Below are 72,089 nucleotides of genomic sequence, written 5' to 3' on the forward strand. Positions count from 1 at the left end.
ATAATGTAAAGTTCAAGGATTTTTATGTCCAGAAATGAAGTTTGGCAGCCATAATATTAGTAGCACTGTAGTTCAGGGGCCATAGATGTAATTTACCCTGTATTCTGCTTATAACTTATTTGCACAGGAAATTGAAGTTCATTACTTCATGAACTGTTTGTTATGGACGCTTCAAACGAGTAATTTTATTTTCATTTTGGGGAATGAATGTTCATAACCTAGGAAACATCGACACTTCTAGGAGGTTCACGATACAAGTGTCAGACACTCCTGGGCACGCGCACAATACTCCAAAATAAGTGTTCCCTCTTTTTCTTTTCTTTTTTAATGAGACTTCGGGGACACGGATTCTAAGTTAATTAAGTAAAATATAGAGATATTTTTTTAACAATTTTACAAAAAGGAGGGGTTAATATATACAAAAATAAAATAAACCCTAATAAAAAAAGAATCAAAATCTAATGAAAATAATATACCATCCGCCTCTTTTTTGGTTGTTTAAATAGTTTGAAGGATTAGATGTTTCATTTTGATGAAATAATGACTTATTATGGATACGGCAATTAGACATGCATTGTTATATGGTACGAAATGTTGACAAGTGAAACATTGTCACATTCATAAGATGTCGGTGGTGGAGATGCGTATGTTGCGATGGATGTGTGGTCATACGAGAAAGGATCGGGTGAGGAATGAAATAATTAGGACGAAAGTAGGGGTTACATCTATTGAGAATAAAATGAGGGAAAACTGACTAAGATGGTTTGGCCATGTAAGACGAAGAGCGCTTGATGCGCCGGTTAGAAGGATTGAAGAGTGGCAAAGGGATGCAATGGTGAAGTGTAGTGGAAGGCCTAAGCAAACTTGGAAGAGGGGGATTGAGAGTGATATGAGTTTATTAGGGATTGAGGAAAATATGACAGTGGATAGGACGGAGTGGAGGGAGAGAATTTATGTCGCTGACACGACTTGATCTCACGGTTTGGTATGTATGATGATTCATGTTAGCCGACCCCGAATCATTTCGGGACTAAAGCTTTGTTGTTGTTGTAATGACTTATTATGGATGTTATTTATGGTTTATAATCAATAATGAATGTTATTTATGATATATATATATATATACACATATATATTTGGCGTGTCCCCTCCGTACCTGTGTCTCATATTTTTTTTAAATGTTGTTTGCTGCACCCATACCGTACGAGTACGAGTACCCATGCCAGTACTTCCTAGAAACTGACAGATATCCAAGCTGGATCCAATCCAAGGTTATACTGATAGCTTGTAATTTTGATTTGAAGGTGAAGCATGTGATAGAGAAGCCTCACAATGATCATCTACCCCTGATTGAAGCTAGCAGGTTTGTTCTAATATTTTACTATTTAATCAATAAATTTGCTTGGAAGTTGAGGAATTATTCAGTTTTTAAGATTTGTTGAACCTCTGATGTTACTCCTTTCATAAATTAACTAGTCTGCCAAAAATAAGGAATTTGGCATACGTTTGTACGAGGCAAGTTGATAATGGGTTTAGGGGTGTCGTAACTCAAAACAGGTTGTCGTGTCATAATTATGTTATATGATCTATATATTTGACATGATTATATATGATTTAAATGCAACAAAAATGGTGATCATGTTAAGTCGTGTCAAGTGCGTTGGTTGGTTGTCTTTGTAAACCGTGTTGTCGTGTCAAAGGTTGACAACTCTTTGATATATAGCAGTAAAATGCTCAGTTGCTTCAAAGTCATGTGCCATAGAAAAAAGTTGATAATGGGTATATGGGTGTCGAAAGACTCGAAGCGGGTTGTCGTGTCCTAATCATGGTATGTGATCTATATGTTCGACATGATTATATATGATATTGTCATGGAACCAACTCAACTAAAAGCTCAAGCTGATAGTTAAAGGTCCACCTCATATTAATAGCTGACACACACCTCCACACGCGAATGCCCATTGGGCTTAAAGCGTGCACAACATAGGCCCAAATTACCATGTCCTGCAAATAACTCAACAAATGGGGCTGCCAGAAATCGAACCATGGACCACTTGGTCAAACTGGTTCTGATACCATGTTACGGAACCATTTGAACTAAAAGCTCAAGCTTATAGTTCAAGGTCCACTTCATGTTAAGTCGTGTCAGGTGCCTTGATGGGTTGTCTCTGTAAATCGTGTTGTGTCAAAGATTGACAAATAGCAGTAAAATGCTTTGCAATAGAAAAAAAGTTATTTTGCCCTGAATTTCTTTTTCTATGTTAATGTGCAAATATACAAAATGCTGATGTTGACATTCCACTTCATGTGTGCTAGAGATCATAAAAACTAGGCCTAATACATCCGTTGCCTCTTGTACTTGGCCCAAAACTTCAACCGCCCATCTGAACTTTCAAAAGTTTCAAATGACTCCTATTCTTGCCCAATTGCATTCAATAACCTCTAATTTCTCAATAGGAATTGTTGGATGCATAAATTGGAACACGCTCCATCACGTGTCAAAGTGCTCGCCACGTGTCAAAAAGAAAATATCAAATAGACAAATAATTAGTAACTTTTGAAAGTTCACGGGGAAGTTGAAGTTTTGGAGTTATTGAATGCAATTGGACAAGAATAGGAGGTTATTGAATTAAATTGGACAAGAATCGGGGGTTATTGGATGCAAATAAAAGGTCATTTGAAACTTTTGAAAGTTCAGGGCCAGTTGAAGTTTTAGGCCAAGCATAGGGGGAAGATGTATTAAAGCCTAAAAGCTATTCTTACAATTTTGCCTATCAGCTTAAACTTTTGGCTTAAATGGTTCCATGACATGTATAATGGAGCCTCGTAAACCGATTGGCTCCTAAACTTGGTTAAAGTTGTACACTCTTCAACTTTCACAAATCTCTTCTCACACTACCACATAGCAATAGGGGGTTAATCATGTCCCGTTAAACAAGTTCAGGGGGCAATCGTTTATCGGGTCAAGTTAAGGGCCCCTGATGTCTATCATGGCCTGTAAATGAACACGATGCACTCCTTAATATTAGCTGGAAAATGCAAGTCCCAACATTTGTTGTCTCATTAGCAGAAAATAAATTGCAGTGGATTCCTTGATCAACTCGGATTTTTTCTCAGAATAATGTTGTTTCCGAGGAGAGGGCGAGCCTTGGCGCAACGGTAAACGTTGTTGTCATGTGACCAAAAGGTCACGGGTTCGAGTCTTAGGAGCGGCCTCTTGCCAAATAAATTGGCAGGGGAAGGCTTGCCCCCAGTACACCCTTGTGGTGGGACCCCTCCCTGGACCCTCGCTCAGCGGGGACGCGTAGTGCGACCGGGCCGCCCTTTAATGTTGTTTCCGAGGAAAAATCCTCAAGAACCAATTGAAATTTTTTCCGGCTCTAGTGCTTAACTTTAGACCCAGTGATTGTATCAGGGTTTAGTTACAGATTTCAACATTGACATCTGATAAAACACCAGTGTCAGTTGAGTAAACAGAGGTTGCAGCAGCATCTGACACTGAAAACGGGGACTGAATCACCAGTTCTTTGTTTCCAAAACCGGTGTTTTGAATACTGGGTTTGTTCGCTCACTTTGACAAGCTACAACCCAGACAAGTGCAATTAGGCCTGGATTTTTTTTTTGAACCGCCCTTACGAAGTTTTACTTACGAATAGCATTATTCAGAGGAAAAATCCCGATCAACTCTACTTACACCGTTTGATGTGCAAGCACTGTTCAAAACGAAGGCCGCCTGGACCGTCTAGGCGCTCGAAATCGAAAATCTGTCCCGATTTTCTCCAATTAGTCCCTCTAGGAGTTTTTATGGTCCAAGGCTATTTTTAGCCGACTGGGCTCCGCCTAGATCGCCTAGGTGCCGCTTTAGGCGACGATGAACAAAAGTATTTCTTTATTATAAATTTATTTTTTGCTTTATTATAATTCACTTTTGAATTATTTCAATTATATAATTGTTGAAATGTTGATGTTTGCACATTTTTTAAGATATATGTGACAAATATACGTGTTTTTGTGTATTAAATAATTTTATATTATTATATTTAGATGGTATAATACATATTTTAATTAAATTTATATAACAATTTGTTTATTAGCAAACAAAAAATACAATAATACAAATCCGATTAATCCCCGATTAATCCTCGAGGGCCATGTCCGCCCGACTAGCGCCTAACATTTTTTACAACCTTGTGTGCAAGAATGTGACTTATGGTTCTTTTTATGATGAAATTGCAGGTTGTGTAATATGGACATCATTTCACAAGTACAGCAAGTCATTTGCTTCGCCTTCCACGATAGCAAGTTGCTGATGGAAACGTGTCAAGAAGCGAAAAACATGCGAAAAATCGTGACATTGTTTTACCTGGATTGAAGCAAACAGGTTTTTCATTTTGTCTATATGATGTTTTAAGAGGGATTTTGCTAATTCTTTTGTTTGTAAATTAAGGAGATTGTTGGTATAAAAGTTGCTTTTTACTTTGCAAATTGTAAACAGTGGTGGTGAATGGAGCCAATTTGCTCCTCTTCATTCAAGAATGATAAAATAGCTTCTTATTCAATGGTATTTTATATGGTACGGAATGCTGGGCAGTAAAATACTGTCACATTCATAAGATGTTGGTGGCGAAGATGCGTATGTTGATGGATGTGTGGTCATATGAAAAAGAAACGGGTGAGGAATGAAATAATTAGGACAAAAGTAGGTGTTATATCTATTGAGAATAAAAGGATGGAAAACCAACTAAGCTAGTAAATCTTGGATGGATTGAGGTTAGAGGTAGGGCTGTAAATGACTCGAGCCGCTCGGTGGTCGGCTCGATTCGGCTCGATTTGTAAACGAGCCGCTCGTAAGCACGATTTATTGGCTCGATTCGTAAATGAGCCAAGCTTGAGCAGACCAAAGCTTGGCTCGAAAGCTCGCAAGCAGAAGCTCGAGTAAAACATTTATGAACAAACTTTAGTTTTCTAGAAAACTATATAGTTTTGTGTTAGTTTATAAATATCTAAACTTAATATTATTTCATTTCTATTAGATGGGTTCGTTCACAAACATAATAAATGAGTAATAGATGAACTATTTGTATGTATCTTGTTTATTTATATTCACGAATTTTATTTGTGAGCTTGTTTATGTACACAATTGTAAAGTTATTTGCGAGCAAACTTCATAAATATAATTAACGATTTACTCACAAACCATTCATGGTTATATAATTTTTCTTAATGAACCAATTTCAAAGAGAATTTTGCGCTCGAAACAAGCTCGTTTATTTTCTAATAAGCTGAGCCGAGCTTAAGCAAACCAAAGCTCGGGTCGGGCTCGAGCTCGTTGATTTTATAGTGAGCTGAGCTTAAGCAGGCCAAAACTTGGCTCGGTTCAGCTCGGCTTGATTTGAATCTTACTTGCGGGTATCTGGCTGACACTACTCGCCCCTAATGGGACTACCTTTACCCTTTAAAAAAGGGTATGAGAATACTCCCCAAGATACCCGTGAGATCTGAACTTTATCCTTTTGTTCTTCAATCATTGAGTGATACCACAAAGCTATTTTATTCTTATTGATTAGGGTTCAATTTGTTCAATTTTAGAGGAATGATTTATTTAATTTATATTTTGTTAAATTTGTAATATTTTTTTGTTTTATTTATTCATTCTTAACGGGTAAGGGTACCCGCGAATTAAATGCGACGGGTATGGGATGCAAAAAGTATACCCATTAGAGTAATGAGATAGGTATGGGTAATTAAAAAATAAACGAGTAAAGGGAATTGACATTTTCCACGGATACCTTACTCGTTGCCATCTTCTTTTTGTTTACTTTTTATTTATTTTTATTTTTATTACCTCCAATCGGCAGATATAAGAGTATTTGGGTTAGCCTATGAGGGCGAGTTCAACGGTAAGAAAACGTCTTTTTTGAGTGACACTCCATTTGAGTTTGGTCCTGATTGTCGTTGGAGTTTTCATAAGTGGAGCAATATGCAGGTCTTATCGTAAATTTCTCTTTGGTCTTGAGGTTTTTTTTCTCTAAATCAGAGTTTAGAGATTACTTAATGGAGGTTAAATAAAATAAGAGTTGATAACATTGGGATATTATCATGAGGACCAAAAGAGATAATTGTCTTAAGTATGCCACGTAGCAAAGGAAGCTGTCTAGCGGATCTCCCTGGATTAGCTCTAAGAGATCCGCTGGCGGATCTCTAAGGCGAATCTCTCCATTTACCTAGATAACGGCTGGCCGCCGTCTCGGCCATAAATGATCATTAAATGAATCATTAATAGTCTTAAACCGCCAGGTTAAGAGTAACTTGTAACCGCCATTAAATGAGTATTAATGGAGACTTTCTAGTTACCTAGAGGTTACGAATTCCTCAACTATATATAGCCTACCTTTCTAGGCTATCAAGGTACACTTACTTTCTTACATTCTCTAAGCTTTGTCAATACGGTTTATTCTCCATATATTCTACTGACTTTGGCATCGGAGTGTCCCCAGCCGATCCCAGCGGCGCCTCACAGGGACGTGATCCGATCAGAAGTTTCTCCTGTGTTATCAAGAGTAGATAATTTATTAGCCTTTTTACATGTTACATTAGTCAGGTTTCGTATTATTAGGGATAAGGAGCAAAAATACTTCTAATGTTTATATTCAGGAGCAATTTTACTCTTAACGTCTAAAATAATGCAAGTTTATCTCCAGTGAATTTATACGGCAGAGATTGAGGATATACTCCTCAAATTCAGCTCTGTGATCCCAAGATAGGAAAAATCTTGCATCTTTCCAACATCGTCGTGCATATGGGCATTGCATAAAAATATGCCAAATGTGTTCAACATTCTCTCCACACATAACATAGTCAATTAGAATCTCCAAACCTCTTGACTGAAGACGAAATCTAGTGGGTGACCAGTTCAGAACCACCTTCCATAAGAAGAATTTAATTTTTGGTGGCACTTGAATACTCTATAATCTGTTGGGAATAACGGCGAAAAATTATTCCGTAAAATATTGATGAGCAAAATAATCAATAAAAATGACACCGATAACGTGGCTCGTCCACGAACAAGCTCGAGAGTAAATTCTTCCACTAAAAGTAGTAGGTGTACAAAGAGGGCGTTCTCTAGAAACTTTCTAGATTTACAATGAGATAAAACAAAAATAGTAGCACTCGGGTGTTTTCCAAAAATACTCAAAATAATTATCTTTACTATTTTTATCTCTCCCCAAAAATAATTAAACTACCCTCAAAATTAATTTACTCTCTCAATCATCACACCTCTCAATTTTCTTTTTTTTCTCCTCAAAAATAAAATTGAGCATCCTTGGCTTATAAAAAGCCAAGGAATGCACACAATTAATTGTGCCAGCAACTTGTGCTGGCACAATTAATTCATCATTGACCACCACTTAATTCGGTGGTCAATTTTCAAACTTTTATATATTTTTTCTTTTTTTTATAAATTACAAAAACAATCTTTAATTATTACAAATTATAAAAATAATTCTTCATTAATTGAAACTTCACAACAATTCTTTTTTTTTTATTTAATTGTTTTAAATTAATAGTTAATTTTCTCAATATAGTCGGCTCCATCCTTCTGATTCCGTCCTATTTCGGTGATATGACATATACGCCTTATACTCGGATTTTGCGAAATATCTTCCGTCTTTCGTGAAGTGCCATATGATTTTATCCTTTAACTGTTGAGATGGGAGAAACATACCTTTAATTGAGCTAGCATCATCCTTAGTAAAAAGCTCATCAATTTTGACGTTATTCCATCGTTGTTCACCATGCACCAATAAATCTGAAACCCGAAGATTATCAACGTGAGCTGTTATATACCGCACCCAAATTCCGGTCCACCGCCCATTTGTGACATTTGCCCTCTTCATTTTTTGAAACAAGAAAGTAGAATTTTCTCAAATCCTCTCTACATTCTTTGCATTTTCTCTCCAAAATCATAAATCCGGACAACAATAATTAAAATTATGAAAATAATTGATATGTGACAATCCGAATCTCGAAAATGGATGATTACGAGTCGGAAACATTAAGATTTATATTCTTTTTTATCAAAGAACTCATGAAAATAATACATATTTTTCATGACGATTTTGCATTTTTCGTCACAAAAAAATAGGAGAATTTTTAATTTTTCGTCACAAAAAATTGAATGATTTAGTATTTTTCGTCACTAAATTTTTTTACGATTTTGTATATTTCAAAATTTGGCACAAACGGATGCGTCGTACCACCCGACCCATGGCGTACCGGATGTGGCGTACCACCCGACCCATGACGGAACGGATGTGGCGTACCACCCGACCCATGGCGGAACGGATGCCGCATCCGTTCCCACCATGGCGGGAACGGATGCCGCATACCGTCCGACCCATGGCGGGAACGGATGCGGCATCCGTTATGTCGCATCCATTTAGGCTAAATTCTAAATTTTCTCTCAAAATTTTTTTTCTCAATTTTGACAAAATTTTTATGGCAAGGGCAAAATTGTCCAATGAGGACGGTGATAGGGAATTTGGATGCGGTATATAGCAATATCCATTATCAACCGAGTGCTTGTCATTTCGTGTGGACAGAAAAATCTCGTCTTGAATCAGCCAGTGATCTTTCCAAACTTGTATGTCAGTACCATCACCAATACGCCAACGCAAACCTAGGTTTAGAATATTCTTAGCACACCAAATGTCTCTTTTTCGCTTTTAATATATATTAAATATTTGAATAGTTGATAATAATAATTAAATTTTTTAAAATAAACAAAAAATTACATTTGAGCGTTACCATTTGAGCTACAAACCTATCTATTCATTTTTATCACATTTAATCAACAAATATACGAATGCACAAAGAAATGCATCCCTACCATTCTATTCCTATGGAATGGCTATTTTATTAGCTTAATACATACTTATATCCTTAAACTTAACTAGTTTTACCTATTGGCACTATCAACTTTTAAAATAATCTATCTCACATCTATAGTTGATTTTAAAAACCTATGACACGTCTATAGTTGGCTTTAAAAACCTATCACACACTTATATTTGGTTCATTCGGACGCTCTACACACAAAATCGTTGATCTGTCATCTTTGACATATGAGGTGACATATAAAATGAATCTTAAGCTTTTTTATAGCATGCACATGCCACCTCATCCGTCAAGATGGTAGATCAACGATTTGTGTACATGGGATGTGAATGAGTCAACTATATGTGTATGATAGGTTTTTAAAGTCAACTATAAGTGTGTAGTAGGTTATTTTAAAAATTGATAGTGCCAAATGACAAAACTTATCAACTTTAAGTAGACTTATCCACGGGCTTGGATATCTGCAAGCCCAGGCCCGTATCCCTTAGGTCGGGCTTGGACAGTATAAATTAAGTTTAGGCCTAGTTCGGTCCAGGCCCGTTAAAGCCCCTCTATATTTTGGACGTGTTTGGGATTAATGAAAATATCACGGGCCGGCCCAGTGCGGTCCACCTATTAATATTAACTAATTAATTTATACATTAAATATTTACTTTTAAATATAAATTTCATTTTTTATAATTAAAAATTGTGTATATATATTTAGGTGGGTTTATATGGGCTGGGCTTGAGCTTTGATTTTTAAGCCCGAGTCCAGTCCGATCCGAGCCCGTCTAAATTTATAGCGGACTGGCTGAGCTTGGACTGAGTACTTTTACATAAAAGCCCGATAGACCCGGCTAATTTTAAGGGTGTAAATAGGCATTAAACCTTATTTTATTCCATTTCGATCAAACCACACATCACCTAAATTCAAATACTCAATTATGGGTTTAGCTAGGGCTGTAAAAGAGCCGAGCTGTTCAGCAGCTCATGAACGGTTCGGTGGTCGGCTCGATTTGTAAACGAGCTGCTCGTGAGCATGATTTACTGGCTCGTGAGCAGACTCGATTAGAATATTGTATGAACAAATTTTAGTTTTGTGTTTGCTCACTAATATCTAAACTTTATATTATTTCATTTGCTATTAGATGAATTCTACCAACGTAATAAATGAGTAGTAAACGAACTATTTGTAAGCATCTTGTTTATTTATTCACGAACTTTGTTTATGAGCTTGTTTATATACATAATTAAAGAGTTATCTGGGAACAAACTTCATAAATATAATTAACGATTTACTAACAAGCAATTCATGATTAGATAATTTTCTTAATGAACCAATTCAAATAGGATTTTGGATTCGAAACAAGCTCGAAGCTCGGCTCGAGCTCGTTTATTTTCTAATGAGATGAGCCGAGTTTGAGGAAGACAAAACTCGATTCAGGCTCAAACTCGAGCTCGAGCTCGTTAATTTTATAGGGAGCCGAGCTTGAGCGGACCAAAGCTCGGCTCAGGCTCGATTACTGTCCTAGGTTTAGCGTATATTCGACAATTCTTGTAAAATTTGGTGCCTAGAAAAGGACTAAAATGCAGAGGGCCCTATAATTTAGGGACCATTTTGTTAACAAATTTCTTTAGCTCATTGCTTATCTCTCTTGTTTCCCTTATTTCTCCCATTCCACCGCAGAAGTGAGAGAGCTCAAGAAGTTTCGTTTCTCTCAAACACACACGAACAGAGCAGAATACTCAAATGGCGGCGAGAGGAGCATTGCTTAAGCACTTGAGAGTTAACGTGCAGATTGCATCTCAAATCCCTAGACCTAACAGCGGTCTCTTCGCCCTCTCCTTTAATTCGATACTCCGCCGTTTCTCCGAGGAGGTAAGAGGTTCCTTCCTCGATAAATCTGAGGTCACAGATCGTGTCGTCACTGTTGTCAAGAACTTCCAGAAGGTCGATCCTTCAAAGGTAATTCCCTTTTCATTTTTTGATCCAGTAATTTTTTCTTCACTGACTGAATCGCGCTTAGGGTTTTTAATGTTTTATGCTTTGTTTGGTGATCGGATACTAATGGCACAAAATTAGATCGTGCTATTGATTATTCGATGTAAAACGAAATCCATTTTCCCTCAATAATCTCAGATTGGTTTATCGAGATTTAGTGTGTCCAGAGGTTTAGGGTTTATGTGGTTTTGAAGAATTCTTGTACGTTTCCGTTTATTTTCGGTTTCCATTACCTTCTCCTAGCTACATTTTTTTTGGAAATAACGTTTCCCAGTTTCAGTTTCAGTGCAGCATGGTGTGGTACTTGCTAGCTAGCTTATTTTTATCAATTGTGCTTATTTTAGGGGAATTTGTTATTTTGCTCATAAGGTTGTCAAAGTAAAATGGATAATGATAGTTCTTGGTTACTAGCCATTTGAAATGGCTAGTAATTTAACCATATGTCTTCTAATTGTTTTGACGTTTTTATTGTGATTTTTAAGTATGGAGGTTACTTACTTCAAAAAAAAAAAAAAAAAGTATGGAGGTTACTTTGCTAAATGGGTTATACATATTGAGTTATAGTCTATGGTTGTTTGAATGTTGTTGCTGCTCTGGTTTAACGAATGTTCTCTTTTGGCTGATTGTTTCAAGGTGTTCATTTAGTCACTAGTTCCTGTTCAACCTTCTTTCTGTTTTGCTGATGGTTGAGTTCCTTTTGATGAGAATGCCAGAGGCTTTATATTAATGCTTCATTCAATTTTTGATAGTGCTGTGCGCTAGACAATAATATATTGAATGAAGGCGTGAGGCATACAAAAAAATTGAAGGTCTCTAAATTTTCACCAATTTTTTAGTTAGTTAGACGGATCATGGAACCAAAGGTTCTGTTATGAAAAATGGGAATAACTGTACTTTTTGTAGATTGTTTAAAAAGTAATTTTGTGGTTCAATGGAAATTTACATTTCTTGTGACTTGCTTGTTGCATAAGTCTATATTGGAATGTTGTTGGTTTTCCTGATTTTTGAGCCTTGTGTTCTTTTTCTGTTAGATTTCGATGCCTAATGCTATTTAGAAAACCCTGGATCAAAAGCAGTTACATTATGACTTTTCCGTAGTAAAGTAAGATCAAGTTATATGTAGAACTATGGTGGAAACATATCATATAGAGATGGAATTTTTTTTCCCTGTGAATCTGGGAAAATTATCACGGGGTCCTGTACTTCCATGTCAAATAGAGGACCCCCCAACACATTTTTACATATGTAGTGTGACCCACACATCCCCACTATTATTATTTCTTACATGGGCTCACAACATACTTGTCAAAATGTGTATTGGGGTCTTCCATGTGACATGGAAGACCTGGTCCCTGATATACTAACTCGTGAATCTGATGGTTTTCTTACTTGTTTGTCTGCCTTCTCTGCATCCCGAAAGTTACTCTTTTCCTGATCTAGGTCCATGATTTTTTTGTTCCAAATAATAAAGAATGTCTGGCTGAGAGAATAATGGACAGAGGAAATGAATGGCTACAGAGTGTTTAATCCAGGGAGTGCAATTTGATTTGAAGTAATGATAGAAGAATTGTTGTCCCTGTGCATGGTGGTATTGTATATCTATTTATATTATGTGCATTTGTATTGCTGAATTGAAACAAAGAAGTGGATATTGATGATTGACTATATCACACGGAGCCTAGATGTTCTAGGCATGAGCTGGTAAAAATTAGAGAACCTTTTCTTGTATGAGTTTTCTTTTATTCATTTTGTTAGATATTAATCTTTATGTGAAAGTATTGATGTTTGGGATTTTGAGCCTACAGAAAAGGTCAATAAGTCAACCAGTAAAAACACGACGATGCTAGGTATTGGGGTTAAGCTTGTTGGTACCTGTTTTATTAAGAACCATGGCTTTGTTTATGTGCAGTATTAGGAATATGGCATTTATAGTTTTCTTTGGAAAAGTTGGTTTACAGTTAATACTGTTTCTGATGGACTAAAAAAGATGTTTATATTATAAGCTGCTGCAATGTTTCTAAGTTGTTTGTGAAATTTAATTTGTTATCATATCTTGCATGAACGGGCATAGTAGAGGATAAGCTATCGGTTTCAAGATCTTTGCATTTAATCATGCACTATCTTCTTCGTCTTGTTCCAATAAGAGGAAATTTTTTCCTTGTATACATATATATAAATATACACAATGAGCTTCCTGATTGATATTTTGTTCAAGACAAGTGTAGTTTGATGTACTTCACAATTTCAAAGTAGGGGTGTCAAAACGGGCTGCTGTGGTATAATTGTGTTATTTGATCTATATATATGATGTATATCCCAAAAGAAAGAAGAAAGAAAATGATATGGGCCGTGTCAAGAGGGTTGTCTCCGATCTTTAAATTGTGTTGTGTCAGAAATTGACAGCCCTTTCTGTTATTCATTTCTTTCAACTGTCACACCTTTCATCACCCTATGTAGTAACTATTTTTGCTGGACTAAATTGACTTTGAAGAAAACTTGTATATCAAAGTAAGGTTATTGAAAAAGTCTCTCATATTCCCTTTCAAGACTGAAGTGATTACGTGCATCTGTGATTAATTGTTGGATTAATAGAAATGTGGATATGCATTGTCAGTGGGTTCTTAGTAAGAAATAATGTTTACACCACCTTCCCAAACCCCAAAGAAATGGCATGACTTCCTAGTTTGTTCTTGAGAATCAAAACGAAACTGAGAGATCGATGAAACTGTATGTTTGTGACAGTCATTTCTGCCAAAGCGTGCAATTATTGGCTTGTGATTGTGCTAATTTATCAAGGGCTGAAATCTCATTATGCTGTTGTAGTCCATTAATGTTACCAGATTTAAATCCAAAATGTGATGTAAGATAGTAGTTAGTCCATTAAATGAGGATTTCGATTCACAAGTCGAATCTTGATTTGATGACTATGATTATACATAAATATAATCATGTGGAATAGATGGATCATATAACACGATAACTCCTTTTGACACCCGTTCAATTGTTTTTCCCCTTTTCAGGTGACAACAAGTGCACATTTTCAGAATGACCTTGGATTAGATAGTTTGGATACAGTAGAAGTCGTCATGGCTCTAGAAGAAGAGTTTGGGTTTGAGATCCCTGATAATGAAGCAGACAAGATCAGTAGCATTGACCTTGCTGTTGATTTCATAGCTTCACACCCTCAGGCAAAGTAAGAAGAAAACTGCTATGCTATGAACACCTTAAGCTCTGTTTTTGTTTCTTTTTTGTTTGAGAAATTAAATTAGCTGCATCAGTGAAGTTCTAGTATTTTGTTCACTAGTCTTTTGTTTTTCACTGAACAAAATTTTATGAATTCTGGTATTTGTGACTTAATTTTTACTCTTCTAATTGAAGGGGAAAATTGTAATGTTCTGATGAGCACAAGAACTCCTATGGACGCTAGTTGTTGTTCATTTGCCCATATAAAGGTTTCATTCTCAATAAAAACTTTTGTAGTTAGATCCATTTGGTTTGGAAATTAACCATGATACCTATGTTGATTCATAATCAATTTCAAGAGTTACATGTAGTAGAGATTTAGCTAGTTGGATATTCAAGTTTCACTTTTGGAGTCTTGTCTGAATCTTCAAAACAAAGGAGCTGTTGATTATCCGGTCTAAGCATTTCGATATTTAGGGGGTGTTTGTTTACTCCATTTTCTTCTTATGTTCCTCTTTTCATATTAAAAAGGAGAGTTATAGGTGTTCGGTCAAGGAATTGCCATTTGCCTAAGTAGATATTGTTTTAACAGCAGGGAATTCTTGTTTTTCTAATAGTAAACCGTAACTGCAAACAACATGTAAACTAAATGGTCCGTCAGTTTCGATCTTAAATCTAGAGAAGGAAAAAGAAGAAAGGAAGTTAGGGTTTTGGCGTAATTGAGAGGTGTTATACTTTTATTGGAACGGTACAATTTTCCAATGAGGCTGTTACGTGTAAAGCTTTCCTATTTTTGTGTCTGCACTTGAAACTTAGTTTTTCGGTGGTGTATGAGAATATATCTTTATATCTTCGAAGGTGGTGAACGAGAATATATCTTCGAAGAGTTGGATTTCTTCTTGGTTATGAGGCTTTTGGTTTACCATGCGTTTGCTTTTCGAAGAGCCAGCCTATGGGTTCAAACCTCGTATTGAGAATGTACTTTTAGGTCCCCGCCTCATCCTTGCTTCTCGGATTTCTTCTCCCATTCTCATTCCGTGAGGAAATTAAATGGGGTTCCCCGTTTCCGTTGAGGCGAATCTTCGTAGTGGACGGATATCTCAGCTTAATTTACAACCCCTACTATGAGAGCAATGCTGTCATTAATATCTTTTTCGTGAAGAAATACTTTCATTGAACATTCCATATTTAGAATTGGCTTCAAGGGAGCCACGGCCTAACTCGGATCAGATCGGTCGAACTGGAAACATGATGGATACTGGTCTGGGTTTTTATGGTTTTATGAATCTTTAATGACCCGGCTTGAATCGGAATCCGGATTTAGCTCGAGACCTGGCAATCCAATTATTTTTTACGTATTCGGTCTAATCAATCTGAGTCATTTGGTTAAACTAAGTGATCCATTACATAACTATAAATCTGGTTTGATATACGGTTCGATTGTGACAACATTGTTTTTATATAGACATGTTCATAGGTTGGGCTGGTCTAAGTTTTGACTGGACCTAATGAACTTCTATGTAAAAATACTCGGTCCAAACCCAGCCCGGCATGCTGTTAATTTAGGTTGGCTTGGGCCGGACAACATTTGTGTTTAAAAAACAAATTCGAAGTTCCAAAAGTTTATAAATAGAGGTATGTGCCTTTAGCAGTTTATAAACTCAGACATTACTTCAGAAATTATTCTTGTACATATTTAGCCCAAACTGGAGCGATTTGGAACAATAAAAAGGCCGACTTCGCAAATTATCCAAAATTCAAAGTTTAACTTTGCAAATTAATTAAACCACAAGTATTTGACCGAAAATTGACTCGCATATACTTTAACTGCAAAATTCACAAAGTACAAACATCTGCTTACAAACTTTTAAACCACGGTCAAGCCATGAAGTTTATTTTTATACTTTTTTCTAATCTTTAATTGTAAAATATAAAATTTATACTTGAAAATAAGTAAATAAATTCACTAATTAATATTAATAAGTCGAGTCGGACTGGACCGAAACGTGCTATATTTATCAATCTCAAAACCGCTTAAAAAATATGCAGACTTTAGCAAACCTAGACCGGCTTGAGCTCGGATCAATTTTAATTGTCCTAACCTGGCTCAAGAGACACGAGGTCCAGGGGCGGATACAAGGGGGCACGGGTCCCTACGATCGCTAGAAACACCATGACCACTAGTAGTTTTGGCCCATTGTCTCCATAAAATTTGAGAATGTGGTGGCTCCAGTCATATGTCTCCAAGAAATTTAGATCGGGTGCTGAATTAGCATTCCATAATTTGTTCAGGTCCTATTAGGCACTCTTTAAATCCAAATATCTTTTTTTTTTTTTGTAAATCCAAAATTCTAATTTTTTTTACCTGTTAGGCTCTATCTAAATCCAAAATTCTAAAATTTAGATCGGGTCCTGAATTAGCATTCCAAAATTTGTTCAAATCCTATTAGGCACTCTTTAAATCCAAATTTCTTTTTTTTTTTTGTAAATCCAAAATTCTAATTTTTTTTTACCTGTTAGGCTCTATCTAAATCCAAAATTTTAAAATTTTAATTTTTTTGGCCTGTTAGACCCTTCTTTCTTAAATCCAAATTTTTAAAAAATTCGATTTTTTCTATTAGACACAATTTTTTTTACATGTTAAGAATCTTAAACACAATGTAGCTTAATTTGGAGAAGTTTTACACTGGTACTTAAAAATTGGTTCTGGACCACTCAGATTATAACATGTATATATACGGATTTTTTCAAAAGAAACTCGATTTAGTAAAAAAAAATAAAAAATTGTACACACCACGTATAAAATGGTCCCCAACCAAATAATCATGTATTTGCCAGTGACGAGGTCTGAGCGGATATCGAGACCCGTAAACATGTCTATTTCTATCCCTTATACACGTGGATGACAATGGTGGGTCAATTTTGTAATGACTTGTTTTTATTTGTTTTAATACATGTGAACAGCCGGCTTAGAATTAAACTAAAATTCCTGTCTATTTTTTTATTTTTGAGTTTAGATTTAGATTTGCACTGCCACACCTCAAATGATTCTGATTGGTTAATTGATGGGTCCCAATGCTTTCTGATTGGCTAATTTTTTTCATTATACATCACTTGCACTAATCCCATGTTTCACGTCCTATAGTGAGGAAAACTCCTTGTTGACTTGAGAGAAGACTGAGAAAATTCAAGGTCTACTTATCCAAGCACTTGTGAAAGTCTTCTAATTTCCTATTTTAGATTTTGCCCTTTCTTTTCTGCTTAATTACCTCCTTGCCATCAAGGGTGTGAAATTTCTTAAATTGTTTGGCGTATCATGATATGAAACATCAACACAGTAATTTTCACCCGGTCTGACCAAGTGAATATGGTCACTAACCATTAGATCTAAGCTTATTAAAATTCTGTGGTGGAGATTAAAATTATCGTAAGGTTTAGATTCATCCCTGCTAGATCTAATGGTGAGTGACCAAATTCACTTGGTAAGTCACTGATCAGGTGAAAACCACCGAACATCAACATTAGAGGTGACAAAAGTACACATAATCCAATTAAAGTGGAAGTGACAGTGGAATCCGAATCTGTCTCACTGGATGAGACACTGGTGACACTACTACCTCTTAGATCTGGTCGAGTTCGTCAAATCCTAAAGAGACTTGGATATGAAATCGATACGTAATTTTAATGTTTGAGTTTAGCTTAGTAGGTAATGTATCATTTTTGGGTTGACACGAAACTGATACCGAGTTGGGTTAAAGTTGATATGCTAACTCGAAAACGACACGAAATGACACGGATATTTAAAATTATTGTTATATTCTCTCGTGTTTTTTGTTGGACAAAATTAATAAAATTATGAAATTAATTTAAATACTAACAAACACATCATTTCATGAATAGTCGTGTCCATTCGTGAACAATTGTGTTTGTTCGTGAACAGTCGTGTTCGTTCGTGAATAGACATGTCCTTTCAAATTCTATTTATACAAAATGGAACTATCAAATTCAGAGATTATTAAAAAAAAAATCTCTAAAATTTTCTACTCTTTGCCTGTTCATATTGTTCTTGTATTCATGTTCTAGTGATAACGAATTTACACTCGGTAAGAGTTTGTTTATGTAATCTGCTGTATCCTGGAAGATGATAGTCAATAGCGACGAAATCTCTCTTAAGGAGGCTGTTAATACATGTCTCAGATTTTTTAAACTCTGTTCTTTAATTTGCAGTTTTTATTGTTCATATATATTTTTGTATTCGTTTTATTCTTTGGTTTAACCACTTCTAACATATAAAAATGTCTTTATTAATAAAGATAATAAAATTATAATTATTACTTGCAAATATTATCATTAAGTCTTTGAATTTTTCAATTTTAAGGTTGTCAACAACGCTCATTTTAATTTTAAGATCATTGTTTTTAGTAAAACGAAAAAGACCAATCATCTTTTGGTCAATTTTTTTTTTCAGATACCAGTTTGACAATACGTGAATGCACATGAGTTTCTGTAGACTTTACCCGTTACTAAAAAAAAGTCAATTTTTTTTATCAGATCAAGCTCCCGATGACCTAAAAAAACAGTTCTGATATAAACTCGGTTAACATAGTATTCGTTTTATCGCATTCAAAATTTATATTTTTAAAAATTATTTTTAAAATTTTAATATATTAAAAGAAATGAAAGATCAAAGAGTTTCATTATGATTTTTTGGCCTAAGAAAAACTAAAATATAGTAGGAAGGTTCTTATTGGGTTAAGCCACTTCTGAAAGTCCATAATTAATCATTCAATACACATATGAATGTTGCAATCAAAAGAAAAAAAAAATGAAATCTTTAAACATATAGTAAAACCTCTATAAATTAATAATGTTGGGATCATGAAATTTTATTAATTTATAGAGGTTATTAATTTATCGAGTATAAAATTAGTGATCTGGTCCAAATCGGGACCAGAAGAAATTATTATTTTAAAGAGGTTATTAATTTATCGAGTATTAATTTTTGAAGGTTTGACTGTAATTAAGCCAAATTTGCAATCTTTGAACCAAACTTTTTCTATCCAATAACAACCCAATTAAATTCCAAGTAGACCCCTTATCAAAAAAAAAAAAAATTCCAAGTAGACCCATCCCACTTAAAACGTTAACCAATTGGGTCCATAGTCATAGACACGGCAATAATGGCGTTAAATACACTATTGGTCACTGAACTTTTATGTTGTTTCAAAATAGTCACTCAATTTCAATTTGTCTCAATAAAATCATTCAACATTAAATTTTATCTCAATAAAATCATTATGCCCACTTCAATAACTATAACATCAGCCCTAACCAACTTTCACTATTGAACAAACAACATATAGCTGTCACCCATCTAATCGAAATGGCACGTGTCAGCCAAGTGGTCACATCTCATTTCGGTTAACTATATGGTATTCACATATTGTTTCGGCCAAGAGTGAAAACTGATTAGTGCTAACATGCAACCCACATTATATTTTGCTCTTCAAGTCGTTTGAGTAACTTTATTGAGACATAATTCATATTTAAATGATTTTATTGAGACAAATTGAAGTTGAATCACTATTTTGAGACAAAGGTTCATTGATTAATGATGCATTTAACACACAACTGGACAGTGGTATGGAGATCCCGATGATATTCTAAAAAATTTGAGTTTTTATTAGATTCTCGAACGGTTGGACCGAAAAAGAAAGGGGTTAGATTCCTAAACTTAATAATACATAAATGACCTTAAAATAAAAAAATTAAAGATTTAAAGTTGTTTAGAATATTATCAATTCTTGACATTATCTATTTTAAGATTATAAACGGTCATTTTTAAGGCGTTCATTGAAATTTAGTGGTCATAATGTTAGAATGCGCAAAATTGAATTACTTTTATGTTACATTAACGAGTTCATTGAAATTTAGTGGTCATAATATTAGAATGCGCAAAATTGAATTACTTTTATGTTACATTAACGACCTACCGTGAAAATGAATAAAGTTTAGTAAAGTTTAATGACAAATGTGATAAATTACATCCATAGCCATCGAACTTTATCTATTTTAACATTGTGACCACTAAACTTCAATTCTTAATGGTATCTTTACACTTTTTAACAAATGTGGCCACTCAACTTTAACTCACTCTCAAAATAACCGTTAACGACCTTAAAATGAAAATATTCAAGAATTAAAGTTGTTCAGAACGATATTTACCATAAAACCATATTTTTTAATTTTCAAAATCACTTTTTTGAAATTTTCTCTCTCTAAAAATTAACACTGCCTCCTAACCAAACAACACCTAAATAACCTCAAAACTAAAATTTTCAAGAATTAAAGTTCCTTAAAATATTATTAACTCTTCAAACTGTCACCAGTCATTTTAAGGCGTTTAGTGGTCACATATGTTAAAAAGTGTAAATTTCAGTGTTCATACTGTTAAGAATTGAAGTTCAGTAGCCATAATATTAAAATGGATAAAGTTCAATGGCCGTGTATGTAATTTACCCATGACAAATGGATGTAATTTAACCTACAATGGTGCAAATGTAATTAAACTAAAAACCCATGTCAATTAAATAACCAATCTTTATATAAGTAGCTTTGATTCTCCCCAAACAAAGTAGGGTGTTCCTCTGTCATTTCCTCAAATGGGGAGGCTTTCTTTACTAAAGCTTAAGCTTTTGTCATTTTCATGTCTTCTTCTTGCTCAACTCTCACTAGCTGAGATCATCTTTGAAGAGAAATTTGATGGTAACTTCCTTTTTTTTACCCCCTTTCTTGATTTTACTGTCTTATGTTAAAAACCCAAGAAAGGGAAAGTCTTGAACTCTGTTTCATTGCTTGATTTTGCTTGTTTTCAGCATAAAAATCAGTGCTTTTTTAGCTAAATCTCATTGTTCTGGGTTTTGATTGAGAACTGTTGGGTTTAAGTCAACTGGGTTGGATTGGGTTGAATTGAAGTCAACTGAGTTGGGTTGAGAGATTTAGAGGTTCTTCTCTGGTTTTAATGGTGAATATGAGATTGTTTTAGCTGAAATTTCAATTTTTTTGATCTAAGTCTCATTGTTCTTGGTTTCGGTTGAGAACTGTTGGGTTTAAGTCAACTGGGTTGGGTTGAATTGAGTCAACTGGGTTGGGTTGAGAGATTTAGAGCTTGTGCTCTGGTTTTAATGGTTAATATGAGACTGTTTTAGCTGAAATTTCAATTTTTTTTTTTTATTATTATAACTAAGGCTCATAGTTCTTGGTTTTCGTTGAAAACTGTTGGGTTTAAGTCAACTGGGTTGGGTTGGGTTGAGATTTAGAGCTTGTTTTCTGGTTTTAATGGTTAATATGTACTATTAGGCCGCCTAGGACTCGCTTAGGCTCTTGAAATCGATAATCTGCCCCGATTTTCTCCTATTAGTTCCTCTTTTTTTTTTTTGTCCCTATCTGTTTGTCTGCTGTTGCATGTTACGGTCTACTGTTTGCTGTTGCATGTTACTGTTTCCTCTTTAAAAGGACGGCTTTTCCAAAAAAACAGGAATACGCATTTATAAAAAAAAGCTACTTTTCAGCTGCAAAAACATGAAAAAGGCGAATAGTAGATGTCTAATCAAACACCTATACTTTGCTTTTTAAAGTGAGAAGGCAAACAAGATGTGAAAAATGAGCAACCAAACGCTCCCTTAATTGTATGGGCTCCGCTTAGACTGCCTCGATGTTGCCTAAGCGACGATAAACAACACCATTTTATATTGTGAATTTATTTTTTGTTTTATTATAACTCACATTTGAGCTGTTTCAATGGTATTGTTGTTGAAATATTAATCTTTGCCCATTTCTAAAGATATATGTTACAAATACATGTGTTTTTTTACATTATTATTGTTAGATAGTATAATACATATTTTAATTGAATTTATACAACAATTTGTCAATTAACAACTAAAAAATACAAATCCTATTAATTCTGGACTAATCTTTCCTTGAGGCTCTGTCCGTACGACTAGTGCCTAGCATTTTTTACGAACTTGTTAATACGAGATTGTTTTAGCTGAAATTTCATATGTTTTGTTTGAATAAAGATGGGTGGCACAGCCGGTGGGTTAAATCAGATTGGAAGAAAAGTGAGGGAAAGGCTGGAACTTTCAAACACACAGCTGGACAGTGGTCTGGAGATCCAGATGATAAAGGTATCATTTTCACTCATTAAATTTCAGTTGTTGATTAAATTCCTAAGCTGTTCACTGAACTTTTCTGGTTATGGTTGTCTCAAAATGTTTGCTCAAACTTCAATTTTTGCTAAATAAAATAATGGCCTAATACATCACCAGCTCCCTCAATTTGTCCATAATAGTACATTGACTCCTGAATTTTGCAAGTATCTCACCAACTCGTTGAGCTTGATTATTCAGTATCACCAACTCCCTGAACTTGTCCATAAAAGTAGATTAACTCCCTGAACTTTATAAGTGTCTCACCAACTCCCTAAACTTACTTATTCGTTAACAACTAAATACAAAAACCATAATATTAACTCTCAATTCTCATCCATTCGATCTCTCAAACTTGCAACACTAACTCTTGTAATAGGTTGAAAGGTATGAGAAAAGAAAAAATTACCTAATGTATTTTTAGAATTTAGGTTGAATATGTTTTATATTTAGTTGTTACGGACAAGTTCAGGGAGTTGGTGATATGAAATAATCAAACTTAAGGAGCTGATGAGACACTTACAAAGTTCAGTTACAAAGTTTAGAGAGCCAATCTACTATTATGGACAAGTTCAGGGAGCTGATGATGTAGTAGGCCTAAAATAATTCATTCAACATTGAATTTTGTCTCAATTAAATCACCCCGGCAACTTCAACGACTTCAAGAGCATAAAGCAACAGAAAACTGTTGACCAAAAACACACTTGGCTTCCACCTAGTTGATACTTGCCGTTCGGTTAGCTAGATGGCAGCCACGCGTGGTTTGGGTCTGTAGTGAAAGTTGACTAGTGCCGGTGGCAGCCACATCACTTTTCTGCCTTTTTTTTTCTCTTGAAGTCCCAAGAATGCGGCTCTATTTATAAACAAGCCGAGTTTCAGCACGGCGAAACTCGGCTCGAAAGCTAGTGAGCATGCTCAGTTAGAGATTAGAGGTTCATGAACAAGCTCGATTATGATTATAATATTCATGAACACGCTTGCGAGCAAGTTTGATTTTGATTATTTTTTAATAATAGTATTTCTATAAGGGTAGGTTTCAAAATTATGTAGTTTTGTGTTAAAGAAATTTCCATTCAATATAATTAATAAGAACTGTTTTCGAGCGAAGTTTCTAAACACAATTAGCGAATTGCCGCAAGCAAAACTCGTAAACAAGTACACGAGCAGCTCACAAATAGAATGTTAAGCTCGAGCTCGGCTTGATTAAATCCCTGTATGTTTTTGTTCAAAATCGTTTTATAATCGGTCCAAAGCCAGCTCCCAGTTGTGGCCTAAAATTTATTTGTACTTTGCTCTTTCCATAGCTGGTTTACAACTGGTCCCAAAGCCGGTCCAGTTGTCAATCGGTCCCAAAGCCGGCCCCTGGTTGTGGCATTGTGCTTTTTTCTTTTTATAGCGGTCTTTAACCGGTCACAAAGCCAACCCCCTGTTGCGGCACAAAATTCATTTAAAATCACAAGATACTATAACATATAGAATTAAGGGTGTAAATAGCCCTGAAGTTGGCATTTGGGTCAATTTAGCTCAAATCAAAATTTAGGAATCAACTCAGCCCTGAAATTGGCAAAAATTGACAAATTAGCCGAAAAGCAATCAGGTTTAATACCTAAAAGTTTGTCAATTTTGGGCTAATTTGTGAAATTTTAACAACTTCAGGACTGAGTTGATACCTAAACTTTGATTTGAGCTAAACTGACCCTGCCAGCCAATTTCGGGGGCTATTTTAACCCTTAGTCCATAACATATATGTCAGCTCGAAATTTTTGTGTGATTAGTTTGTTCTTCAAACATTTTACTGTTTTCTGAAACTGTGATAGCAACTTGAGTTAGTTTGTGATTTAGTATAGCCCATAAAGTTACTAAAATGCAGATGGCTTGATTCCAATGTTGTCATGTTTGGTTCTTGTTTAACACTTGATGGATATTTTGCAGGTATTCAGACAACGGGTGACGCCAAACATTTCGCGGTATCGGCAAAGATACCGGAGTATACCAACAGGAACAGAACCCTTGTCCTTCAGTATTCTATAAGATTTGAGCAGGATATTGAGTGTGGTGGTGGCTATATTAAGCTTCTGTCTGGATTTGTAAATCAAAAGAAATTCGGGGGAGACACTCCATACAGGTTCGTGTTTTATGCACGTATTTCGGGCCATTTACATCCTACTTATTTATTTGAATGGTTGAAATGTTTATTAGTTTGAGAACCGGTGTCAAAATGGGTTATCCTGTCATAATTGTGTTATGCGATCTGTATATTCCAAATGATTATAAAGGGCGGCCCGGTGCACTACACGTCCCCGCTGAGCGAGGGTCCAGGGAGGGGTCCCACCACAAGGGTGTACTGGGGCAAGCCTTCCCCTGCCAATTTATTTGGCAAGAGGCCGCTCCTAAGACTCGAACCAGTGATTATATATGATATAAATGCAACATAAATGATAATCGTGTTAAATGGGATCGTGTCAAGCGGGTTGTCTATATAAATCGTGTTGTCTTGTCAGAATTTGATAGCGGTATTTCTCAGCCACAGCAAGTGTTGCTATAACCTATAAGGATATTGGTTGTCACTCTGGCTACCTCAAGAGCAAAAATACACCCCGTAAATATGACATGACTTCCACGTCAAAGTAGTCAACTTTCATCGATGACCAAAACGACATGTGGCTGCCACCTAGCTAACCGAAATGACATATGGCTTCCACATACCATTCATGTGTCGTTTTGGTCAGCTAGGTGACAGCCATGTGTCATCTAGGTGGCAGTCAAGTGTCGTTTCGGTCTTGACTATTGCTGAAGTAGAAGCCACGTTATATTTTCGTTGTCTTTTTGCTCTTGAAGTCGCCGGAGTGACTTTATTGAGACAAAATTCAAAGTTAAATGATATTATTGAGACAACCATTAAAGTTCAGTGACAACGGTGCATTTAACCCCTTTTCTCTTTTTTCTTGTTTCTTGGTGATATCGGAGTATCCTTGAATATTGCTTAGTTGAAGCTTCTAATGACCTGAAAGATAGAAAACGGTCAGATAGGGGGCCGGTAACCGGTAAACCCTCTCCAATGCCTAAATTAGTATAGTGAATACGTAATTTAGGAGAATGTAGTAGTATTTTAGTATTTAGAATTGTGTACCTGCCTTCTTGAACTTGGCGCTATTTATAGACATTTGAGTTTGTGCTTGGATACACGTGTCATCATTAGATTGGTTCGTAAGCTAAATTCCCGCAATGAGTGACTTTGGCGTGTATTTTGAGATCCAAGGTCTTTTCTCCTTGTTGCTTCCGGAAAAGCCCTTTGAATCCTGAGTGGGCTGACCAATGGCACGAGATAATGGGCTTGGATTTACCTCCTTAAGCCCATTCTATATTTCGTACCATATCACTTGGTTTAGGCTTTCTGTTAATAACAAATTTCTTTTTTCTGCAGTTTAATGTTTGGACCAGATATCTGTGGCACTCAAACAAAGAAGCTTCATGTCATACTTTCATACCAGGGCCAAAATTATCCAATCAAGAAGGAGTTGGAATGTGAAACAGACAAGTTGACTCATTTCTACACATTCATTCTAAGGCCTGATGCGAGTTATAGCATCCTCATCGACGGCCGGGAAAGGGATTCCGGTAGCATGTACATTGATTGGGATATTCTTCCACCTAGAAAACTCAGAGATACCAAGGCCAAAAAGGTTACATTCTAGACCCAATCTAACTTAGACCAGTAGTGTTCACTCGGAATGACCAAATTCACCGTTAGACCTAGACTTATTAAATTTAAGCCTCAGGATGCTTTGAATCTCCACCATATGATTTTAATAAATCTAGATCTAAGGGTGAATGACCAAATTTGATCGTTCAGGTCCAGGTGAACACTACTGTTTACTTAGCATTATCATCAAACTTAGATGATTATATAGATAAGGGTTAGTACACTTTTAGCCTCGCATACTTGTCCAAAAAGGTCAACACCCCTGTACTTAAAAAAAGTTCTATTTACCCCTTGAACTTAAAGTGACCAATTGTCTATCTGAAAGATACTTATTATCCTCTTGAACTTTCTTAAAGTTCACACATTTCAACTTTTCCAAATCTCTCGTTACTCCACCACGTGGATTTTGGAGGGTTAATAGGTCACTTTTAACAAGTTCAGAGATAAATTGAACATTTTAAAAGTATAGGGGGACTAGTGACTTTTTTGGACAAGTACGGGGGCTATTGATGTATTAAGCCTATAGATATTAGATAATTATAGAAGTACAAATTGCACTTGGTACCAAATTGACTTTGCTCAAATAATCCGGGTAAGATATATTTCCAAAATCTCTCGTTACTCCGTCACGTGGATTTTAGGGGCTCAGTAGGTCACTTTAAACAAGTTAAGTGATAAATTGAACATTGTAAAAGTATAGGGGCCAATTGACTTTTTTGGACAAGTACATGGGGCTATGGATGTGTTAAGCCTATAGATAATTATACAAGTACAAATTGCACTTGGTATAAAGAAGACCAAATTGACTTTGCTCAAATAATCCGGGTAAAATATATATATATATCCATGACCCTGAACTATAGTGCTACTAACATTATGTCCCTTAAACTCCATTGCTTGATACAAAAAAATTTGAACTTTACATTTTGTAACATTAAAGTCCGTATCATTGAAAATCCATTGGAAATTAATGAAATAATGATGGTAAAATGGGTATTTTACCATAATTGTGGTTGGCATGGATAAAAAAGAGAGTCAAGGTAGTCAAACTTGTTCAAATCATGGTTTCATTAATTTTTTGTTGATTTTAACTTTAAGGTTAGAGAATGTAAAGTTCAAGTATTTTTATGTCGTGAAGTGATGTTTAGGTGGCCATAATGTTAATAGCCCTATAGTTTAGGGACCATGGATGTATTATACCATTTTTTAACAGATTTTTGTTGATTTGAACTTTAATTTTACAGAATGTAAAGTTCAATGATTTTTATGTCACGAACTGATGTTTAGGGGCCATAATGTTAATAGCACTATAGTTTAGGGACCATGGATGTATTTTACCCTCTCTTTTGTTACGGATTTTTGTTGATTTGTATTTTAATGTTACAAAATGCAAAGTTCAAGATTTTAAATTTATAGACCATGTATTTAGGGTTGTAATCGAGCCGAGCTTTGGCATGTTCATGCTCCTTAGAAAGTTGACGAGCTCGAGCTCAACATCGTGTACGTGAGTGGCTCGTGAGCTTGTTCATGAGATTGCTCACGAGTAGCTCATTAATTCCGTTCATGAACTTCGCTCGTGAACAACTCATTAATTATTTTCATTTATCCTAACCAGACAAGTTGTGAGTGCATTTTGTGCTTCTATCCCAATTGTTTGACTATCCTCTACATCCTAACTAGGATAGCTATATCATATCATCTATGTTGCACAGAAACTCTTCTTTAGTAGCGTTTTGTGTCCGTTTTCATTTCTTTTACATTTCCATTTCTGTTTCTGACAATGTTGTTTTCCCGCTTTTTACAGCCTAAAGACTGGGATGATAGGGAATACATTGATGATCCTAATGCAGTCAAACCTCAGGTATATCCCTAATTCCGAGTATTTATATCGTTTGCTATTATCGAAAATGAAGAACATCATCACATTTTTATATATTCTGAAATTTCAGGGATATGATAGGATTCCAAAGGAAATTCCTGATCATAGTGCTAAAGAGGTTAGTTTGTTGATTTGAGGTTTATATTTTCTTTTGGCTTAATACACTGATTGCCCCCCTCGAACTCTGAAAACGACTGGTTAACTCTCGAATTTGCTTAAGATGTGCGCTTCAACTTGTTCGAATCTCCCACTTGCTTTGCCACGTAGGATTTAGGGGGTTAATCATGTCATTTTAAGCAACTTCAAGGGGCTAATTGGTCATTTTTAAAGTTCGGAGGGTCGTTAGACTTTTTTGGACGAGTTTAGGGGGCTAAAGACGTATTAGGCGTAAATAAAACTAATGCATCATATATTTATTCCCCTTATTATCAGCCTGATGATTGGGATGATGAAGTGAATGGCATATGGAGACCACCAAAGGTACCAAATCCAGCTTATAAAGGACCATGGAAACCCAAGGTATGGCATTATTTATTCCTTTTAGGCCTCGTTTATCTGTCGAAAAATACTGTGTTTTGGAAAATATTGGTTTCCGAAAAATTTGTGTTTGGAAAAAAAAAAAAAAAATTCCGGTGTTTGGCTACAACACTGGAAAATGTGAAAAAACGGTAGGTGATTATTGTTTTCGAAAGGATAACAAGGATCGGAATAGGGTTCTAAGAGCTTAGGAAAATGTTGTACTCTTGGTAAAACATTTTCCTCATTTTCGTCATAAATTTTTATGTTGACTGAGCTAATGACTTATTTTCCTAAGCAAACAAACACCGGAAAATATTGCCTACCGAATATTTTTCGGCAAACAAACGGGGCCTTAGTTTTGCTAGAGATTTGTCTTTTTTTTCTTCTCATTTTTGTTTTTTGAACTGGCAGAGAATCAAGAATCCTAATTACAAGGGAAAATGGAAGATTCCATATATTGATAATCCAGGTATTTTTGTGTAAAATATACATGTTGTGTTAGGAGTTGAATCGAATCGGGTATTTGATTAAACAAGTTTAACAAGGGCAGCCCGGTGCACGACGCATCCTTGCTAAGCGAGGGTCCGGGGAGGGGTCCCACCACAAGGGTGTATTGGGGGAAGGCTTCCCCTGCCAATTTTTTGGGCAAGAGGCCGCTCCTAAGACTCAAACCCGTGACTTCTTGGTCACACGGCAACAACGTTTACCGTTGCGCCAAGGCTCGCCCTCATTAAACAAGTTTAATATATGGGAAAAAATGTTATAAGTTAACTCAAAACACATTATTTACGTGGTTCGGCTAATTTTGTCTACGTCTAGGAGAAAGAAATATTATTTCTAAGAATCAAGATTAAAAAATTGAGGAATACTCGACAAAACCCTTTGAATGCTCGAGAAATCTCTCTAAATTCCTTACTTTTATCTCTCTTAAACTATCGATGTTCGTATAATTGTTTTCTCATACTTTAAACACACTCTACAAGCCTTGTTATAGGCTAAAACCTATGTTACATGGACACTCCTCTTTAGTAGAGTTTCTGCGTTTCATGTCCGTTTTTGTTTGAAGACTATTTTATGAGGGCTATGTTTTAGAAATAATGTTTCCCGTGTCTGTTTCCGTGCAACATAGGCTAAAACCATGAGCTAAACTCGACCATGGGCTTATTAGGAGTCTCAATTATAATAGGAATAAAAAAGTTTGGACTGAATAGGAAAAATCCGAATCTGTCCGCAACTCCCACTCGTCGAGCTGATCGGTGTGCTGGTGGGGAAAAAACTACTGGTTTGCTAGCACTTTTAGCCTATGTTGAACGGACACGGACATGGAAACGTTATTTTTGAAACATAACCTTCATAAAATAGCCTTCAAATGAAAATGGACACAAAACGTGTAACGCTAATAAAGAGAAGTGTCCGTGCAACATAGCTTTTAGCTAGCTCGGCGTGCTAGCCCATCAACATTGCTGAAATTGCGGCTTCTTCATCCGTTTTTGTTCCCGTTGTGTTTCTTCTTATCCATGTGTGTTTTCCAAACTTCACTAGAGTCTTTTTAGTGTCCAAAATCAAACTAATTTGTGTCTCTAACACACAATGGTTTAGTTTGACCCGAAATAAATTCTCGACTTCAAATACTTCAAATATTTTAGAATTTTCGAGCCATTCTCAACATGTTGTATAATTACATAATGTAGCTAATACTTTTCTTTTGTTTCAACTTTTCCCCAAATATCTCTAGAATTTGAAGATGATCCTGATCTTTACGTGCTTAAGCCCATAAAATACGTCGGAATCGAAGTTTGGCAGGTAAGAATCTTCTAATGTTCTGATATAAAAACATGCTTGAACTATATTCTCCGTTAATTAACTCAATTTGCGTGTTCGAATGCAGGTAAAATCGGGGACTATCTTTGACAATGTTTTGATATGTGATGATCCAGATTATGCAAAAGAAGTGGTTCAAGAAGTATTTGCCAATAGAGAGGTGTGTTCTGTTTTCTAATGACGGTAAATGCATATATCGATTTGGTCCTTCAATTAGGCAAATAAAGTCAAATTAGTCCAAAAATGACTGCATCTCTATCACGAATCGACATGTGTCTAGAAAAAACGAATGACATGTGTCAAGTGTCGTTGTTGGACTGTTTCGATGTTGCTGAGCATAGTACATTTTGGATAGGGCTGTAATCGAGCTGAGCCAAGCTTTCTCCTCCTCGGCTCAACATAATGTTGACGAGCTTGGTTAGAGCTCAAAATTGTGTTCAAGCTCGGCTTCAATACAAGTTCGTTTACTCACGAGCTGCTAATGAGCCAGCTCGTTTATATTTTCACGAGCTTAGCTCTCGAGCAGCTCATTTATCTTATTCACGAGCTTAGCTCGCGAGCAACTCGTTTATTTTGTTCACGAGCTTGCTCACGAGCAGCTCGTTTATTTTACTCTGGAATACAATAATAGCAAGTTTAGAAACATTTATCTTGTTCACAAGCTTAGCTCGCGAGCTCCTTTTTTAGTCATTAAACAGCTTGTTCATGAACTTATTTATGAGCCTACAATCAAGCCTGCTCGCGAGCTTTGGTCTGCTCAAGCTCGGCTCCTTTAAGAATTGAGCCTATAGATCGTGCTCGCGAGCAGCTTGTTTTTTGCCGACTCGGCTCATTTACAGCCCTAATTTTGGACCTATTTGATCTTGTTTCCCAAGTTGAAGGATCATCCATTATTAGATTTAGGGGTATGCATTATTCAGTAAAAACCGAATTACCGAACTGAACCGACTCAATTCGCTAAGATTATATTTTGGTTTTACATGCTATTTGGTTTGGCATCTGTGTTAATCATTTTGGTACTACATAAAGTTGTTTCGGTTGGGTTTTGAACCGATGCACACCCTTAAACCGACCATCATCCCGCATCATACAATGTAAAGTTAGTTGCTTTTCTGAGTGGCCACTGATTATCTTCTGGAATCTCAGATTGAAAAGGAAGCATTTGAGGAAGCAGAGAAGATAAGAAAAGCCCGAGAGGAAGAGGTAACATACCGGACAATCCGTTGATTTAATCGAGTTATCTGTTGCTTGTGTGCTCAATGTTCCATTAATACTTCCATTTGTTTCTGCAGGAAGCTCAAAGGGCTAGAGAGGAAGGTGAAAGAAGGAGACGAGAGCGAGGATATGATCGACGACACCGCGACAGATATAGAGATAGATACAGAAAGGTCTGTACTTTGTATGCCTGGCTGGAACTTTTCTATTCATTTTCTCCCATCCATCCAAATTTCATTGTCATTATAGTTTAGATTTTAAGAAATATGACTTAGGCAGTGGCGGAGCTAGAGTAGAGGATTTCGGGTGCAATTTCTGGGGTGAAAATTGCAGTGTCCTCATGTGGAGGGTCACCTCAAACCATCTCCCGTAGGGTGGGTTCAGTCCGGGGTTGCAACGGCCACCTGGTGCACCCTCCGCAACTCGACTTAGGCAGTGGCGGAGCCAGAGAAGAGGACCTCGGGTGCAATTTTCGGGGTGAGCATCCTCAAATCTTCTTCCCATGTGGAGGGTCACCTCAAACCATCTCTCCTAGGGTGGATTCGGTACCCGGGGATGCAACGGCCTCCCTGATGCACCCTACTCCCTCCGCCACTGGACTTATGCAGTGGTGGAGCCAGAGAAGAGGATCTCGGGTGAAATTTTCGGGGTGAAAATTGCAGCATCCTCAAACCTTTTTCCCATGTGGAGGGTCACCTGAAACCATCTATCCTAGGGTGGATTCGGTAGCGGGGGATGCAACCCTCCTCCCTCCGCCGCTGGACTTCTGCAGCGGCGGAGCCAGAGAAGAGGATCCCGGGTGCAATTTTCGGGGTGAAAGTTGCAGTGTCCTCAAACCTTCTTCCCATGTGGAAAGTCACCTCAAACCATCTCTCCTAGGGTGGATTCGGTGGCCGGGGATGCAACGGCCTCCCCGATGCACCCTCCTCCCTCCGCCACTGGACGTAGGCAGTGGCGGAGCCAGAAAGAGGATATCGGGTGCAATTTGTGGGGGTGAAAATTGCAGCATCCTCAAACCTTCTTCCCATGTGAAGGGTCACCTCAACCCATCTCTACTAGGGTGGGTTCGGTAGCCGGGGATGCAATGACCACCCCGTGGACCCTCCTCCCTCTTCCACTGGACTTAGGCAGGGACGGAGCCAGAGAAGAGGATCTCGGGGTGAAATTGCAGCATCCTAAAACCTTCTTCCCCATACGGAGGGTCTCCTGAAACCATCTTTCCTAGGATGAATCCGGGTGGCCGGGGACGCAACAGCTCCGTGCATTCTCCTCCGCCACCGGACTTAGGCATGATCAACATTTAGAAAAGCTGTTGAATCAGCTTTACCTGAAACCATCTTTCCAAGGGTGAATTCGGGTGGCTGGGGATGCAACAGCTCAGTGCATTCTGCTCCGCCACCGGACTTAGGCACGATTAACATTTAGAAAAGCTGTTGAATCAGCTTTGATTTGCAGATTTCGATTCTGATTTGCATCTCTTACTTTGCAGCATAATCCCCGCGATGACTTTGATGATTATCATGTAAGATTCAACCTTGCTTTTCCCCAGTTCATTCAAAATTCATAATAGAGTTTTTAACATAGCAGAAAATAACACGAACACAAGAACACGTTATGAATAGTTGATTCGCGCACAAATATTTCTATCCAAAATAGGGTTCAACCCGCAAAAAAACTAAACTCAAAATTTGACAGAAATTACAGCTGTCACTACATTAAAGTTTATCAAATTGTTGTAAATCAATTCAGTTTTACTTCTGCTAAAACTTTATAGGATAGAAGAAGATTTATATAACCCTGGACTGATAAGCTTATTCCAAAATTAGAGGTGGCAATTCGGGTTATCGTGTCAATTTTTTTTTTTTTTGAAATAATGTAAAGTTTTATTAACTTAAATCAGATAAAAGAATATTACTAAGAAATGGTGGTGGACATGCCTACTCACTCCGAACAGACACAGAATTGACCGTTTTTGCTAGGGCATGGGCAGCTGAACGCTTAATAAAGGAGATAGAGTACAGCTCTAAATACGAAAGACCTTCTAAACCCATTTGAATTGCCTTGATGACTATGACGAGACAATCCGACTGAATTTGAATTTTCTCACTGTGATAATGCATCTTATTAAGCATGGGTCTTCCTGTATTTGAACTTTGATTTTCTTAATTACTGTTAAACATAATCTAACAAGAAATTATTTTCAATCTGGTTTCAGGATGAGCTATGAAGGGTTTTTGTCTGCCTTTTTTCCTAATTCTGCCACTGCAATTTCCAGAATCTGGAGTCAGCCATTATTACCTTGAAATTGTATTAATTGTTGTACAATTTTTCCACCTGGAATGTTTGTAGTACAATTAAATTAAAAATAATCAGAGTAATTATAGTATGATCTTTTATAAATTAAGTTTCCATGAGTATTATGTGTTCAAACATGGCCATGTAACATCTCTCTTGTAAGTTGTACTAGAAAGCAACATTGACACCTATAATTTGTAGTTCGGTTGCATACCGTGTTTGTGTGAAAACCGTGTTTGTGAGAAGAAATTTCAAGTTCGATTTTCATTAAATATATTCGTATAAAAAGGTAAGTAGCTTTCATTGTGGCTAAAACTCGAACATCATTTGACAATGCAAGTTGACAATGCAAGTTTAGTTTGTAGCAGGACCGTCCATGGGTATGGGTAGAAGGGGCATCTGTCCAGGGTCCAAGGACAGAGGGCCCAAAAATAATTTAAATAATAATAATAATAATATAGAAATTACATCTTAAAAGATGCACCAACAATAATTATAATCGTTAGGTCTAAACAATTATAAATACATAATTTTATAGTTTGTCCGATTTTTCGGTTCGAGGGTCGTCAGACACCTTTTAGGTGGAACTTCTTCCAATTAAAGTTTTTTGTGTACATTAGGACTCGAACTTGAGATCTAGCTTAAGCGACTTGAGGCCATGACTACTCAAGCCAACCTTAATTAGACCTGTAAAAAAATGTCATTTTTAAGTAATTTTTCTTTTATTTAATTGATTTTTTCCACTTTATTTTTTATTTGTACTTATTTATTAGGATCCTCAATATCGGCCCTGGTTTATAGAAAGATTTCGGATCTAATTTTCATTAAATACATCTTGAGAAAGGGATGTGTTAAATTAGATGCGTATAAGAAGATTTTATCTAAATTAGGTTGATTATTTTTAGTTTTGTAGACCCTCGGTCTGTTCATGCTTGGCTCATCAGAAAATTGACGAATTCGAGCTCAAAATTTTGTTCATGAGCTTTGTTAATAAACTTCACTTGAGAACAACTTATTTGTAAAATTAAAGTTTATGTTGTTTTACATTTTTCCTTTTATAAAAAATATTATTATTAAAAAAATAATAAAACTAAGCTTGCTCATGAACCTATTCTGAATAGGCTTAACTCATTTATAAATCAAATCGAATACACTTAAACTTCTATCGAGCCGAACACTGAACTGCTCCTCGACTCGTTTACATCCCTAAAGTATGAACTAAATTTTTTATTTTAATACATCAAGTGTAGAAAATAACAATGATTTTTCCCCTAACTCTAATACTACAAATTAAAGTCTAACATTTTACCCAACACGTAAAAAACACGTGATTAGAATCCGAACAAGACGGAATCCACAAGATGCCACGAGTATCTACGTATTTTTAATAAATCTTCCACAAGGTATTGGAGAAAACTAATCTACATAATTCATCTAAAATTGGTAGTTTCCATTGTTCAAAAGTACTATCAAACCTTCCTGTTACTACTGGTATCTGTTTCTACAAAAATAAACATTGATCAATTGCTTAAAATTTACAACATTTGTTGCTCAATTGCTATGAATCAGTGAACAGAAAGTAATCCCGAATTACACTCCTGCGAATGCGGACACACTGGAATAAATAAACCGATCATCTCCTTCTCACTGCAGAACTTGGCGCTCGTTGCACTGCTGCTGGCTGGCCGGTAGCTTGCTCCTCCGGCATATTCATTGCTTGGGTTATGGCATTCATCACTATGAGTCCGAGGGGGATTAAATACATCCACTGGAAGAAAGCAAAATTATGTTAAACAAGTATCTTATGTAGGGGTATCAGTTTCTGACACGATAACACGGTTTACAGAGACATGAACTGGTTAACATGATTACAATTTTGGTCCATTTATATCATATATAATCACAATAAATGACATGCGAATGCAAATGTGAACTTACATATTTAGCCCAAAGGGATCTTTCTTGGGGTTTTTCGATTTCACCTTCTCCAATTTCTCCAAGAATCTCCTCTGTGAAAACCGGAGTTCTGCAAAAGGTAGTACAGTAGTTTTAGAAGTGGTAAGCAATCCCTCGTAGAAGAACTGAGCAAACTATGTTTAGACCAAAACTGAAAAGGAAACCGCAAAATGCGCAAGTGTTTTCATGAAAGTATTTTGCACCGTGTTACTTCGATAGAGTTTTGATTGTTTGTTAACTTCACGTATGTCAATAAGTGATGCAAACACCTTGTCTAACATGGTTTTTGGGAACATTATGTGTCCCGTTTGGTTTTCCTTTCTGTAGCTCACTTTTGTTGTTTTACTCCAAGTAATAGATATAGGAGTGTTCGGTTAGGATTGAGAAACAAAACAAGTTTAGCTAAAATCTAACAGCAACAACTGAACCAAACAGACCCTATGTGCAGTAAATACACTCTAGTATACGAACCATATTTCCATGAGGATTATTGCTGAAAATAATTGCACTATTACGAATATAATATAGTACACTACTCCTTGGTGAAATAAAATCGAGACACAAATAAAATGACTCGGTGCTGTTACACGAATCGTTGACATAAAGAGAGACAGCTTTGCATCTATTTTTCAAAGACAGAGGCTAAAGATCAGCAAAACACAAGCATACAAAGTAAGCTTCTCGTGAAGAAATGTAGAAGTGGATCCTAACTCTTAAGCGATGACCAAATACGTAAGAGGAAAAATATTTCAATAATGTAGCTGCAATGATCTATAACATGAACAGGGCTGAAAGACCAGAAGGGTACCGTATAGGACTCTAATGAAAAATAATCATTAACTTACCTTGGTGCCTGTTCACTGCTCTTTAGAACTGTGTGGGAGTTGAACGACCACTTCGTGGGCTAAAATAGAAGAGATGGAAATTGCAAAGAAGAGTTAGATAATCAATAAATGGGAGTCAGAAGAAAACAAATAAAATCATGTGTTAGGTAGATGGTATTGGACAGTTATATAGCAGAAGAGCAAAAAATTCAACAAATTCCAACTGTTTCAGATATTGGGAAAAACAGGTATTCGCAACAATGGGAAATCATAAATTCCAAAAACTATTTCAGGGGAAAAAAAAGAAGAGCAAAAAGGATAAACTTCAAGAACTGTTTCATGATCCTAACTCTAAATCGATATTAACAATCAGATTTGAAAATTATCATGTTTAAGGGCAAAACAGAATAAATCCCAGCTTACAAGTTTCATTTGCCGAGGGTAGGGGCATGCCCCAGGGGCACCATAATTGACAGCCAAAACGTTGACCCCTTCCTGCAAGAGGCAAGTTTGATAAAGATGTAGTCAGGGTGGCAGCATAAGATACTGCAAACTGTGCTACCAAAGTAAATTGCATTTAATTGAAATAAGCAAATGACTGAATGAATAAACACAAGGCACATAAAAGAACTGTTTCAAACTTAAATTTGAAGAAAGATACAACAACAACAACAACAACAAAGCCTTAGTCCCGAAATGATTCGGGGTCGGCTAACATGAACCATCATATAAAACCGTGAAAATCAAGTCGTGTCAGCGACACAGATTCGCTCCCTCCACTCCGTCCTATCCACTACCATATTTTCCTCAATTCCCAATAAACTCATATCACTCTCGATCACCCTCCTCCAAGTTTGCTTAGGTCTTCCCCTACCCCTCACCATTACATCCCTTTGCCACTCTTCGGTTCTCCTAACCGGCGCATCAAGCGCTCTACGTCTCACATGGCCAAACCACCTTAGTCGGTTTTTTCTCATTTTATTCTCAATAGATGTGACCCCTACTTTTGTCCTAATTATTTCATTACGCACCCGGTCCTTTCTCGTATGACCACACATCCATCTCAACATACGCATCTCCGGCACCGACATCTTATGGATGTGGCAGTGTTTCATGCCCAACACTCCGTACCATATAACAATGCTGGTCTAATTGCCGTCCGGTAGAATTTTCCCTTCAATCTATTAGGCATGCCGGGATCACAAAGGAAACCCGTAGCACTCTTCCACTTCGACCAACCAGCTTTAATCCTATGAGCAACATCTCCATCTACTTCTCCATCTACTTAAGTCCGCTAATGTAATGAGAACGGTTCCCTGTGAAGCACCATGTAGTCGATTATAAACCTATCTGTGTATTTTTTTTTTCCTCAGTTCAAATTAGGAGAAATGAACCTAATAATTTCAGTAAATTACAACTGACATCAGTAAACAATCAAGATTTGGATTTAGCAGATAATTTCCATGAGTGCAATCAAGAATGTGAGAACTGGAACATTGCAAACAATTAGTCAACCTCTAACATGTAACTTTCTGGTCCACTTTACATGTGGCAATTAACTATTAAAAGACAGAGTACCAAATATCTTGCAGCCTTTCCCAATGCCAAGATCAAGGCTGCAGAAATTGTTGGTAACAAAATGTTTCCAACATGAATAATCAAAGGGCAAATATTGGAAATATAGCATATCAATTCGCCAAAATATTTCTATGCTTTTGGTCGAATCTACAAAATAAATAATGTGTTGGATATTGTAATCATCCAATGTTAGCATTAACACTTTGATCTGAATGATAAAACTTGATGAATTGTGATTTAATTATGACAAATCCAGCAACGCCCAAAGACTATATATACTAGAAATAAGCATCAGAAAGTACCTATTTTAAGCAGACAAGAAAAATCATGATGCATCGAGGATGAGATCATGATGGGTATGATTTAATAACCAGAGCACAATAGATTCTAATTGATGTGAACTGAAAGCAACCCCATCAGAAATCCCCTCTCTCATCCCCAAATAACCTAAGACATAAAAACAAAAATATAAAGAGAGAATAATACTCTAACAGGACAGTTTCTTCCCATGCCATCACTCTAACTCTACATTTTGCAGTATCTTGGTGAAAACAACCCACACAGCAACTGTGCAAAAGATTATTTAACTGCCAACAGACTTAGGCAACACTAAAAGTTAATCCTGAAGCAAAATATAGTAGAGAAAAACCCTATCACATGAATACAAATTCAAAAATCAATAAATAAAAACATAAAAAAACAAAACCGGCATACAAGCAAGTGCTTACTAATTATAAGAATAGAAAAATACCATGTGTATGACAAAATGTTCGTCCAAACTCTCTCTTGGAAGACATCTCTGCAGAGGAAGAAAAACAAATATTACTGTTGTATCAATTCGGAACTTAAATAAGTCGATACACCTAATGCATTGCAGAATAAAAGCCTTAGAACTTTTATCAGACAAATATGGTCATACCATATCAAATAAAACCCAAAACTCCAAAATAAATCAAACTCCACATCCACCCCGCTACTAAAATTAAGAATGCTATCTTAAATTTGATGTGAATGATACTATAAGCATAACACAAATTTTTGAAAAAGAGAATAGGAATTACATACTAACAAGAAAATATAAAACGTAAGAGCTTCTTAGAGGTGTATTAATTTGGGTGACAAACAACTTACTGCCTTGACGGATGAGACAACGTAATCCCTTCCAGGAGAACTCGCAACATTAGATGGCAATCTTATTCTATAGAACTCATCATCAAGCAACAGTTTCTGCACAAACGCAGTTCAAACCATTAAAAAAGGGAGTAGCAAATCAAAAAACACAATCTCAATTCAGATTCATCAGGAATTTACTTCAAAATTATCTTTATCCCCTCCTGTCAACGCATTCCTTGAGAACCGAAGCTTCGTAAGTGTCTGCCACAGGTAAAATCAACATCTATTTCAATTTCAAATCTCATAACAACTAATTGAATAAAAGACGTCGAATCGTCGATTAACAGCAAAATATGCAAACCCAGCACTAAGTGATTAGACAAAGAAGGTAAAATCAACATGTAATTCAATTTCAAATCTCATAACAACTAATTGGGTAAAACAGGTCGAATCATCGATTAACAGCAAAATATGCAAAACCAACACTAGTGATTAGAGAAAGAAGGTAAAATCAACATGTAATTCAATTTCAAATCTCATAACAACTAATTGAATAAAATAAGTCGAATCATCGATTAACAGCAAAATATGCAAAACCAACACTAGTGATTAGAGAAAGAAGGTAAAATCAACATGTAATTCAATTTCAAATCTCATAACAACTAAGTGAATAAAAGACGTCGAATCATCGATTAACAGCAAAATATGCAAAAACAACACTAGCAGTTAGAGAAAGAGAGAGGGGGTAAACCTGGCCGCCATGACTCCAAGTTTTGAGGCGAGCAGAAAAGGTACCAGCAGGGACAAAATCGGAATCACCGAAGGCGTGTTCGAGAGTGAATTGGATCTTAGAGTCGGAATCGGGATCCGAGAACTTCCGTTTAGCAGATGACGGAGAAGCAGTAGTAGTAGTTGGAGTACCCGTAGAATGAATTGGAGATGATCTGGTGTATGCAGGATCAGAAGAACGTTGGTGAGGCTGTTGAGGCGCTCCTTCGAGGCCGAACTCTTCATCGTCTACAAGAAGCTCATCTGATTGAAAAGCGTGGAAAGATGAAGCTAAGAGAGAAAGAACGAACAGGAAAGCGAGCATCTTGTTCTTCATTGTTGCTGCGTTTTTTCCGAGTTCAGCAACTCTGTTTGTTTCGACTCTTTTTGCTGTTTGGCTCGGGCTTCTAAATCTTCTAATCAACAAATTACCAAAATATCCTATTTCATAATTTTATTCCCTCTCACATAATACTACTGGGGATGTAAACGGGGCGGGGATTGGAGTTCCCATCCCCGTTCTCCAACTAAATAAGGAATTCCTATACCCGCCCCGTGAAATAAATAGGGATAAAATTCATCCTCGTTCCCGCCCTTCAGGGAATCCCCGACCCCGCGGGTATCCCCATTTACCCATTTAAAGTTTAAAAGAATATATGAATAATGAAATAAATGAAAAGAATAGAGAAAAAAAAGAAAGAAAATAAGAGAATATGATGAACAAATAGATATAGAATGAAGTAGAGGTAAAACATTTGGATCAGATTAATTATAGGTTCAAGTTTTTCTATGCGTATTTTTTATTTTCTATAATTAATAGTATGTTATCGGGGATTAAATGGGTAATCCATCGGGAATCCCCGCGGGGCACAATATGGGGCGGGTTCGGGGATCCCCGCGGGGCGGGGATACCCTTTCCCATCCCCGCCCTGTCTCCGCTAACGGGGCACATACTAGTCCCCGTCCCCGCCCCATAATAAACGGGATGGATAATCCCCGCCCCATTTACATCCCTAGATACTACGTTGTTTTACATTTTCTGATTTATGGAATATGATTATTGAAAAAAATATCAAATCAAGTCTGCTCACGAGCTTGTTCATTAATCGAGCATACTCATGAGCTTTCGAACCGAGTTTCGTCGTGGTCAAATTCAACTCATTTACAAATTGAACCGAACATTGTCGAACTTTTGTCGAACTGAACATTGAACCACTCATGAGCTGCTCGTCCCATTTACAACCCTATCTATAAGGAATTAGCTAAAAAAATACGTATTATCCGTCAATAGCAATTTTATCTTTAAAGTTACAAAGAATATAATTCAGAATCTAACATTAACAAATTGGATGAATTTCAGATAACATTAAAAAGACATACATGTTTTGTTCATGCGTTCTTACCCCTTTAAAGTTGATTCAGGAAAAGAAAAAAAAATTGTAATTTCATAATAGATTTGAGGACGAAATACTTTTAAATTTGATGAAATATGTAAATTCTTCTTATGCAACATGTACAGAACATGGAATAATTTTTTGTTTCCACGTGTATACATATATACGTTATCTGTTACTATAAAGTGATAACATGACCCATGTGCGCAGTGGAGATAATAAGAATCGTTAAGAAGAGAGTTTCGTTATTTGGCTCAATTTGTTAATGTCATGAGTAAAATCGCACAATTATGTTGTTAGGGGTAAAATTTCTCTTGATAGTCAATATAATGACCTTATCCAAGGTACAAATTTAATCTTATAGATATTGAAGTAACACGAATTCAGGCCTCATGTACAAAACAATACAATTTTAAGCTTGGTATTTATCACACGATGCAATTTAAAACCTCATTAACACAATATCAGTTTTTTATATGTAGTTTCATGTTCTAGCCACTCTCCAATCTCCAACGTTCTGGCCGCCAAATAAATTTTGAAATTGTACATCTTTTATTAATAAAAAAACTCATCTCGTGGCTCTCCTATATCTTTCTCCATGCCATATTTGTGTCCTGCTCTAGGTCCATTTTTATGCTCTAGATCTACCTTCTAACTCACTGTTGCATCTTGATCTAGACCTGCATCTTGGTTTAGATCCACATTTAAATCTACATCCACACCTTGTCCAAAATACACATCTTGGTCTAGATCCATATCCTACATATAGGTGAAAGGGATGCAATAGGGGATAATATTTGATAAGAAGGTTACTTACTGATGAACCCATTCAGATGTCATATGTATGAGTGGTACATATACAAATTCATGGGTTAGAATGCTTAGAGCTGGTTCTCCGTTTGCGCTTCTCCTCTCATGGGTCCAAGGCATTGAGATATTAGTTTGGCAATTACAATAGTCATTTCTAATGCCATCAGAATGGAGGTGGCTACCCCCCCCCCCCCCCCCCCCCAACTAAAATAGAGTGTTGATTTATCATCTTTTCACTTCCACTAGAACTTTGTTCTGCCCTAAAACTTGTTCTGGTGTCCCTGCTTATATTTGGGAATAGGATCATTAGGTTCAAATCCAAGCCCATCATACATGCACTTACTAGAGTTTAGATGTCGACCCATGGGTTGTAGGGTCCCGAGGAGAATCCGATTGATCGCTCTAGCTCGAGATGATTGGCCATCTTGACTAACACGGTTGAAAAAGTGATACCATCCTCCAATTTAATCTAGCTTTGAACCCTCTGAAGGAATATCTCGATAGATTTCGTGGATCTTTTATGAGAGGAGGCATCGAAATTATCATGATCTATGATGTCCTTAATAGTAACTTTTTCTTTAACTTTTCAAGAACCGTTGTCGACTATGTTTTTCACTGGAGCTAATAAACTCATATTAATATCTTAGCTCCATGCTTGTCGTACCAAATGATATAGTGTGGAAATTGCAATGGATGGATCTCAAAGTCCATCCTTATGATTTAGCGGGTTCTTACAAAATAAGAGAGTGTCGGCTGTCTCGTGTAAGCACTTTAATGCTTAATTTAGTACCATTATAAGAACAGTGATAAATAAATGGAGGCAGTATTTTGAGCATACCTAAAATGTTCTTTTAAATCCTCTATCAAAGGTTGTTATGGTCCCTATTGGGATTTACATGTGTCCCGCTCTCATTGGCATACCTTGTTGTCCCAAAATGAGTTCTCCACGCGTATTTCCTTTCTTGGATCATATTCACACTACTTATTTGGCAATTACGCATTCTTTAGACATCAATCTGACTTTTCTTCCGAATCGTATCCCTAGTCCACACGACATCCTGATCATCCTTCTAAAGGTTTTTGTCCGAACGTCCAATGTCCAACTTGTGGGAATCCTTTTGGCCGGATCCCATTCATCTCTAGAACCTCTCATAGGTTCTTTTTTAAAACATATGACCAAAGGTCTCAATTAAGAAATGTTATCACCGGGTCTTATTCATATCTTTAGTGGGCCTTCCATTGATATTTAGTTTGGCCTTATCTTGGAGGCCAACAAGATTATATTAATAAATTATTATTATATTCTTTTTATTATTATTATTATTATTATTATTATATATATATATATAAATTTATTTATATAAATATATATAATATCACTTTAATTATTATATATATTAAGTTATTTATATAAATATATGCATCTGGTCCCAATTAGCGATAATAGGCATCTCATAGTGGTTTTGTATCCGTGGATGGCGAATGACAACATTCCATACCAATCTTTGTACGTTAATGTCATTGTTTGTATTATCTTTTTGTTGTTTTTATTGGTGGCTTCCATTGCGTCATTCATTTTTGGCCGGTACTGATTCGAATTTTGGTCCTTAATCTTCAATCGATCATGTTTGATTCTCTTTATTAATGCTTGTTTAAATAAATTTAACTCAGTAATATGAATGAGATTACCCACTATATGAGAATCAAACATTTCCTTTCTTCTTTAAGGAATCAAATTTGATTCCACTCCCTTCCATATTATTTCTCTCTCCCACGTTAATTTATTAACTTATCTCTTATTATTATTTTCTACAAACCACTTTTATCGTAGTATTGTAAAGACGACAAAAGACAACACTTTAATCCCAAAGGTAACACTATTTCGGGTCCAAAAGAAACGGTATTTTATAATAGAGGCAATGACTTTTTAACCTTTAGCAACATCTCTAGGAAGATAACTATACAAATTGTTTTGTTTAAGACATGATAAAGCTCCCACCGATCATAATGGTGTTATGCTTTCAAATATAAATTTAACTCAGTAATATGAATGAGATTACCCACTATATGAGAATCAAACATTTCCTTTCTTCTTTAAGGAATCAAATTTGATTCCACTCCCTTCCATATTATTTCTCTCTCCCACGTTAATTTATTAACTTATCTCTTATTATTATTTTCTACAAACCACTTTTATCGTAGTATTGTAAAGACGACAAAAGGCAACACTTTAATCCCAAAGGCAACACAATTTTGGGTCCAAAAGAAACGGTATTTTATAATAGAGGCAATGACTTTTTAACCTTTAGCAACGTCTCTATGAAGATAACTATACAAATTGTTTTGTTTAAGACATGATAAAGCTCCCACCGATCATAATGGTGTTATGCTTTCAAATATGAAATTGCATCCCATCATGGCAATGATCAAGTCTGTTATCAAGAAGCGATTTATAGGATTTCCAAATATATTTTTTCATAGAAATTGGGACGAGACAGAACTTGGGCGGGGTGAGCACCCATGGCCTAAGAACTGACAAACCCGCAATATATAAATAAAAGAAAAAAAAGAGTGTTTGAACAAGAGAAGAGGAAGAAGAACAAACAAAATAAGGGGGAGGAGAAAAGATAGGAAAAGTAAAGAAAAACGCAATTGTGAAATACTACAAATGTCATCATTAATAAACCTGTGGCAAAAAGCAGGAGCTGAAGGCCACCAATTGATCACGGAGGAAGAGACTCCAAACTTTGCCAATGCATCAGCAACTCTATTTCCTTCCCTAAAGATGTGAGAAAATAATGTTCATTCTAGAGCAAATGCTGAGACAATGCAACCACTCTTGTCGAATACTCCAAGGAACATCCATGGAGTGGTGCTTAAGTAGATTAACTATATACATTGAGTGTGACTCAACCCAAAGCTGATACCAATTTTTCTCCCAAGCAAGTTCAATTGCGAAAATAGCGGCTCTCTATTCAGCCATATAAGCAAAAGAATGAGGGGTAGAAAAAGCAAAACAACCTTTGGGAAAGCCTCGATAGTTGTGAAAAATGCCTCCTGCTCCTGCCTCGCTAGGAGTGCCAAAAGTAGAGCCGTCCACATTGGCTTTAACACAGCCCGAAGGAGGTTTAAGCCAATGGACCGGAATAATATTGGGAGCAGGAGGCGGCCTAGGAAAATCCAGAAGGCGGGATAAGATAGCAGCATCTCTCCGAGAAGAGCAAAAACCTTTAGAGGTGGCCAAGGAGTCTCGAATCATTCGAAAGAGGGTGATCTTCGAGTGCTGAATAGAAAGAGAAACTTTCTTAAAGATTGCTTCATTCCTTTCAATGCCATATTAACTAGATGAAAATGACAGCGGCAACACGCCAGATCATCGACACTTGTGAGCTAAAATGAAGGCTATGAAGAGTGCTAGAGAAGTTGATGAATTGGGAATGACGAGGCAAAGAGCAATCAAAATGAATCTCAAGGACCCTCCAAAGAGAATATGCAAAAGAACAGCTAATGAATAAGTGGTTAATGGACTCAGCATCCCTACCATATAGAGCACAATGAGAGGCAATGGATAATCATAGACGCTGCAAGAGGACATGAGTTGGAACCCGTCCATGCAAAACTCTCCAGAAAGTGAAGGAATGAGAAGGGGGAGTGTGAGCATTCCAAACAAATTTATACCAGTCCACCGAGGAGGAACTAGGACTGATAACCGAATAGTACTCTTTGGCAGAGAAAATACCCTTCGTAGAGGGCTGCCAAGCGCAGAAATCAAAATCATCTCTACCCTAGTGAATAGATCGAATATTATCTTGAACAACCGAAGGTAGAGTACCTAAGTCAAGCCACTCCGAATTTACCAAAAATCATCAACAGAATTATAACGAGAACGCTTATCCTGATGATCAAGACCCAATCTGTCCGCCATCGATGGTACGATCCACCTATCTATCCAGAAATTAAGCGATGAAGACTGGCCAATCCATCAAAAGGTCTGGTCCCAAATGGATGAATGAACGAACTTACAAGAAGACCAAATCGAGGAAGGAGAAATAGTAGCTTTAGGCAAACTAGAGACAGACAGAAATCTAGACTTCATCAGAGAAATAGCAAGACTGGTGCCTTGAATCAATTCCCAACACATCTATAGGATTTCCAAATAATTATATGATATAATTATTGAACTTAAATACATGATTTAACTTTTTAAATTTCCAAATGAACTAACTTTGTCTCATTGAGCTGTTGAAAGAATAGTTTTGAATTTAATGATCAAGTCTGATTGTTTGATTTGATAATTGATAATATTATATATAAAGAGAAACTTGATAGAAGAAAGCATATAGTATTTTGATTGAAAGTTGAAAAAACAGTCAAAATAGAGTACTATTCAGAATAGGTAGTATTTTAATTGAAAATTGAAAAAACAATCAGAAATCATCAAATTTTAGTTCAGTTCTTTATGATTTGGTTCAGTTTTTGGACAGAACCGAACCATGCTCACCCCTAATAACTAATAATATCACTTGGAAAATACATAATTTATAGTTCAGTCTGACATACCAACTTGTTACGGATTCGTGAAAATCCAATTGGACCATAAGTGTGTTGATCCTTGATTTGCTTCCTATTTTCAACATTTATTTCTACTACGTTCTGTAGGTTTGAATAAAACACATCAATAGTATATAAAAGGAATTTTAATAATTAGAGGGTGGTCTCAAATTTTACTTGGACTTTAGCATCATTCCATAATTAGAGGAGGGTCTCGTATTGTTTGTCCGATATAAAGTCAATATAATTTTTCCTTCTATCATTATCATTATCATAAGCTTTGTAAAATCTTTTCTTGATCCAAATGTCACTCTCCAAGCATCATTCATAGTCCACATCACCCATGGCTAGACCTGTTCATGGGCTGGGTTGGGCTTGGACCGGATTGAGTAATAATATCTTCTGTCCAGGCCCAAGATAACCCGTAACTTTCGAAGTACGGGCTCGTGCCGGGCTGGGCTCGAGCAAAAAATACAAATCCCAGGCCCAACCCAGGTGGTGTCACCATAACAGCCATCAATTCTTTACTTTTTTGTTGTAGTCCACTTTGACACTTCCTCATCTCTATATACTTTTCCATTAAACTAATCCCTTCATTATTATTTTGATGGAGCTTCTTGGTAACCTTCGGTGTATTAACTTTAAGCCTCAAATCCTCTTTTTCCTTAATACAACACAAGTTAATTAGCAGTTCATAGAATAGACAAAACCAGTAGCATAAACAAAACCAATAGCATACACTTGCATTAAATGATAAATAAATTGAAAAAACAGTAGCATAGACAAAACAACTACCGTTATGACTTCCGGGACGTCTCATTTACATCATTTGAAGTTGCCAAACTTGGATTTGCATACAGACGAGTTATCTATATCGGCAATGTGCTCTTCAAATCATTCTTCCCCTTTCCTCCTTTATTTTTTTCTAATAAGAACATAAAAGATAAAAACATCATAAGAACATAAAATATAAAAACATCATAAATTTTGGGATTGATTACCTTTTTGTGACCTCTAGTGTCTCTTTATCCTCAACTTCATTTATATTATCATCTGTTGGAATATATTCTGGGTCATCTTCGTTCACTTGCATTACTCTTTTTTTTTGCTTCATGCTACAGTTAGAAGTCAACAAACTAGCCAGTTGGGTTAATCCAAGGGCAGCAAACCTTTCTCTGTTTTTCTCAATAGTGGTAGCTCGAATTTGTTCAACATTTTTCCCGGCTGACTCTCTAACCTCTCCCTCTAAATTTTCTTGACTATTTAAGACAACCTTCCTATTCACACTATGTTTTTGTGTCCGCTGATGTTTCTGTAAACCTTGCAAAGTCACGTACTTCTATTTTTCCTTAACTGAATGCCTTAGACTTCGACGATGCTCAAAAGTTGCTACAAAATGAAATCAGAAGATTAGAATGTAACATAAAAAAATAATCCATAACTGAACATAAATATAGAAAACCTAACAATAAAAACTGGTTAATATGATACATGTGTTTGTTATGGCCTGAGGTTGTATAGAAACAAACGGTTGCTTTTGTGTGGTTGATTACTTTTCATCAACTACATTGTCAATATAAAAAGGCAAGAGTGGCTCCATCTTCAAAGTCAGTCATGTAGTTAAGAACATCACAGTCGTCTACTAATGGCGTGAAGACACCACTTTTCCCCTTTGTCACATAAAACCCCCTATTTTTTCATAGCTGAGATCAGCGAAAACAATAAACATTTCCATAAATGACATCATGTCAGAATTCACAAACGAACTTGTTTGGAATACATCTCCACCCAAATACTTCTTGGTGGTGAAGACTCCATTGTGATGAAATTTCAACAGGAACCTTTTACTGTCCATTCTGAAAAATAAACACATATAAGTTAGTCAACAAAAGCTTGAAACCAAAACATGAGTACTATAAACAATAAGACAACACAAGTTAGAAAAGTGAATAAACACACCAAGTTATCAATCTCAAAATGAAAGTTTTTGAGTGACAATGGTCTTAATAAAATGGAATGGGTAGCTTAAGTTAGTCAAACTTTATTTATAAGTATGTTTTACTATTAAATGGAATCTGAGAGGTACATATCAGAGCCAATCTCAACATAAATCAATTTAAACGTTTCCATATAAATTAGTCAAACTTCATATGAAATATAAAGGTTTGCATATATATCAATTTCATAACTTCTTTACCATGTCTAAGCATAGATCGTATTAGGACAAATGTTTTTCTAATGAAAATGCAATCAGTCCATCTGCCTTTTCTTTTCTATATCTTAATCTATGGGTTTTGAAATATAGTTGAGCTTATTGAGTTTGAATTTTTGATGAATTCATTGGCTTCTTCACTTGTGTAGAATTAATTGAAAATATTCATAACTTCAAAGCTTTGTTATTTAAATTTTGCACCAAACTTCTTTTATTTATTTAAATTTGAATATAGAAAAATGATTTTGTGAACACTATTAAGTGCCTAACCTATTGATTTTATATTTCTTGCAGGAAGTTGAAGCTACATATACTAATGACGATGAAATTTCTAGCAAAGTGAATTATGAATGTAATGAAGAAGAATCACTACTAGCAGGCAAACCTTGTGACATTGACTATATTCATTCAAAGATGTGTCAAGAATGGATCCCTATAGTTGGTATGAAGTTTGAAATAGTAAAAAATGCACACGATTTTTTATAATTGATATGCATATAAATTCTGTTTTAGTACTAGGCTAAGTATAGCACATACATCATCCACTAGCTTTGTGATAGACAAAATGTTTATTTGCACAGCTGAAGGTAAACATGAAAAAAACAAGAGAAGTATGTATGTCAAAGTTCATCGTGCAAAGACTAGATTTGTTTGTCGGGCAAGAATTAAGATTAGATATGATTTATCGTTTGAAAAGTATGTTGTTTTAGAATTTGTTGCTAATCATACTCAGTTGACTTCAACTCCTAGAAAGACACATCGATTTTGTTCTCATAGAAAAATATCTCTAGCACAAAACGTTATGGTCGACATGGCTGAAGATTCAGGAATAGATCCAAAAGAAACCATTGAGTTATTAAGTGGACAAGCTGGTGGACGTGAGCATATTGGATTTATTTGAGAAGATTATAGGAACTATTTACGTTCAAAGAGAACAAGATAGATGAAGTCAGGGGATACATGTGGTGTATTAGAATATCCATAAAAAATGCAATCAAAATGATCCTAGTTTTACATATGTATACAAGTTGATGCATATGTTTTGATAATTAATATTTTTTGGGTTGATGCAAAGATGAAGATAGACTATGATTACTTTGGTGATGTAGTATGTTTTGACACCACTTACAGGATGAACAAAGAAGGAAGACTGTTTTCATGTATTTGTTGGTGTTAATAATCACAAGCAAACACTTACTTTTGGAGTTGCGTTGTTATATGATGAGACTACCGAAACTTTTATATGGTTGTTTGACACTTTTGTAAATACAATGTCAATGAATAAACCGAAAAGCATGTTGATCGACCAAGATCCTGCTATGGCTAAAGCTTTATCCATACAATGGTCAGTATCACATCATCGGTTATGCATTTGGCACATATATCAAAATGATGCTAAGCGTTTTAAATGTGTCTTTGAGAAGTTTAAGGATTCTGCTAAAGAGTTTAGTAGTATAATATATGATTACGAACATGTTGAAGACTTCACAATAACATGGCAGAAGATGCTTGAAAAGTACAAACTCGAAGGTAACATATGGTTGAGCCGATTATTTAATATGAAGGAGAAACAGGCTTTAGTCTACGAACGTGAAACATTCAGTGCGGATATTAATACAATTCGACGTAGCGAAAGCATGAATAATTATATCAAGAGGTATGTGACATACAAGTATGATTTGTTACAATTTTTTCACCACTTTCAAAGATTAGTTGATGACCGTCGTTATAAAGAGTTAATAGCTGATTTTAGAGCAGGGTCATTGTAGACACCGAGTCGGAGGACCTGTGACGAAAACCCGAAACAAGACGGTCGAAGCGATTGATTCCGGAAGTTTTGAAAAATATATAGAGAATAATAAGCTGAGGAAAATTAACGGCACGGCGCGGGCACACAACGGCATCCCGCACGCGGACGACGATGGTCGAACGCCCGCTTGACGGCTCGAGATGTGCGCGCAGCGTCCGTCGGACGCACCGTGAGTGGCACGCTCTCGACGCTCGAGCAATGCCTGGGACCGCTGGCGGTGCGCGTCCTCGTGGGCCGTTGAGCACACGTGCCTGGCAGCGCGGAGCGCGCGTTCGGCGGCCGCGACGTGCGAGCGTCTAGCTGCGCAGAACGCGCGCTCGGCAGCCACGGAGTGCACGCGTCCGATGGCGCGGGGCACGCCCCGAGGGTCGCCGGGCGGGCGCCCAACCGCGTCGGGCGAACGCCCAACGCATCGGGCGGACGCCCGACGAGGGTTGGGCGCGGGCGCCCAACCTCGCATTGGGCGCTCGCCCAACGCCGTTGGGCGATCGCCCAACGAAAGTTGGGCGATCGCCCAACATTGTTGGGCGGCCGCCCAACACTAGGTTGGGCGACCGCCCAACCACAATGGGCGACGCCCAAATTTTTTTGGGCGTCGCCCATTGTTCCGGGATCCGTTTCCCTATATAAGGGCACGGATCCCAAGGTGAAAAAAAAAGAGGGAGGAGGAGGCATTTTGGAAAAACTTTCTCACTCTAAACATTTTTAGAGAGAGAGAGTGGATTTTTTTGAGAAAAATATTTTTTTTCTCAAAAATTCTAAATTTCCTAAGTTCAATTTTTTACTAAATTTTCATTAAAAAACGGAAGCTCGCGGTTCGTGGAATCAATCGGCTTCGACTGTCAGATACCGAATTAAAGGTATTATCCGAGGACTAGACTCTTTATTTTATTTAATTTATTTCTCTCCCTCTATTTATTTTTTTATGCTATAGTTTTTATTCCTTTAGTCGTTTATTTATTTTGCCACGTTTTATTTAGTTAGTGTATTTATTTAATTTTCGTTTCGTGTTAGATAAAATTCGGTTTTGTTTTAAAATAAAAAAACCTCGTCTTGATATCCCAATACGAACCGTGATCCGATAAAAAGGTAGTTCGGGTGTCGAAAACGTTGTAATTATAAGTTTCTAATTTAAAAAATATTTCCAAATAACGTTTTAAAATAAAAACATCGTTTTAGGAACTTCCTCTTTCGACTATGATCCATTTTTGGTAGTTCGGAAGTCCAAAACGATTGAATTAGATTTAATTTAAAGCTTTTGAACAAATCTGGAAAATATTGGAGTGCTGCTGTAATTTGCCAATTCTGTCAGTAAAGGCTGTTTACCGACGGATTTTCCGTCGGTAAATCTGCCAAAATGTAAAAAATGTCATTTCGGTCCCTTTTTCTTAACTTTTAGACTTTCAATCCTTAGTATATATATATATAATTATGTAATATATTCTTTTCAAATTATTTTAGAATTTTAGCATCTATAATTATTTTAGGATATGTGTATATTATTATTTATCCCATTTCACAATATAAATATAAGTATATATATGTATTCTTTTTATTAATTTGGATTATGTTTTAAATATTAGTTATTTAGTATTTTGGGGGAAATAATTAATATATATTAGCATATGGTATTTGTGGTATTTAAAACTATATTAGTTATGTATATGTATAGTTTTGAAATATTTGGGTTATTTTGGTGATTATTGAATAAAACTATTTTTGGTTAAGAATTATTTCATTAATTATAGGATTTGTTTCCTATTTTCATATTTTTAAAGTATATATATATATATTGTACTCGTTATTTTTATATACATATAGTTCATTTTGTATTAGCTTTTATTCTCATATTCTATTTTTGATTTTAAATGTATATATGTATGCATAAATTACTTTCTTTATTCTTTTGGGCCTAATCTTATGTCCATATTTCAAGTGGGCTTTGTTTGAATATGGGTGGTGGTTTAAATGGGTTGTTAATATAATTATAATAGTTAGAGAGTCCATTAAATAAGTGGGGAAAATAAATCACAAAAAGAGAGTTTTCAATTAAATTATTTAAGCTAATGAGCTTTCTTAGATTTCTAATGTAGATAAATAGAGTCATTTTTGTTGATATTTCAAATCGTCTTCAAAACACCACGTTTTAAAACCTTAGTCCGTTCCAACGACGGATTAAGCGAACATTGTAATCAAAATCGTTTTCTTTGTTAATAATAGAGTTTTGAACCATTTTCTTAAAGAATTTGTACAAAATAAAATTGACTTGTATGTTTAACCATGTTTTCTTATTAAAAGGCCTTTACTTTAACGTTTTCAATTACTCGAGTCGTTTCAACGGCGATTCGGGTAAGCTTCATCGAACGGGGTTTTAAAACGCACCTAAATCGTTCCAACGGCGATTAAGGTGCGAACCATGTAATAAACATCGTTTTGGGGAAATAAGTTAATGTAGAATAGACACACAACATAACATTTAAAAACGGTTGTAAATAAATTACTTCTTTCTTCCCCCTCTCTGTGTATGTATAAACATAAATGGGTGATACTTTACTGATGTGGCTTTTCATATCATATGCTCAAAATGATTTCCAAAAAGAGAAAAAAAGGGTTTCAAACGAATTTTAAACTTAAAGAACTATACGATTAGTCCGTTATCGCCTAACATGCTGAGTAGGAGGCCGGTGGTTCATAACCGGGCGATGTCGGGGTGCCTAGTAGCCTTTCTCTGGAAAGGAGCTAGCCTTCTCGGCTCGTACCTAAGTTTCCCGAACGCACACCGGTCTCCCGCAAGGGATCGGTGTTCATTTTCCCATTCGTGGGTGGCGACTCTTCCATATCTCCGAGCTCCGGTCCTACCGAGCAGCTTGATTCCACGATTGGTTGCTTTCGGCGCCAATCACCGCTTACGTCGCCATGAGGTTGTCCACCCCCCGGTCCGCCCGGGAGATTAGGCCGCGGCACCTCGTCTAACAAGTGGCGACTCTGCTGGGGAAGCGAGAAATTTGATTCTGGAAGGCATGCACTAAGCCCTTAACGGGGACGGATCGTTTTACTTCTTTTCGTATGCATTCACGAGCATTATTGCAAACCCTTTGGGTAATTTCCGTGAAACCTCTAGCGAGAGTCCATTCGTCGCTCGAAAGAGGATAGCGTAAGTTCCCCCTTACAGTAAGGCGCCAGAGGGTCCCCATCCATTCGTTAGGGGCGAATCTGTGCGGTCCTGTGAGGTCCCGCGGTCAGCCGTGTCAGCATATAGTAGCCTTAGAAGTTTCCATAGGATTACCCGTTACTATTTTTGATGTGATAAATGAATCAGTTTGTGTTTTCAAACCGCCATGATACGTGTCTAATCCTAAACTATGTAAAGAAAATGAGACGATGCGTTAATATATACTCATGAATCGACATACTAATTACCCTAAAACATCGAAACAATTTGAACTAAAGACGACTTAGTCATCTCATATGAATGAACATGTGCGACCCGCCTTGTCCCTTTCGGTGTCCCGACGAAGGCACATGTTCAGGAAATACGTTATGACGTAAGCACGTATTAGTATGAATCGGTTCGGTGTTAAGGATAGTTACATTTCGATACAAGAGACTATATTAACGGTAGCCGTTATTCACATTCTTTAAATAAATTGGGATAAAACGAGATCACGACGAAACGAAAACGAAGAACATTTCTGCTTCGAACGACCTTGTTGTAACGTGAAAAGTTTCGCACAAGTAGCCCGTCCCTTCCGAATAAAAGACGAGCTTTTACGTTATGCCTTGCGTCATTCTTAAGAGAAATGGACGTGTCCGCAAAAGGTGACTAAGAAAAGAAAAATGAACTAAAAGACCAAAATCATTCCGAGTCTGCGATATATGTCAAATCCCGAGAGTAGTTAAAGAAAATAAACCAATACCATTGAATACGTGCCTCGAACGAGTGTATACCCCGTTTAAAATCTCGAAGCCGAATTAAGCCAAACCATATAATTGCGCCATATGGACGAGACTGCGGGTTTTGACTAACGACTCGATCATTTCGACCGTTACCAAAACTGCAAGAAATATGGCCCGATGTACGTGTTTGCTTAAATCGTGCCTAAAGGAAGGAAAACGGTGATATCCTTGCTTCGAATAAACACGCGATTCAACGAAACGTTTATTTTCTGTAACCACACTAAGATGATATATTCCGTGGAGTGGGAGGAACAAAGAGTTGTAATTAGCCGAAAGATTATCGTGCGCTCAAAATAAGACTCGCCGTCTTTTTCACGTAGCAAAATGAGCAAACGGATCCTCGACGCTAAGAACAAACGCGTTACGCGATGAGTCCGTTCCCTAAAAATAAAATCCAAAAGTGATTCCGTCACTAAATAAACACGTGGTTACGTCTCTCGATAGATCCAAAAGGTCCCGTTGTAATCCAAAAATCGAGACACGAACCCACGCGGACAAAAGGGAACGAGTCATTGACAAAAACGAACGATTGGACTAGAAAAATAACTCGAACCACGTCTAAAAACTGAGATGCGCTCAAAGGGAGTCAAAACCCGAATTAACGCGTCTCACGAAAGGACGACAGATGAGTTATTCTGAAAGAACAATTCAACGTGGTCGATTTCTTAGTCACTGAACGTGGATACGTCAAAACGAACTGTATTGTCTGATGAATGATTTATTTTCCCGCAATAATCGACGGCATCACGCGTCCCCTGGACCGCAATGTGAGCCAAAAAAAAACCAAAATCCTAGGAAAGAGACCTGGACCAACGAGTGTGTGGAGGAATAAGGGTGGAAGAGAGATGTTGTGATACATGTAAATAGAACTAACATTTGTTCTTCTTATCTTATAATCGTAAATAAATAAACGCACACACCATGAATCATGCATATGAAATCATGCATACATACTAATGGATACCGTTCGCGCAGACGTCATCATTAAGCGGTTGTGGTTTCACGAGAGTAATCGGCTTGTCAGACAGTTTGATCAGCTGCGAGTAGACAGTTCCGAATCAGTAGTTGTGGCTCCTGAATCATCTTCATCCGAGTATACTCAGTCTTCCGTCAGTATGTCTGCAACCGACGAGAAGGTGGCTGAATTAGAGAATTCTGTGAACAACATCAACGACCAGCTGGCCGTAATCTTGGCCCAGCTAGCTGAGTTAGCACTGAAGGACAACAAGAGTGGTAGTAAGCGTGCTGAGAATGAGGTGAACGATGGCCCTCGCTTTGGGAATGAGGAGGATTATCAGGATTATGTCCGAAAACAGTTAGAGAAGGAGAAAGCTAAGGAAGAGGAGTGGAGGCAACACATCACACAAGAAGTGCAGGACTTGCGCGGAGGAAGCTCCGGGAGTCAAGATTTCTATAACTTGAAGAATTGCTTGACAGCAACAGCTTTGCCTCTGAAATTTCGGCTCCCTGACATGAAAAAGTTCGATGGAACTGGAGATCCCACTGCTCACATGAATCAGTACGTTGCAGTGATGAAGCACACGATCCTGACCGAGGATCAAGTCTTGGGGCTGTTTAACACTTACCTAGAGGGGGCTGCCCTCACATGGTTCCATGCGCTGCCAATGGTGACAAAGAAGGATTGGAAGGATTTAGCAAAGTCATTCATCGCTCAGTATAGTTTTAACACCATGTTGGAAGTCACTTTGAAAGAGTTAGAGAGCACTAAGCAGCAGACTGGGGAATCCCTTTCGGACTTCGTGAAGAGATGGAGGGCTAAGGCCGCGGTCATGAAACAGAAGCCGCTTGAGCAAGATCAGATCCGAATGGTGATTGGCAATATGTTGCCGTACATTAAGAATGAGTTGAGATATATGCCGTTCACAGATTTCAATCAGATGTATAGTTGCGCCTTGACTGTCGAGGGCGATGGGGAGCCGAAGAAAGCTTATACCAAGTGGACGAAGTCGGGATATAGTGCCAGAGGGCCTAGCGCGAGTGCGGAATCTGCGACAGTGAAAGTGGTTGATCTTAATGCTATCGAAAAGAGGCGGTTTGCCAAATTCGATCAGACTTACGCAAAGGTTTTTGAACGTCTGCAGAAGAAGGGGTTGTTGAAAGCCCTTACCCCGTATAACAAAGCTCAACCTACTCCGAAGATTCAGGCTAGAGGGTATTGTGAATTCCACAGCAGCTATGGACATACGATTGAGAATTGCGAGAGGCTGAAACACGAAATCCAAGATTTGATTGAGGAGAAGAAGATAGCTGATCCTTCATCAGCAAACCCTTCCGTTAGGCGCAATCCATTGCCTAATCATAGGGTGAGCGTGATCGGAGTTGGTTTGACGGAAACTGTAGTGATGGAATCTTTTGAGGAAGATGTAGAGGAGTTGTTGGACTCCGTCGAAAGAAGCAATGTGGGAAATGGTTTGTATGTGTTCTTCTTGGATGAGGAACAAGAGGACGAACCAATGGAGGAAGGATCAGATGGTGGAGCACCATATGACGAGGATAGTGCCGAAGAGACCGGAGAAGGGTCGTCTCGGACTATCGTGCCTAATTTGGGTTTGTTCAGTGGAGGAAGGGATCCCGAAGTGCACTTGCATGAGTATATGCACGACATGTTTATTGAATCCTTCGGGGTAGATGAAATTGCTCAGTGGTTCCACCATTCACTGGTAGGTGAGCCTTTTCAATGGTTCCATTCATTGACCGACTCTTGCAAGCACGATTGGGATCGGTTGTCGGATTTGTTTCTTGAAAAGTATCAGAGAGCTGAGGATAGAACCGCAGAGCACTTTGCAATGCAGATTGGACCCATCAAGTGTCCATTGCCAAGGGTGAGCAAGTATAACGGCAATAAGGACCCTATGGAGCACCTTCACTTCTATTTGTCAGCTATGACAGCCTTGAGTTTCAAAGAGGAAGAGATCACTAGCTTGTTTTGTAATTCATTGATGGGTGAACCGCTGATGTGGTACATGTCGCTGCCAATGTATGTTAAGACCGATTGGGCAACTATGACGAAGAGATTTATCAAGGAATATACGGTATGGATGCTAGCAGAGCAAACTCCTGATTCCCCGTCTTACCAAACACCTGATGCGGTGTTAGCAATGCCTAGGTATGGTGGATACCGGGATCCTGTAGAGCATGCGAGGATATTCCGGGATCATATGTATAACGCTGGATTCCCACAGTGTGAGTTGCATGAACATTTTCCGGAAACCTTGATGGGTGAAGCCTTATTGTGGCATCAGGGTCTGTCAGAGGAAGAGATGTGTCATTGGATACCGCTCCGAAATGCCTTTGTGGCGAGATATGAAATGTACATTCCATGGACGGGATCCCTGGATGATCTGGACAGGATTAGGCAATTCCCCGAGGAACATTTTGTAGATTATGCTAGAAGGTGGAGGCACCGGTATGAGCAGTGTAATGAGGCAATGAGCGATAAGGTGCAGCTTATGTTCATACAACGAGGCGCTATTCCATTGGCCGCGAGAAGGATGAGTAGAGTGTCCCTCCGTGACTATGATGAGTTGATAGGTTGGGCCTTGTATGGATCGGCGGATCCCTTTTTCCTGAATCCGAGTGTTCCTCACGTCATGGATTTAATGGTCGTAGACATCTGGGCGAGTTCCTCGGACGAGGAGGATGCCAATCGGAAGATCCCTATCAACATTTGGGACGAATCGGATGACGAGCCGGAAGTTGCGGTGATGACGAGATCAGGTCGAGTGGCCGAGGGAAAGGCACCAATGGTAGAGACTGAGATTGGAGAAGGTTCGGCTCCTAAGCCCGACGACCAAGTTCTTGAACAGTTGAAGAAGACGCAAGCTAAGTCTACGGTCTGGGAAGTTTTATGCCATTCTAAGTACCATCGTGAGAACCTGATGAAGGAGTTGCAGAATTTGGTGATCTCCACCGACACTGAGCCGGCAGCGCTGGTAGGGGCAATAATGGCCCGAAAGAAGACTGAGATTACGTTTACCGACGAGGATCTCCCAGAAGAGGGGAAGGCTCACAACAAGCCATTGTATATCCGAGCGGAAATTAACGGGAAGAAGACTAGCTGTGTTATAGTCGATGATGGATCGGCCATTAATGTTTGTCCTTTGAAGCTCTTGTCCAAGTTAGGAGTGGAGAGAGGAGATTTGACAGCTTCTGAAACAGTGATCAGAGCATACGATGACAGCCGTAGGCATATTGAAGGAGTTTTCAAGGCCAAGTTAAAAGTGGGGCCGCACGAGGAAGAAACTGAGTTCATAGTGTTGGATATCCCAGTAACTTTTACTGTGTTGTTGGGACGCCCTTGGTTCCACAAGCTGGGAGGTGTGCCCTCCACGCTCCACCAAATGATTAAGTTCCCCTTCGGGGAGGAGATAGTTATAATTAGAGCTGAAAAACTGAGCTCGGTGGCAGCATTGGGAATTGAGCCTCAACTTTTCTCCGGATTCCAAGTCTCTGGGATTTACGAGTCGAGCATGACCACCGATGTGGTGAAGATGATGAAAGGAGGTTTCATCCCGGAATGGGCTTAGGAGCACACCATCAAGGGTTGTCGGAGTTTCCGGATTTTAAGAGTCAGAAAACACGGAGGGGTTTGGGATATGAGCAGGGGAGTCCATCCAACATGAGTGCAGAAGGAAAAATAGGCTTGAGGAAGCATTTTGTAAGCGAGGGGCATGGAAGGCCATATTCGGGAACGTCCGAGTCGTGGACTAGCACGGAAGGAAAGATTCTGCCAGGGTTTGAAATCTTCAATGATGTCGCCGACTGGGGCAAAGGAAAGGCAAGCTGCTTTGTCGAGGAGATCATGATGCTGGATTCAAATACCGAGGAGCAGGTCATTACCATTGAAGCGGCTACAGGAGCTGAAATTGAGCCTAGTACCTCGAGAGTATATGAGAAGTCCGAAGATATTGAGGATGAAAATTGTATTACTGATTTGTTTGAGTCAGATGATGTAATCACCCACGCTATCAATGAAATGAATTCTGATTTTGCTTACTTGCTCGATGTTGATCATGATCATTCCATGCATTCTCATTCATATAACATGCCTACATTTGAAATCAATACGATAGAAATGTCAACTTTCAATCTTGGTACGGATGAAAATCCTAAACTTATACAAATTGCTCAAGAATTAACTATTGAAGAGAGAAAAGAATTTGAGAGAATAGTTAAAAAATACGAAATTGTATTCGCTTGGACATACGAAGACATGCCTGGAATCGATCAATCAATCGTAACTCACCGCATTCCAACATATCCCGAGGCGAGGCCCGTAAAGCAGAAGCTCCGACGTATGAGACCCGAATGGGCAGATAAGATCAGAGAGGAGGTGAAGAAGCAGTTAGAAGCAGGATTCATCGAAGTGATCGACTATCCCCCTTGGGTCGCAAATGTAGTGCCCATCGCGAAAAAGGATGGCAAAGTAAGGATGTGCGTGGATTACAGAGATCTTAACAAGGCATGCCCCAAGGATGAGTTCGCCTTGCCTCATATCGATGTATTGATCGACAGTGCAGCATCAAGCGTCTTACACACAAATGTGGATGGTTTCATGGGCTACATGCAAGTTCAGATGGCCGAAAAGCACAAAGCGAAAACGTCGTTCACAACAGAGTGGGGAACATACTGTTACAGAGTGATGCCATTTGGTTTGAAAAATGCCGGGGCAACCTACCAGCGAATGGTCACAGCCCTGTTCCACGACATGATACATAAGAAGGTAGAAGTCTACGTGGATGACATGATGGTCAAATCAGAGACGAGAGAAGGGAATTTTGCCGCACTCGAGAAGTTTTTGGCCCGAATTGCAGAATTCAAGCTAAGGTTAAACTCGAAGAAGTGCTTTTTCGGCGTTTCGTCGGGGAAAATCTTAGGCTATGTAATAGGAAATAAGGGAATTGAGGTGGATCCCGATAAAGTGAAGGCTATAATGGAAATGCCAGCACCGAGAAATGAGAAGGAAGTGAGAGGGTTTCTAGGGCAAGTTCAGTATATCAGTCGGTTCATAGCGAGACTCACCGCAATTTGCGAGCCAATCTTTAAGTTGTTAAGGAAAGACCAACCCGTCGTTTGGAATGATAAGTGTCAACAGGCATTGGAGAGTGTCCGAAGTTACTTGTCTAATCCGCTAGTGTTGAGACCGCCTAAACTGGGAAAGCCACTTCTCCTCTATGTAGCAATTGAGGAGCGATCTATCGGAGCAATGTTAGCTCAAGAGGGAGACACCGGTGTGGAACATGCGGTGTATTATTTGAGTAAGAAGTTCCTAGAGTATGAGCTCAAATACAACATGATCGAAAAGACATGTGTGGCAGTGGTGTGGTTGACGAAGAAACTGCGGCACTATTTCCAATCGTATAAAGTGATCATTATTTCTCGGATGGATCCCGTAAAGTATCTATACCGAACTCCATCCTTGACGGGGAAGTTAGCCAGATGGTTGTTGCTTTTGTCCGAGTTTGACATTGAATATGTGACAAAGAAGGTTATCAAAGGAAGAGCCGTGGCAGAATTTTTGGCTAACCAACCCCTGAATACAGAAGAAGAAGAGATAAGCTATGATTTCCCCGATTAACATTTGAATGCAATCGAAGTTATACCGTGGAAAATGTTCTTCGACGGAGCAGTTAATTCGAATGGAGCCGGAGTAGGAGTACTACTTATCTCCCCAGAAGGAGAAAGAATCCCGATGGCGAAGAAGTTATCCTTCCCCCTTACCAACAATATGGCCGAATACGAAGCATGCATTTATGGTTTGGAGTCCTTAGCAGCACTGGGAGCGTCATATGTCGAAATTTGGGGTGACTCCAAGTTGATCATCGAACAGGCACAAGAAAACTGGGAAGTGAGAGAAGAAAGGCTACGTCCGTATCTAGATCAGCTAGAAGGGTTGGCATTGAGATTCCAAGAATGTCGCTTCTATCACATTCCTCGAGCTCAGAATCAGGCCGCGGATGCCTTGGCCACTTTGGTGTCAGTTTGGGACAACCCCCGGAACCTTGCTTCGAAACCATTGGTATTGAGAAGATCTCACAAACCATGCTACGAAGACATAATGCTGTTAGGGGCAGATGAAAAACCGTGGTATTTCGATATCGTGAACTTCATGAAAGATGGAACATATCCGGCAGAGTCGGAACCTAGGGATCAAACTGTGATTAGAAGGCTAGCTCGTCAGTTCGTCATCCATAACGACTTGCTTTACAAAAGGCACATTGACGGATTACAACTAAGATGCTTGGATGCGGGGGAAGCCCGCGAGGCGATGGAATCAGTACATTCGGGAATTTGTGGAGCCCATATGGGAGGAGCAGTACTAGCTAAGAAAATTATCAGACAAGGCTTCTATTGGCTCACCATGGAAAAAGATTGTAACGAGTATGCGAAGAAATGTCACGATTGTCAAATCCACGGCGATTGCAGTCATCTTCCGGCCATGGAACTACATGTGCTAGCACCTATTTGGCCATTCGCTGCCTGGGGCATTGACATCATCGGTGAAGTAAGGCCTAATGCTTCAAATGGACATAAGTTTATTGCAGTCGCCATCGATTATTTCACCAAGTGGGTAGAAGCAGAGTCGTTTAGCAAACTGGGATCCAAGCAGATGAGAAAGTTCATTGAAAAACACTTGATCACCAGGTTCGGAGTGCCTCATCACATGATCACGGATAACGGAGTCCGGTTTCAGGGGGAAGTAAGGAATCTTTTCCGAGAATATGGCATTGAACATCACAGGTCTTCTCCGTACCGTCCACAGGCTAATGGGGCAGTAGAAGCAGCTAATAAGAACCTTAAAAGGATCCTCGTAAAGACGGTAGAATCACATCGGAACTGGCATGAGCACCTCCCACTCGCGTTGTGGGCTTATCGCACGACAGTCAGAACCTCGACTGGGGCAACACCATTCTCTTTGGTGTATGGCACAGAAGCAGTTTTGCCGATTGAGATCGAAAAGCGATCGTTGAGGATCGCAGTAGAAGCAGAAATTCCCAAAACGGAATGGGTGAAGAGGCGATGTGAGCAGTTGGCTTTAGTTGATGAAAAAAGGATGGAAGCCCTTTACCATGTACAGTTATATCAAAGAAGGATGGCTCGGGCTTTCAATAAAAAAGTCAAGACCAGCCCTATCAAAGAAGGAGATTTGGTGCTGAAACAGATCCGTGTGACGCACACCGACCCGAGGGGGAAGTTCAGGCCTAACTGGGAAGGACCATTCGTCGTAAAGAAGATACTAAGCAAAGGAGCGGTGAAGTTAACCACAATGGACGGCATGGAGTTCTCCGAACCTACCAATCTGGATAGGCTTAAGAAATACTTTTCGTAAAAAAAAAAAAAGAGAGAAAAAATAAAGAAAAATTCCCGATAGGTTGAAAACCTGCAAAGGGCGACCTATGCAACAATAAGGGAAATCCCAGTGGGTGAAAACCCGAAAGGGCACTCACTTAAAAATTCCGAGATAGTAAAAGGAGAGGAGAAAAATCGCCGGGATCCGAAAACCGAAAGGCGGGTCCTGGTAACAATAGTTATAACTTGAGCAATTACAAAAACAATGTATAAGAGACTAAGTATTTCTGTTGTTTGTAAATAAATAAAGGCATGAATATATTTGACGAGAATGATTGGAATCATCATAATCTACTGAATGCATGGTAATATGAATCACGAGTTATACATTTCCTATCCTACTTTTCACAAAAAAGCCTACCTACTATCCACCCCACTCCCTATACATCAGCTATACATCGGAGAAACCCTAATAAAAGCTACAAAGCAACAATGAAAGCTACGAGCCTAATACGGAGGGAAGTCCCAATAGTTCTCAAAATCTCTCAGGTGAGATGCCCGCTCCGCAGATAGTGTTTCCTCGGCAGCACGCGCTCTCTCATCAGAAGCTCGCGCTCTCTCATCAGAAACCCATGCTCTCTCATCAGCAGCTCGTGCTCTCTCCTCTGCAGCAAGGCGTCTGATCGACTCATCACGCGCCCTCTCCTCGACGGCAAGGCGACCCTCAGTCTCCCGTCGCATCACCCCCAACCAGTGGTCGTTCCTCTCTTGATACACACGACCAACTAGGGCATCAGCTTCCCGCACTAGCTCACTCTGTCTTCGCTCATGGGCATGAAGATCACTCTACAAAAAAAAAAAAGAAAAAGAAAAAAGATAAGAGGCAGCATAGGCAAAAACATAAATCATACATACATGCATACATTTCACTACACTAAAGTACAATGATGATACATACCAGGTGGTCGGTGCAGCGCAAGCTGAGGCAATCTCGTAGGAAGCCGGATAGATCCACGTAGTCTGTACAGGTCTCCCTAGTGGTCAGTGAAGCGTCCGAGGGATCAAATGGGATCCTCGAGGAGAAGATAGGAGGGGCCGCCTCAAATCCCGCATAAGGTGTCCCAGACTCGTCATAGCGGATTGTAGCATAATCCCTCCCGTAGCCTGGTATAGGCACGCCTATGGACGATCTCTCCGGTCGGGCTGCGCTGGAGGACTCACCGATGAAGTAGGGCTGCTCGCGCGCTGGTGTCTGAGTCTGAGTGCCATCGAAAAAATCAGATAAGTGGGCACTCCTCCAAGATCCCTCCTGCAAAAAAAAAACACACAATAAAACCTCCGAGCATATCATGAATAAAATGAAAAGAGGGCGGAATCACTTACCGGAACCTCCGCCTGACCAAAGACGGCCTCGACCGCCTCTCTCGAAAACACGTCCGCCACTGGATCTACCTCCATCGCTGCCGCCGGGGCATCCCTCGCGCTCAGTAAAGTAGACAAATAAGGCTCGCGGCCCCCGGCATGAATCCAGACCACTCTACCGACAAAATGGCGGGTCAGATCTCGACGAATAGTCGACAAGGGCAGAGTCCGTACAGCAAACATGGAAATGGGAATCTCCCCCGGCGTCCAGTGAACATCACTCACTCCGGTGATGCCTCGATCTCCCAAATACCACGCCCGCACACAAGGGCCGGTGAGCACGCACTGCTACTCCTGGATCATCGATGCGCATGCATAATCAGGGCCGAAGTCAAGATCATCCCACCTGAACTTAATCTAAAGAAAAATGCACAAGGAGAAAGTCAGAGGGACTCAAACAAAAATCTAGCTTGATTAGGCAAAATCTACCTGTCCCAGGGTCAGCGAATCGATCCAATCCAGAAGCCGCGACACTGTCCGACTCCTCTCGGCGCTCAAGTCAAAATCCCTCCATCGGGTCATGAAGGGCGGCCTCGGTACTCTCGGTCGAGATCGAGACCGGCTGGGAAGGATGTGTCTCTCGTACGCCCACACCTGCGGTAAAAATGAGGACTAGGAGTGTGAAGAATGCGAAAAAGACAAGACGGATAAGTCAAGAAGGCGTCACGTACCAGCAGGGCAAAGGTATAACCGCCGAAGTCCTTGCGCTTCCGGCAAGTCAGATCCAAGAACTTGTAAAGAAAGGCTAAGCCTGCCCCTGCCCAATCATAAGAAGCCGCTGCATCCAGATCGCTAAGTGCCTGAATGAGACCTGCGTGTACCTTCCCGCCCTTCGTGCGAAAAATCGTCTCACTCAGAGCATATACTAAGAAACTACGAACCGCCAGGTCGGTAGCGTCAGTCTCGCAGAAATCACGTCTACTCAAGAGGCTCGCGGTAGAGACAAACTTCGCCGGAGTAGACTTGGCGCATAGACGAACTCCCGGTCCAATCAAGGCGGCAAGCCTAGCAGGGTCGACCCGTGGTCGTATCATACCAAAGTGGAAAGGGACGGGAGTGTTGCTCCCTCGCAATCATGTCAACAGCGAAAAATCTCGAGGCGAGATGGTCATCTCCCCAAAGGAAAGGTGGAAGGTGTGGGTCGAGTCAACCCACCGCTCGCATAAGGCCCGTAGGCCAAAAGGATCACACACCCCGTTGGTGCGGGGCAACGCTGCAATAAAGGGCTCGAAGCCCAACTCGCGCACGCGGGCTCTCGCCGCAGCACCTAGCCTATCATACCATGAGAGAACCTCGGCGGTGGTCCCCGAAATCTCAATGAACTAAAAAGGAACAAGATAAGAAAATTTAAATACAGCTCCTAAAGCAGGCAATTGAAAAGAACGCGTTAAGACTAGGTATTCTTCCATTATCTAACCTAGAGACATCCGGTCAGTTAGGACCAATTTTCGGTAAAAATCTCTCCTGTAGGGTCATTCACGTAAGGTTTAGTCAATTCTTTAATCCACCCTCGTCTACGGTAACGAGGAGCGTAGATTAGGTTTTACTATTCACGTTCTACTATTCACGTGCATTAGCTAAGTTTTTACTATTCACGTTATCACTATTCACGTGCACTGTTCACGTTTTTACTATTCACGTGCACTATTCACGTGCATTAGCTAAGTTTTTACTATTCACGTGCATTAGCTAAGTTTTTACTATTCACGTGCACTATTCACGTTCTACTATTCACGTGCATTAGCTAAGTTTTTACTATTCGCGTTGTCACTATTCACGTTCTACTATGCACGTGCATTAGCTAAGTTTTTACTATTGACGTTGTCACTATTCACTTTTTACTATTCACGTGCACTATTCACGTTTTTACTATTCACATCATTTTTACGGTTAACATGCATAAATTCGTAGTGTACTATTCACATGCATATAGCGCGCATTATTACAAAAACAAACAGGTGTTACGTGTAAATAAAGGAATTCACATTTTCTAGCTAAAGTCCTCTAAGGCAGTCTAAGAGTTAGCATGCAAATCATGTTCGTATAGGAATGCTAAAGCCTAGAGTTCAAATCAAATAAAAGTGAGAAACCACTTACCTCGTTGCAGCGTGTCCTGCTCAAATGTGTCGTAGGGTCGTGGAAGGTATCCACTCTATCCAGGTTCACATAAACCTCGTCCATGCCTCTGGTGCCATCCCATTCGTCTAAATCCATCCCGAGAATAATCCAAATTGAAGTCTAGTGAGAGAAAGAGGAGAGAGAAGGTGTGGGGTTGAAATGAAACCCCACCACCTTATATAGGAAAAGGGAATGACATTCCCGTAAATAGTGAAAAAAGTACGATTTGACATAAAGGTAAAAAGTAAATAATTAATTACCAGGTGCACAGACCTCCGATTTGCAGTCCGTTTCAGCCTGCATTTCTTCCAGACAGTGACTAACATTGTCAAAACAACAATTCCAGACAACAGCTAATTTTTACAGAACAGTGACACCAGTCAAAATACAGACGACAGTCAATAGAAAAACAATTAGTAGTCTATTTCATTTCGGACTCAGACGTGTGCCCATCGAATCGTCGAGATGATAGCTCTAGTGAGAAACTACAGACAACTGTGTGGTAAGAAAATCCAGAAACAGAACCCGCTTTTGAGCCATTTGACTCTCGGTCGCAGACCAGAGTTGCTTTTGAGCCATTTGACTCTCGGTCGCAGACCGGAGTTGCTTTTGAGCCATTTGACTCTCGGTCGCAGATCGGAGTTGCTTTTGAGCCATTTGACTCTCGGTCGCAGACCGGAGTTGCTTTTGAGCCATTTGACTCTCGGTCGCAGACCGGAGTTGCTTTTGAGCCATCTGACTCACGGTCGCAGACCGGAGTTGCTTTTGAGCCATCTGACTCACGGTCGCAGACCGGAGTTGCTTTTGAGCCATTTGACTCTCGGTCGCAGACCAGAGTTGCTTTTGAGCCATTTGACTCTCGGTCGCAGACCGGAGTTGCTTTCGAGCCATTTGACTCTCGGTCGCAGACCGGGGTTGCTTTTGAGCCATTTGACTCTCGGTCGCAGGCCGAAGTTGCTTGTTAGCCATTTGACTCTCGGTCGTGGACCGAAATTGCTTTTGAGTCATCTTCACCGCAATTTTGAAATAGGGTAGCTGTTTAGCCATTATCCCCGTAATCTTGAAATAGGGTAGCTGTTTAGCCATTATCCCCGCGATCTTGAAATAGGGTAGCTGTTTAGCCATTATCCTCGCAACCTTGAAACCAGGGTAGCTGTTTAGCCATCATCCCCGCAGTCGTAAACCAGGGTAGCTGTTTAGCCATCATCCCCGTGATCTTGAAATAGGGTAGCTATTTAGCCATTATCCCCGTGATCTTGAAATAGGATAGCTGTTTAGCCATTATCCCCGCAATCTTGAAATAGGGTAGCTGTTTAGCCATTATCCCCGTAATCTTGAAATAGGGTAGCTGTTTAGCCATTATCCCCGTGATCTTGAAATAGGGTAGCTGTTTAGCCATTATCCCCGCAACCTTAAAACCAGGGTAGCTGTTTAGCCATCATCCCCGCAGTCGTAAACCAGGGTAGCTGTTTAGCCATCATCCCCGCGATCTTGAAATAGGGTAGCTTTTTAGCCATTATCCCCGCGATCTTGAAATAGGATAGCTGTTTAGCCATTATCCCAGCAGTCGTAAATCAGGGTAGCTATTTAGCCATTATCCCCGCAATCTTGAAATAGGGTAGCTGTTTAGCCATTATCCCCGCGGTCGTAAACTAGGGTAGCTATTTAGCCATTATCCCCGAGGTCGTGAACTAGGGTGCAGCCCGAAGCAGAGTCTGATGCAGTCAGAGAGCAACGCCGGAGCGCGCAGCGCAAAGGTCAGGTATGTTTCCTCCTACTCGTTACGTGTCTTTTACTTTTATATGTTTTACATTGCATGTGTTACGTTAGCAAAAACGTTTTCGAACCACACACATCACTGTCAAAATAGAAAAGTAGGGGCAACTGTAGACACCGAGTCGGAGGACCTGTGATGAAAACCCGAAACAAGAAGGTCGAAGCGATTGATTCCGGAAGTTTTGAAAAATATATAGAGAATAATAAGCTGAGGAAAATTAACGGCACGGCGCGGGCACACAACGGCATCCCGCACGCGGACGACGATGGTCGAACGCCCGCTTGACGGCTCGAGACGTGCGCGCAGCGTCCGTCGGACGCACCGCGAGTGGCACGCTCTCGACGTCCGAGCAATGCCTGGGACCGCTGGCGGTGCGCGCCCTCGTGGGCCGTTGAGCACACGTGCCTGGCAGCGCGGAGCGCGCGTTCGGCGGCCGCGACGTGCGAGCGTCTAGCTGCGCAGAACGCGCGCTCGGCAGCCACGGAGTGCACGCGTCCGACGGCGCGGGGCACGCCCCGAGGGTCTCCGGGCGGGCGCCCAACCGCGTCGGGCGAACGCCCAACGCATCGGGCGGACGCCCGACGAGGGTTCGGCGCGGGCGCCCAACCTCGCATTGGGCGCTCGCCCAACGCCGTTGGGCGCTCGCCCAACGCCGTTGGGCGCTCGCCCAACGCCGTTGGGCGATCGCCCAACGCCGTTGGGCGGCCGCCCAACTATTGTTGGGCGATCGCCCAACATTGTTGGGCGGCCGCCCAACTATTGTTGGGCGGCCGCCCAACAAGGTTGGGCGGTAGCCCAACACTAGGTTGGGCGACCGCCCAACCACAATGGGCGACGCCCAAATTTTTTTGGGCGTCGCCCATTGTTCCGGGATCCGTTTCCCTATATAAGGGCACGGATCCCAAGGTGAAAAAAAAAGAGGGAGGAGGAGGCATTTTGGGAAAACTTTCTCACTCTAAATATTTTTAGAGAGAGAGAGTGGATTTTTTTGAGAAAAATATTTTTTTTCTCAAAAATTCTAAATTTCCTAAGTTCAATTTTTTACTAAATTTTCATTAAAAAATGGAAGCTCGCCGTTCGTGGAATCAATCGGCTTCGATTGTCAGATACCGAATTAAAGGTATTATCCGAGGACTAGACTCTTTATTTTATTTAATTTATTTCTCTCCCTCTATTTATTTTTTTTATGCTATAGTTTTTATTCCTTTAGTCATTTATTTATTTTGCCACGTTTGATTTAGTTAGTGTATTTATTTAATTTTCGTTTCGTGTTAGATAAAATTCGGTTTTGTTTTAAAATAAAAAAACCTCGTCTTGATATCCCAATACGAACCGTGATCCGATAAAAAGGTAGTTCGGGTGTCGAAAACGTTGTAATTATAAGTTTCTAATTTAAAAAATATTTCCAAATAACGTTTTAAAATAAAAACATCGTTTTAGGAACTTCCTCTTTCGACTATGATCCATTTTTGGTAGTTCGGAAGTCCAAAACGATTGAATTAGATTTAATTTAAAGCTTTTGAACAAATCTGGAAAATATTGGAGTGCTGCTGTAATTTGCCAATTCTGTCAGTAAAAGCTGTTTACCGACGGATTTTCCGTCGGTAAATCTGCCAAAATGTAAAAAATGTCATTTCGGTCCCTTTTTCTTAACTTTTAGACTTTCAATCCTTAGTATATATATATATAATTATGTAATATATTCTTTTCAAATTATTTTAGAATTTTAGCATCTATAATTATTTTAGGATATGTGTATATTATTATTTATCCCATTTCACAATATAAATATAAGTATATATATGTATTCTTTTTATTAATTTGGATTATGTTTTAAATATTAGTTATTTAGTATTTTGGGGGAAATAATTAATATATATTAGCATATGGTATTTGTGGTATTTAAAACTATATTAGTTATGTATATGTATAGTTTTGAAATATTTGGGTTATTTTGGTGATTATTGAATAAAACTATTTTTGGTTAAGAATTATTTCATTAATTATAGGATTTGTTTCCTATTTTCATATTTTTAAAGTATATATATATATATTGTACTCGTTATTTTTATATACATATAGTTCATTTTGTATTAGCTTTTATTCTCATATTCTATTTTTGATTTTAAATGTATATATGTATGCATAAATTACTTTCTTTATTCTTTTGGGCCTAATCTTATGTCCATATTTCAAGTGGGCTTTGTTTGAATATGGGTGGTGGTTTAAATGGGTTGTTAATATAATTATAATAGTTAGAGAGTCCATTAAATAAGTGGGGAAAATAAATCACAAAAAGAGAGTTTTCAATTAAATTATTTAAGCTAATGAGCTTTCTTAGATTTCTAATGTAGATAAATAGAGTCATTTTTGTTGATATTTCAAATCGTCTTCAAAACACCACGTTTTAAAACCTTAGTCCGTTCCAACGACGGATTAAGCGAACATTGTAATCAAAATCGTTTTCTTTGTTAATAATAGAGTTTTGAACCATTTTCTTAAAGAATTTGTACAAAATAAAATTGACTTGTATGTTTAACCATGTTTTCTTATTAAAAGGCCTTTACTTTAACGTTTTCAATTACTCGAGTCGTTCCAACGGCGATTCGGGTAAGCTTCATCGAACGGGGTTTTAAAACGCACCTAAATCGTTCCAACGGCGATTAAGGTGCGAACCATGTAATAAACATCGTTTTGGGGAAATAAGTTAATGTAGAATAGACACACAACATAACATTTAAAAACGGTTGTAAATAAATTACTTCTTTCTTCCCCCTCTCTGTGTATGTATAAACATAAATGGGTGATACTTTACTGATGTGGCTTTTCAATATCATATGCTCAAAATGATTTCCAAAAAGAGAAAAAAAGGGTTTCAAACGAATTTTAAACTTAAAGAAGTATACGATTAGTCCGTTATCGCCTAACATGCTGAGTAGGAGGCCGGTGGTTCATAACCGGGCGATGTCGGGGTGCCTAGTAGCCTTTCTCTAGAAAGGAGCTAGCCTTCTCGGCTCGTACCTAAGTTTTCCGAACCCACACCGGTCTCCCGCAAGGGATCGGTGTTCATTTTCCCATTCGTGGGTGACGACTCTTCCATATCTCCGAGCTCCGGTCCTGCCGAGCAGCTTGATTCCAGGATTGGTTGCTTTCGGCGCCAATCACCGCTTACGTCGCCATGAGGTTGTCCACCCCCCGGTCCGCCCGGGAGATTAGGCCGCGGCACCTCGTCTAACAGTCATACTATCCTTGTATTATCATTCCATGTCAAGATATTAAGGGATGTAGCCAAAGTATACACACCGATAGTATTTTAAATAGTTTGAAGTTGAGTTATGTAAAGCTCATAATTGCACCTTTAAGTTGTTTAACTATGCGGATATATGAAGTGACTGCTAATGGAAAGTGCTTCCATCATAATGTGACATTAGATTTAGCTGATAATACTATTGTTGAGATTTTGATTTTTGTTTCAAAGTTATTTTTTACTAAGTCTAGTTTAGTGGTTCCTAAAAATAAGTATTTTATTTTGTTAGTTGGATATTAGTGGATAACAAATAAGATTTTATTGTTTCCTCCAATATCTATTTTCTTGTTGCATTATAAGCCTTTAAAAAGGCCATTAATCTGTACTTTTAAGGTGTGTCGAACATTGACAGATTCAATAAAATCTTTAGCACCATGTTTTGTTATTAATTTCTTTTATACGTTTCTCAAAAAATCCCAGCAATTGGTATCAGAGCTTCATTGATCTTTAAGGGGCCTGTGAGTATTTGAAAGAA

The 72,089-nt window shown here is 38.4% G+C and overlaps 4 protein-coding genes across 6 annotated transcripts in view; 3 read left to right on the top strand and 1 right to left on the bottom strand.

Annotated features, from left to right (window-relative positions):
* Positions 1 to 4,559, top strand: part of LOC136230294 (uncharacterized) — a 10,757-nt gene extending 6,198 nt beyond the window's left edge. For both annotated transcript variants that reach the window (XM_066019328.1, XM_066019329.1), the window contains exons 5-6: positions 1,305 to 1,363; positions 4,237 to 4,559. In XM_066019328.1, the coding sequence (XP_065875400.1) occupies positions 1,305 to 1,363; positions 4,237 to 4,372 (195 nt within the window). In that variant the 3' untranslated portion in view covers positions 4,373 to 4,559. The remainder of the gene's footprint in view (positions 1 to 1,304; positions 1,364 to 4,236) is intronic.
* Positions 4,560 to 10,545: 5,986 nt separating this feature from the next.
* Positions 10,546 to 14,371, top strand: LOC136230551 (acyl carrier protein 2, mitochondrial). The gene is made up of 2 exons (XM_066019655.1): positions 10,546 to 10,846; positions 13,903 to 14,371. Exons 1-2 carry the CDS (start codon positions 10,631 to 10,633, stop codon positions 14,077 to 14,079), a joined length of 393 nt encoding a protein of 130 aa, XP_065875727.1. The 5' UTR covers positions 10,546 to 10,630; the 3' UTR covers positions 14,080 to 14,371.
* Positions 14,372 to 20,683: 6,312 nt separating this feature from the next.
* LOC136230775 (calreticulin-3-like) lies at positions 20,684 to 33,937 on the top strand. Of its 2 annotated transcripts, XM_066019952.1 has the most exons (14): positions 20,684 to 20,830; positions 22,147 to 22,254; positions 24,208 to 24,400; positions 25,700 to 25,958; positions 27,783 to 27,839; positions 27,928 to 27,975; positions 28,290 to 28,376; positions 28,788 to 28,845; positions 30,112 to 30,179; positions 30,265 to 30,357; positions 31,344 to 31,400; positions 31,490 to 31,585; positions 32,902 to 32,934; positions 33,628 to 33,937. In XM_066019952.1, exons 1-14 carry the CDS (start codon positions 20,728 to 20,730, stop codon positions 33,637 to 33,639), a joined length of 1,272 nt encoding a protein of 423 aa, XP_065876024.1. In that variant the 5' UTR covers positions 20,684 to 20,727; the 3' UTR covers positions 33,640 to 33,937. The 2 variants fall into 2 exon arrangements, with proteins under 2 accessions (XP_065876024.1, XP_065876025.1); XM_066019953.1 differs by lacking the exon at positions 32,902 to 32,934.
* Positions 33,938 to 35,113: 1,176 nt separating this feature from the next.
* LOC136229994 (uncharacterized) lies at positions 35,114 to 40,363 on the bottom strand. The gene is made up of 8 exons (XM_066018894.1): positions 39,930 to 40,363; positions 39,377 to 39,439; positions 39,197 to 39,292; positions 38,817 to 38,864; positions 36,911 to 36,982; positions 36,509 to 36,567; positions 35,646 to 35,733; positions 35,114 to 35,475 (listed from the first exon to the last, which is right to left on the bottom strand). Exons 1-8 carry the CDS (start codon positions 40,281 to 40,283, stop codon positions 35,341 to 35,343), a joined length of 915 nt encoding a protein of 304 aa, XP_065874966.1. The 5' UTR covers positions 40,284 to 40,363; the 3' UTR covers positions 35,114 to 35,340.
* Positions 40,364 to 72,089: the final 31,726 nt, after the last annotated feature.

Source organism: Euphorbia lathyris, chromosome 5, assembly GCF_963576675.1.
Source record: "Euphorbia lathyris chromosome 5, ddEupLath1.1, whole genome shotgun sequence".
Lineage (NCBI taxonomy): Eukaryota > Viridiplantae > Streptophyta > Magnoliopsida > Malpighiales > Euphorbiaceae > Euphorbia > Euphorbia lathyris.

Coding starts and splice junctions, on each gene's coding strand:
- LOC136230775 (XM_066019952.1), top strand. CDS start 20,728: ATGGGGAGGCTTTCTTTACTAAAGCTTAAGCTTTTGTCATTTTCATGT. Junction 25,959..27,782: donor GAGATACCAAGGCCAAAAAG/GTTACATTCTAG, acceptor CGCTTTTTACAG/CCTAAAGACTGGGATGATAG. Junction 30,180..30,264: donor TCGGAATCGAAGTTTGGCAG/GTAAGAATCTTC, acceptor GTTCGAATGCAG/GTAAAATCGGGGACTATCTT.
- LOC136230551 (XM_066019655.1), top strand. CDS start 10,631: ATGGCGGCGAGAGGAGCATTGCTTAAGCACTTGAGAGTTAACGTGCAG. Junction 10,847..13,902: donor AGAAGGTCGATCCTTCAAAG/GTAATTCCCTTT, acceptor TCCCCTTTTCAG/GTGACAACAAGTGCACATTT.
- LOC136229994 (XM_066018894.1), bottom strand. CDS start 40,283: ATGAAGAACAAGATGCTCGCTTTCCTGTTCGTTCTTTCTCTCTTAGCT. Junction 38,865..39,196: donor TTGTCTCATCCGTCAAGGCA/GTAAGTTGTTTG, acceptor CTTCCTCTGCAG/AGATGTCTTCCAAGAGAGAG. Junction 36,568..36,910: donor ACCCTCGGCAAATGAAACTT/GTAAGCTGGGAT, acceptor CTTCTATTTTAG/CCCACGAAGTGGTCGTTCAA.